Source organism: Lepus europaeus, chromosome X (assembly GCF_033115175.1).
Source record: "Lepus europaeus isolate LE1 chromosome X, mLepTim1.pri, whole genome shotgun sequence".
In the NCBI taxonomy this organism is placed as follows: Eukaryota; Metazoa; Chordata; class Mammalia; order Lagomorpha; family Leporidae; genus Lepus; species Lepus europaeus.
Window position 1 is genome coordinate 87351037 of NC_084850.1, and position 70992 is coordinate 87422028.

Sequence of the window (70992 nt, forward strand, 5' to 3'; positions counted from 1 at the left end):
AAATGGTGCTTTTTCCGAGGCGGAACTGCAGGCAGACTCAAGGGTGAGCTGGCCGCTTCTTGCCTGTGCCCATCTGTGGCAAGACCTCAGCGGAGCTGGGAGCAGACACACCTGTGCTCCGTAAACTCGTCTCTTTTCCCCGCTTTGCTGTTTATTTTCATTTCCTTTCATTTCCTTGCAAAGTTCATGTCAGAAAACTCCCATCTTGTTTCAGCTGCAGGGGATGGGAGATTTTTCCATCCCTTACTGGGCCCAGGCTTCCCAGCGCCGCCCGCCCAGGGCCCAGGCTTGGCTGGTGGCCACTCCAGCAGAGTAATACTGCCCAACCTGAGCAGATCTGGTGGGGCTAGGGCCCGGGAGGTGGCTTGGCAGTGCTTGGCAGGCCTGCTGGGGGGCGGTGGGGGAGTGGCTGGGTCGGGGAGGAGGGGGGAGAGGGAGAAGCGAGCCCATCTTGCCGGTTGACTGTTTCAGAGAATGGCTCCCTTGCCTGAGCGGTGGCCTTAAGTCATGGACACTTCGGGCCTTTTCTTCTCTGGATTTCACACTCCCAGGCCCCACGGAGGGGTGCCTGGGATGAGCATCTGTGCCAGAGGGAGGGATCCTGGGAGTCCATAGTAAGCAACCAGCTCCAGGAAGGCGCAGGGGGAGGACGGGCACAGGGCGGGAGTGGGAGGGGGCTGGGGTGGGGGGTGAAGAGGCAAGGGGCTGGAAGTCAGAAGACCTGGGCGAGGGCCAGTCCCGGTGAACTCTCCCCGTGACTGTGGGCAGTGCCTGCTGCCCCTCTATGGGCCTCAGTTTTCCCAACCATCCAACGAGGGGGCTGGACTGGAAGGTCTCTAAACGCCCTAAAGGCTTGAAAGATTCCATTCTCTTCTCTGAATCTGCCCAGGGGGAGGCCTTGGGGGCTGGGGCACCAGCAGGGGCTGAGAATTCCATAGCAATTTGCATGTGAAAGCATGTTACTGCCATGGCTATTAGGGTGTGCAGGGCTACTGAAGACAGGGCAAGGACAGCGAAGTGTCAGGCTGCACCAGAAAGGCCCAGGCAGCCTTGCAGTGGGGGTGGGGGTGCCCTGAGGTGTGCATGGGAGACGGACTGCCTCTTTAAGGCTCTGCCCACCCTCAACATGCCCAATCCTGGATCTGGGCCACCAAGCAGAGGTCTGGTCCCTAGGGATGCCACCCCCCACTCCCTGCCACAGGAGAGGGGCCCTCCAGGGAGGGGGTGGGGTGGGTGGACGGCTAGTGCATTGGCAAAATCTCCTCCAAACCAGACCTAAACCTCCCAGTACTGTATTCTTGATCACAATACATCTGTCTGGTAAGTTGGCTTGTGTAAACTTACACCATTTGTCAATATAAATATTGGGTATACGTAGGTTTGTTTGGTTCATTTATACAACACACACATACACACATTCTCTCTCCCCGCCCTCCCCTCCCCCGGAGCCAGTGGGCAAGAAGCATTAAGAGCTCCAGCCTGTGAAGCAACAAACCTGGTTCCTAGGTCTGGGGGCAGCCAGCCCGGCCACCAGCCAGCCAGCCAGTGCCCCTGAGAGCAAGAGTGGAAGTCCAGTGGAAGCCAAGGACTATGAAGACTCTGGGGCAAGGGTGGCTCGTGGGCTCTCCCTTGGCTTCTCCTGGTCCCCAGGAGCTGGAGGGGCCACAAGGAGCCCCCCCAGGGGTCTGGCCAGAGAAAGAGGGGGCAGAATCCTCACTGAAGCCAGCCCCACACACCGCCTGCAGGGAGACTGGGAGACATCAGCCATGGGACCACAGGGACAGGCAAGGGCCAAGGAGTTTATCATGAGTCCATTTTGCCCAGGTCCCTGGGCTGGCGGCTGGGAATGATGGGAACAACGAGGTCTTGGGGTCCACTCTCAAACAGGAAGAGTCCCCAGGAAGGCCTGCTCTAGAGCCAAGCTATCCACCCTCTACCTCATGGGAGAAACAATGACTACCGCTGATTAGCACTTAGCACATGCCAGGCAGTCCATATTGGGGGGGGGGGGGGCAAAAAAATCGAAAGACTAATGTTAGAGCCCAAGTTTTAAAATCTGCATGTCCTCCATTCTGCCTCTCACATTCCCACCACCCTGTGATCACATAAGCAGTGTCAGGAGATAACTCAAGCACTTCCAGACCTTTCTAGAACATGAGGTCTCTGGGAGCAGGGACCTTGTCTATCCTGTTCATCACTGGACTGCAGTGCCCAGACCACTGACAGCATAGAGTAGGTGCTCAGCAAATAGTTCTCAAGTGAGTAAAACTAGCACTATCCCCTCATTACCCAGACAAGGAAATTAAGGCCCTGCCTGGTCCAGTCCAAAAGGCTGTCATGGTAAGGCAGCCACAGGCCCCCTGGATGAAAAGGCCCCACGGCCAGCTCCTCCCACCTCCCCATATCCCTTCACAAGTTCCCCATCTCCCCACCCCCCACTCCGGCTTTCCTCCTTCCCTTTCTCTTTACCAGCTGGATAATTGATAATTAACTGTTGGAAACAGAACTCAGAATTACTGCCTCCCGCCGGCCCTTGCATTGCTTTCCTTTTGAGCTCTGTGGCCCCTGTCCTGGGTCGGGGGTTGATCTTGGCCTCAGCAGACTCCCCAAAGCTGGGGGGCCAACCTATGAGGCACCAGCTGGGGCTCTAGCACCCCTCCCCCTCCCACACCAGATCCCACGGCCAGCTGTACAGGAGGCTGCAACAGATGGGCAAGGAGGGTCCCCAGGCAGCCTGGGGCTGACTCAGCTGGGGTGACAGTGGGGCTGTGACGCTCCCAGGCAGGACAGGAGGCCAAGGCAGGCAGGCAGGCAGGATTTCCGAGAGTGATAGATGCCAGGTGGCCAGAGGGCCACTTGTTCAGCAGGACTCAACCCAGGATGGCTCCAGTTGAGCCTGGGTCTCCCTTGAGTCCTTGCACCTTGGTTTCATACCTGCGCCTACAGGGTGCTAGGCCCTACACATCCCTAGTGGTGCCTCTTGGAAATTTAAAACTGACCAGTGCAATAAAATCAGTAGAGCCTGGGTCTTCCGGCTCTGCAAGGCCTCTTTAGGGAAACTGAGGCCCGGTTAGCACTTGCCTAGTTTGTCTTCACTGGGGAACTGGGCTCAGCCTGTGAGGAAGCCAAGTAGCCCCACCTGGGAAGCATCCTCTATCCCTGACTCACAGCTGGGACAGGAAGGCGAGTGAAGGGTGGGGCAGGTCCTAGCACTGCAGGCTCACACCTCCTGCCTCCAGCTAGCTCAGTCCCTCCCTGCCCCAGACAGAAGGGAAGGGAGTGGGGGTGGGGAGGTGAGGAGGGGCTCCTGTTCTTCAAGACCCCCAAGGAAGAAGCAGGCTTGCTCACTCTCACCTGAGACAGAGGCAAGCACAGGGATTGGGGGAGGGGGGTGAGGAGAAGGGGAGTCACCCCCTTGCTGTCAAGGAACTTCTCACACCTGCTCCTGGGATGATGCAAGGCCTGGGTGTGCGCCCTGGTGCTGCCATGTACCTGATGTGTGTTCTTGGGCAACATACAGCCCTTTGCAGTGTCTCTGCTTCCTCATTTCAAACAGGAGGCAAATCATTCCCCACCTACCATCCTCAAGGGGCAGTTGATGAGACCCAGTGAGCTCCAACATGTCAGGGTGTTTGAAAGCAGTGGCAGGCGCTGGCTGGGTGAGGACAGACAGTGCACTACAAAGAGCTCCAGGCAGCCCCCGCCATGGCACCCGTGCCAGGGCAAGCAGGAACAGCCAGCATGAACCTGGGCTGCCCCCTCTCTTCCTTGGCCCTCTCCCTCTGGTTTTACTTTACATTCCCACAGCGGACTCCCCAGGAACTCTAGTACCCACCTGCAGGTAGTGTGGGCTAGGCAGGGCCCACCAAGAAGCCACTCCATTGGAGAAGGGTGGGGAGGGCTCAGGCTCTACAGCCAGTGAGACACCAACCTAGCCTGAACCAGCCCTGGTTAGAGACCCCCAGTCTAGGCAGGGCATGGGGGGGGGGCGGGCACTCCAGGCAGGCAGTCAAGCAGCCAAGGCTCCATCTGATCCAGGCACTTCCTTTGGTTAATGAGAAACCAAATAAACAGCCTCTGCCCCAGCTGGCTCCGGGAGCACCCCAGGCCAGCCCAACCTCCCATCCCGCCTCGCCACAGGTCCCGTGGCTCTCCTCTCGCTTCCTTCTCCATGGGCTCCCCACTCCCCTCCAAGAGCCCAGAGTGCTCCTTGGCTGGTTAACTGGGGCTTCCTGCTCTGGCTCACTAGCTCGCCCTCCCCTTCCTTCCTCCTCCTCCTCCTCCTTTCTTCTATTGCCTTCTCACCCATTTTTAGCTGCTGGGATCTCACTTGTCCTCCTCCTCTGACATCTGTCTTAGCCATCTCCACAAGGAGTCCCCCCACAAGATTCACAGGCCGCTCCAGGCTGGAGCAGGACGGCCCCAGGCACTGCCAGCCTGCATTTCTGCTGTGGGATGAAGGCCAAACCCTCTTGGGGGGCCCTCGCCACACTCCCTGACCTGAGCAAGTTACTCATCAGCCTGTGCGGGGGAGACCAGGTGCTCCGGGCTGTGATGGCCAACTAGAAGCCCCCAGAGTATGCCCTGGTGGTGGTGGTGGCTCTGATGTGGGCCAGCTCTGAAGACAGGAGAAAAAGGAGGATTCTTTTGGCTGAGAGGTGAACCGGGCCAGCTGCAGCCACCACAGTCAGTACCCAGTGGGCCACAGCTGTGGCTCAGCTCTTGGGAACTTCTTTCTAGCCACCTCCAGGCAGGTGGTGGCGGTACTCTGCAGACACACCCAGGTCCCCATGGAAACACCCCTTCCCCCATCAATCCTCTCTAGCTGAGCCCGATGCCAGATTGGGCAGATGCCCGCAGCCTATGCCACAGAGGTAGCAGGATGGCCCGGGGAGGAGGGGGAATACAGTCCCAGGCTCCGTGACAGCCAAAGGAGAGAGCAGAGAAGGCTGGGGGGAGGGGGAGGGGGCGGGGAGCAGGAGGGACAGCCCCCACTACCCTTCTCTCATCGCGGCCGCCATCACCGGTGGTTTGGGTGCAGGAAATCTCACAGGCGTGCACGTTCGGGCATGCGCACACATACGCTCGCACACATGCACACACTCATGTTCGTTCCCCGACATCACGACACCATTTTACACTCATTTTCTCCATGTGGTTAATTTTTTTTTTTAGTTCTCATTTTTTTTTCTAAGAAAAAAGCAACAAGAAAATAATTCAGAGTTTATACAAAACATCTTTACATTATTTTTTTTCCAAAAAGACTAGTATTTACACAAATGGCAACAGAAACAAAAACAAAAACAAAAAAACAAAAACAAAAAAAAAAACAAACAACCCTTCCAGCTGCCACCTGGAAGGGGCTGGCTGTTCTGCTCCCTCTCCCACCTGGCACCGGGGTGGGCACCCAGCCAGGAGGCAGTGTGGAGGTGGATGGCATAAGGCCCAGCTCCTTCCATGGCTGCTCTGGGAGTGCCTGTAAGGCGCTTTCAAGTGGCAGTCTGTTAGCAGCCCTGCTGGCAAGGAGCCGGGGTCAAAGTGCACGGGGGGCTGACCCAATCCCAGGCAGCCTCTGCCTCTTTCCAGGCCCCAGTGCGAGACTAGGGGGCCAGCCAGCGGGGGCCGAGTGGGGTGGGGGAGCATCCACCTGTGCTGAAGCCCGGAAAAGGAGCAGGCCACCTGGCCTTATACCCGCTTACGTCTCCACCCTGGGCCTCTGTTTCCCCACCAGACCAAATGATGCCAAAGGTATGGAGAGAACAGGGCAGGGGGGTGGGGTGGGGGGAAACTCCTAGCTCTTCAGGGCAAATAGCCACCTGGGCACCTCACCTCCCTCCACCCCCCATGAGGTCATCTGCCTGTAGCAGCTCTCCTGTTCCCCGGGCAACAGCCAATTAAGACATTAATTACCGTGAGAGTAAGGGAGGCAGGAGATGCCCAAGAATCTCACAAGGAAGGGATCTCTTTTTTTTTTTTTAACGTTGAAGGGTGGCAGCCAGTACCCTATTGCCAGGATCAGCTTTGTAGAAGGAGGTTTAGGAGGGGAGGATGGGACACCTTGCCCAACGGCACGCTCCTCTTCCTTCACGGGCATCAACAGCCACGGCCTGCCCTCCACCCCCAACACTGAAAGACCAAGAAGTCTATAAAAGAAATGCCATCCTATGCTTCCTGGCTGGCTAGCTCCTGCCCCAGGCTTTCTTATACTGGGTCAGGCCAGGCTCAGAAAGCCTGGGGAGGGGCTGCCTTTTCCATTTTTCCATTTTTCTTCATAAAAAAATAAAAAAAAAAACAGATGAAAATGAGTTGACAGCTTAAAAAATGAACACAAAAGCATTAAAAACAGTGATGATAGTGGACGAGCAGTCCTGGGGAGGGGGGGGAAGGGAGCGAGGGAGGGGCAGGACCAGGGGGCCGCCTCCCTGCCTGCTGTCCGTCAGCATCCGTCCCTGCCTCCAAGAAGGGGCGCCCCCACAGAGCCCAGAGGCCTGGCCAGAGGGGGAAGGCACAAGAGCATGGGGATTGGGGGCACAAGCACCCCCCTCCGAAGCCCAGGGGGCAGGGGGAAAAAAGGGGGTGGGAGATTACAAAAGCCAAGAAACTACAAAACTAAATACAAACGTGGGCACAGCTGGCAAGGGGAGGGGCCGCGGGAGAGAAGGGAGAGGTCCCGTCCAGGCCGACTGTCCCTCCGGGCTCCAAGGCCGCAAGGGCCATCTCAGACCTTGTAGTAGATGTTCGCCGGACTCTGCGGAGGCATCTCCTGGACGATGTAGACGGGGTGCCCGTAGTCCCCACTCACCTTCTCATAGTGGGGACAGTAGTTGTTCTCTGTAGTCCGTAAGGGGATGATGATGTCGCTGGGTTCCGTGCCCGCCGTGCCGCTGCCCCCCTTGGGGCTGGCCAGGGTGCTGAGCGAGAGCGCAGCCGCCCGCTGCTGCGTGTGCTTGCGGTGCCGCTTGCGTAGCTTCAGTAGCAGAACCGTCAGGAAGATGATGATGAGCAGGAAGATGACACAGCCCGCTCCAACGGCTGCGAACAGTGCCACCTTGGAGTTGAAGAAGCTGTCGGGGTCGCTGCCACCACCGCCGCCCCCACTCGCGCCCGGGCCGCTCTTCTCTTCCTGGTTCACAGTCTCTGAAGGGAAAGGAGGGAAGGGACGGTGAGCCAGGGGACAGACGATGAGCCAGCCAACACCAACGCCAGACAATGCCACCTAGGACAGGGAAAGAGGCCACCGGGGCCCCGGTGCTGTCCCGACTAGCCAGGGCCAAATGGCCAATCTCAGGCGGGGGCCCAACTTGCGTTTCTTCAGATGTGAGGCCCGAGAGGATGACGGAGCAGCGGCCCCTGCCCTCTGGGAAACACGTCGTTGGCACTCACCGTGCTTGCCATCAGAGTCACCCAGGCGGCCCCGACCAGGAGCATGCGTAGCTGTCTTGACAGTGTTGTCTGCCTCCTTGCTGGGCCGGCTGGTGGTCAGCTGCTCAGGTGTCACAGCATTGGGATCTGAGGGCCAGAGAGGGCATGGGTGAGAGGCAGGGGACCCTTGCCAGCATCGGTGTCCACGATCATCGACACGAGGCTGAGAACAGCCGGGACGCCGAACCTCCATGCACTTGAACCTTCTTGCCCTGTCCTATGCTCCCAACACCCACTCACTCAGGAACATCGGTTCCCAAGGCCAACATCTAGGGCCCTTGGACCAGGCGCTCACCTTGCCCAACCTTCATGACGATCTTCATGGTGCGGGTACGGCACACACCTCCCTCGCGGTTCTCCAGCCCCTCGAGGCTGCCATTGGATGTTGCTGCAGGAGGAGACCAGAGATGTCAGGGGGAGGGTCAGAAAGAGAGAAATGTCTGCTGGCATTACCCACAAACCCCAGTGCCACCAAGAGGGATGGCATTGGGAGTCAGGTGTGGAACGCAGCCCCTCACCTCGCTGGGAACCTTTCTTCTTCCCTCCTCCCCACTGATGAGAGTAACCCAGATGGCCCAGCCCAAGCCCCGACCTCAGGGACATTGCTCGTCTCTCATGACCGAGCCCTGGCACCTCTTGTCTTAGTGGCAACCCCTAAGGTATGCCAGCTCACTGGGAGACAGTAGTCAGAGGCAAAGAAATTTGAACTGGCATGGTGTGGGAGCATTCTACACAGACAAGGAGGAATTGTGGATTTGGGGTCAGGAGAACTGGGCTGCAGGCCCAATGCTAGCCCTGACTCTTGGATCTAGGGCAAGAAGCCTTTTCACCTCTTCGTGGGCCTCAGTTTTCCCTAAAGAAAAGCTTAACAGCTGGCCGAGCCCCCAGGGCTCTGCCAACCCAGCCACTGCCAAGACTAGATCTTGAGCAGGCAAAGCAAAGAAGAGAAGCAGCCACATGGATCAGAGGCTGCTCCCACCCGACCCCCGGAGCCAACAAGGCGAGCTGGCAGCCCGCTGCTCGCTGAATGCCGGGGCCAGAATTTCCAGGCCTGGCTAGGAAGAGACTGTGCCAGTCTCCCAAGGGGGTTCAAATCAGGTGGGCCTTAACTATGGGCGGCATCACCGTGAAACCTAGAAGTTCCTTCTGCTTTAGGGTAGGAGACAACTCAGCCTAGGGAGGGAGCCCCAGGGCAGGGCAAGGACTCACAGGTAATGTAGTAATCGTGGTGCTTCTTGAACTCCAGGCCCATGTAGTTGGGGCTGAACTCCTGGAACTTGATGGTGAAGCGGATTTCTTGCTCTGGCCGGTTGCACGTGACCAGAACGTTGGGGTCCAGCACAGTGCTACAGGCAGCTGCCTGCTCAGGCCGTACCAGGTATAGCTTATAGTACTCATAGGGCCGCCCTGCTTCTGCTCGGGGACAGATGATGTCCAGCTTGTCACCAATCTTCGGGTAGATCACCAAGCCCTTCCCGCTCAGGAACCTGGCCAGGAGGGAGGAGATATTTAGCCTCTGTACCCGGAGCAGGGGGTGGGGTGGGGGCAAGGTGGGTGGAGGGGGGTGAGGACAGGCCATCCCCATGGAGACCTTGAGAGGAGGCCTTGTGCCTTTCTACCGTGCTCAGGCTAGGGGTGGGGAAAGACAACCACACTGCCAGTAGGGTGTGGAAGGGGTGGCCCATGGGCAAGGCTTCTAGCCTTTGACTGCCTGGCAGGGTGGGGCACTGCCTGGCTGGAGGAGCCCTTTGTCCTAATGTGGCATTTCCGCAGGGGGTTGACGTGGCCAATGGGCTGGGTACCAAGGTGCCAGGCCCAGGCTGCCTGGAGGTGGCAGTCCTGTACCCCCGCCCTCCCCCCAAACGCATTCAAGATTCCTTCATGGCTGCTGCTACCCCCTCCCCTACACACACACATGCACGCACACACACGGATACAGAGCAAGCCCACACATGCCTTAGCCACCACCCCCGCAGCTCCCAGCCAAAGGCTAGGGGAGCTCTACCTGTCCAGGACCTGTGCCTTCTCCTTCATCCTTGCTAATCTTGGGCACGATGGGGAGACAGGAACAGGCATGGCCTGGAGCCAAGGGGTGATGGCTATGGTCTCTGGCCAGGGGTCCTACTGGCGACCCACCCCACCCCTATATTGCAAGAGGAGGAATTTCCCAACTTGACCAGTCTCACTCCTGAGGACACGGAGGGAGGGGGAAGGGGCTCCAGCAGGGACAACAGCATACAAGACAGGGCCCCAGAAACCCCCAGCTGTGCAAGAGTATAATGAAAAGTGCAAGTAAAAGATGAGTTCTTTTTGGTGCAATTTTTTTTCTGAAATCCATGCACACTTTTCATCATGCACATTTTCCACAACCTTTTCACAAGGCTCCTTGTATTCTAACCCCTCACCGCCACTCAGCCCCTACTCCAGATCCTAAGGAAGAACTGGACAGATGCCTTGGGAGCCAGGTTTATGTCTGAGTCCAGCAGGCCGCATGCTGGGGGGACGGCAGCAGAGGTCAGCTGCCCTGGGCCACCTATTCGCATGCCTCTACCCCTGCCTAAGCTCAAAGTCTAAGTTGTGCTCTGTCGGCCATTTCTGAGCTGGGCCGGTTGGAGCCGAGAGCAACGCAGTGGCACTTTCAGAAAAGGAACACAGACTTTGAAAGAAGGTTCTAGGGCTTGGTCCATACTAGCTCTTTCACCTCAGATGGGCTGCCTGGGCTCACTGAGCTCCAGTTTCTGCATTAGGAATAAATGGGCAATGGTAAGAGGGGAGATGGGGCAGCACATGGAGAGTCCCTTCTATCCAGCAGGGGCTCAAGATGTTCAACTCCTCCTTAAAAGCCATGGCAGGAGTCTTTCTGGGAGGAGAAATAACGAGGGAAGAAGGGGTGCCCCACTGTCACGGATTTCACTGGCTGGTTTGCGCCAGGAAAGAAAAGGGCCCACTCTCTAGCGATAGACAGCTCCAGGCTGTCTGTAGGTCAGGTATAGGAGCAGGCATTGAAACAGCCAGGGCTAGAGGCAAGGTGAGGAAGGAGATGGCCCCGTACAAATGGCAGGGTGAAAGTGGGTGCTGGGTGAGGGACCAGAAGCGAACACACAGCACGAAAGGATGGCAGTGGCCAGGAGTACATAGACAGGAGCAGAAGAAGGCATGGAGAAGACCGGGGGGCAGGGGGAGACCAGACTGAATGGCCTCAAAGCTCACGACAAGGGGAATGGGTTTCATGCCGTTGGCGACAGACCCTCTAGCAGGAAGAACAGAGTGTGGTGGCGTTTTCTTAAGCATCGCCTCTAGCTCCCTGCTGACCTTCCTGCTAGAGGATCTGTCGCCACTACAATCAGCCAGGAAGAGATGCCCCCGGTAGGCAAGCAGCCCTCCATCCACATCCAAAGAGATTCCACCAAGCTGATGTGGGAGGGTGAAATCCAGAACACACTGGCCTTCCCTGGTTGGCACTTTACAGATCTACAAGGCCACAGAAACATGTTGGAGGGAATGCTCCCCCTGTCCCCCCACCCCCACGTGCACTGCACAAAGCCAACACGTTTCACCAAGGTCTCTGATCACCAAGGTGTTTCTCCCTTTCCAAGTTCTGTCCAGCTGACAAAATTAGACAGCTTCTAACATCGTGGAGCCCAAGGGGACCTTCGGGACAAGGCCCCTCAGCTGAGGGACTGTAGGATCACACAGGTGTTGCCATTGAGGAGAAGTTCTCAAAGACAACTCAAGGGGCCTAAACCCACCCAGGCTGGTTAATCCTGGGGGGAGGGGGGTGGTCTCAGAAGATCTAGAACAGCGGCTTGAATCCTTGTGTAGCTGCACCTCAACAAGAGGTATAAATGCAGCTATACAGAGAGCATGGACATGGGGATAGGCCAGCTCCCCCTTCCAATCACTTGGTCCAGACTTACTCACCAGGCAACCTTGGCCATCCAGAGTGTATCATCCCCCAGGGATTGGAACAGGGCTTCTAGCTACTCGGGGTTCTACCTTGGACCCAGAGACATTAAGGAAGCAGATGTCTACGTGGTGGGGGAGGGGTAAGAAGACTATGGCCCCCAATACCCTCAGCTTCTCTTCAACCTCAGTGACCAGGCTTCATACATATTCATGAGTTCATTTGCATAGCAGCTGGCAGAGGGAAACTCACCTTCCCCTAAAGTGCAAAAAGGAGAGGAGCCTTCCCTGACCTTGATCCCCTGTTACTGGGGCCTTCTGAGCATCTTCCCTACCACCAAACTTCATCTTGGCCTGGGGGAGCCCTTTCAAGAAAGGGTGAGGGACTACGAAGGGTGCGCACATAGCCAATGTGAGTGAAGCTCAAAGCTGGGTACATCATTGGGAATACTTTACAAGGGGGGCCCCATGGGTCTCCTTGCTTACTGCCCAGGTTAGAAGTTGGGCTCGAAGGGGAGAGGGAAGAGATCAGGTCCCCTCAAGTAAAACTGTTTATGCCTTACCTTTCAAAAACTACTACTTCTCCCCCCCCCCTTACCCAATATCTAGCCAAGCCTCCCTGCCTGGGGCCACCCTCACACAAAGCCCTTTTCTGGAAAATAAGGGGATTGACATGGCCCAGCAGGACGCCTGAAACAGGTCTCCATGGTAACTCCTGAGGCCTTCCCTCCCTAGCCTCTGATAGCCTTGGGACCCCAGGGAGCCACCCCAAGGAGCAAAAGGACTTGGGGGAGGCAGCCTGAGCTATTGCGGCTCCTGCCTTGTGGCCTGTGTCTTCCCCCTCCACCCTAGCCAAAAGCCCTCAGTCTTTTTGTGGCACTTAGAAGGCTGGCCCTGACTGCTAAAAAGAATCCTGGAATATGAAAAGTCAGAGGGGTCTGGAGACAATAGCACCCAAAGCCCTGGACTGGCCAGAATGCAACTGGCCACCCCTACCCCACGCAAAAATCACAAGTTCTTTTGTCCAGATGAGCCCTTTGCCATCCAGATCCATGCCTTCTACAGGAGAGCAGAGCTTAAAGCTGGGCCCATCATGCCCTGGGAGCTGCCTGCATCCCACCATGTCTACATTCCTTTCCCTTTGGCTCTAGAAAGTGGCCAAAGGAGGCGCCTGGGTCCCAGACCATGCTCCTCTGAGTTCAGAAGAAGAGAGCCACAGCCTTGATTCCGTGACGCCCACCGCCCCCTGTGCCTCCACACCTTCAACACTGGCAAGACCCAGGGAAGACAGACCCCAAGCCAGCACTCAAGTCTGCTCTCATCCCAGCTAGGGTGGGGAGCCCCCAAATTAAAGGCTCCTCTTTCACTCCCCCAGCTCCACCCAGCCCCTGAGGCAGCAGGAGCAGGCCTGGCGTGTCCCAGCAGTGCCCGCCCAGGCGTGGGTGGGCAGAAACAGCAGCTGGGTCCTGGCACACACACAGCTCTGTCGGAGGCACGGAAGCCATGAGAGTCCCAGAGGAAGTCACCCCTCCCCACCTGTACTGAACTATGCCCTCCCCTCTGCCCCACCTGGCCAAAGCTAACATCCACTGTGCGGGGGGGGGGGGGGCTGGTTATCACCCCCTTCCCCGTTGTTTGCTTTCTGTGGAGTTCCTAAGAGGAAGAGAGAGTCCAGGCCCAGAAGAGACCAAAGGTACTCGTTCAGAGCTCAGGGCGGGGCAGAGAGAATACCAGGCAACGAGCTGGCTGTCTAGTCCAGTTCACCCCGGCAGACTGCTGGTCCTTGGAGCGAGGCCTCACAAGGTGAAGTGAGGAAGCCAGGGCACTGTTCAGCCCACACAGGCAGGGCCTGAGTCACAAGCACAGATGCACTGCACACCTGTGAGGTGAGCAGGGAACCAGGGGGCACGGGGCCGGCACTTCTTCCCAGCCCCAGCTGGAGTTGCCGCCTCTCCTCGAATTCCAAGTGAGCAGGCTGGTGTGGAAAGATGGCACACAGCACAGCTGTGCCTTCGAGAAGTCACTTCCCTTTTCCGAGCACATGCCGCCTTCGTCCAGAAAATGGGGCCAATGTCTCCGTCCCAGGGTGGCTGGGAGCATCCGATGAGCTCACACATGACAGCGTGTTTAAGTAGAAAGTGCTGCCCGACTCCCAGCATGCGTGCCAAACAGTGTCCTTTAGAAGTGAAAAGGTGAAGGAGCTCACACTCTTGGCTGCTAGCACCCTGACCCAAAAGAGCTACCACACCCAGGACGGGGCTGCTGTGGTCCACGGGGCAAGCAACCCAGCATGTGGCTGCTAAGCATCCCCCTCCCCACCCCACCTCAGCCTGGCCCCCCAACAACCCAGGCCAGCTCCCCTAATCATCACAGGGTGGAACCTCCCCCAAACCTGGGGTTTCCATGGCAACCAGCAACCTCCTGGCTGGCCCACTCTCCTAGCGCTAAGCACAGAAAACAGTGACACACACAGGAGTATCCAGGGCCCACCCATCCCCATTCACCTGCACTGATGAGGCACCAGGGAGCCTGAGGGAAGAAAGGGAACCCTCCATTCAGTCTCCACCCCAGCCTCACAGGCCCTTCTTGCCCTGACCTGGCTGCCCTGGGTGGGGCAGGGTGGGGGTGGGGGAATGGGAAATGCAAGGGAACAGGGAACTTGAGGAGTTGTTGGGTTCCCAGCACTCTCACGGCTCCCACCTGTGGCCAATCAGCCACAGGGTGGAAGGGTCAGGTCCCTTGCCACCCTGCAAAGAGGCCCTGGAGCTGGCCTCCCCAAGACTGTGAGCTAGAACAGCTGTGAGGGGCCTGTAAGCAGGCAAGCATGGGTTGGGGTCTGCAGCTGCCCCCACCCAGGCTGGAGTCAAGGGTCCTGGATGCCAAGCGGAACCTCTTCCCCCTTCTCCTCCCCCCCATCCGCCCCCTTGTAGGGAAGGTCTGTAATGTGAGCCCGGGCACATTCCCACTCCCTGGAGGTGGGGGAACCTGAGTGGGGGGCAGGAAGGGGTCACCACAGGACTGAGAGACTGAACTGTGGCAGCTGGACCTGGTGGAGGACTCAAGTGTGAGGCCTGCCGGCTGCCCTAGAGCTCCCCGGGGTGGGGAGGGTGGGGAGGGAGAGGCTGGGGGGCGGGGGCCGCCCGGGGACCATTTCAATCACACACACACACACACACACACACTGCTTCCCACTCAACTCTGGCAGGACCAAACCCAGGTCCCCATCTTTGTGCTCCTGGGGGCAAATCTGACAGGAGAGACCATGGGGGCAGAAGCTTCTGCCACCCAGGGACTAGCACCTAGGAAGGCCCGGGCACCCATGCGGGGAAGAGGCTGGGAGTCTGGAACCTGCCCTTCCGGCTCCCTCTCCCCAGGCAGGGCTGGGCTGTGCACACCCTAGAACCTGGAAGCAGAGCCCCCAGCCCCAGTACTCCCTTATTTTGATTTTTTTTCCCAAGGAGGAAGCAATTAAGTGGGGTTTATAGGCACTGGGAGATTTTTTTTTGGGGGGGGGTTGCCAGCTCTTAATAGGGCTGAGGAGAGAGACCAAAAGCCAGGGAGGGGAAGAGGGAAGGGAGGAGAGAAAATGAGCCTGCAAGGGAGAGCTCGGGCATGTGCGAGAAACAAAAGGACTTGAGAAAAAGAGGCAGAGAGTGACTAAGAGTGAGAGGGAGTGAGAGAGAGAGAGAGAGAGAGAGAGAGAGAGAGAGAGCGCCTAGCTGGAGAAGGGGAGCTGAGCACTGCTCGCCAAGGCAGCCAGGGGGGAACGGACAGGGTCCCAGAGAGCGAGAGACACACAGAGAAGCTGTTTATTTGAAAGGCTGTGGCGGCCCGAGGGTTGGGCGCGGTGGCAGGGCAGCCCCCCCACCCACCCAGAGCTTGAGGAGAGCTGAGGGCACTGACTCCCTCCTGCCCTCCTGCTCGCAACCCCCCCCCCCGCCCCGCGCCAACACACACAGACGGCTGCATTCCAGACCCCTGGGCAGAGATAGAAAAACTGGGGGGGGGCGGGTGGCAAGCGGGGGAAGAGGCGAGAGTGCACCAGGATCCCTCTCCAACCATCCTGAGGATCTGCTCCATTGCACAATGGCATTTGGGCAGGTTCTGCTGAGTCTTCAGACACCCCCCCCCCAGCCCAACCTAGGACGCCCGCCTTCAACTCGGGGGCCATGGGGAAAAAGGGTGGGGGTATAAGGATGCAACCTCCCAAACCCGTAAAGGGGTCCAGAGGACTCCAGGCTCAGAATACAAAAAGGGGGAGGCTCAGAACAGATCTTGTTTCTCTTCAGTTTTCCCCCTCACCCCTGCAGGAGTGCTCCCTTCCAGCTGTGGAGCTGCCTGCAATCTCTGGTTAGAGACCTGAGAGAGCAATTAGGTCACTCCCATGAGCCCCTGTGAAGGGCTACCCCAGGCGGATTGTAGCTCTCTGGGCTCCAGAGAAAGCGTGGTAGCGGCCACCGTCACAGCAGGAGGAAGTGCACACTTCACAACCTTGCTTTCCCCTGGGCTTCCCTGGGGTCCCCAGACCATTTTGAGCCCCTGCTGCACCCAGTTTGCCTTCTGGGTGAGGACAGGATTCTTGCCCATTCCCTTTCCTTATGCCGAAGCACAGAGCTCCACCCTGACCCTCGTTTAGCCATCCTCCTGATCAGTAATAGGACCCTACCTTTATCCAAGGAGAAGCAAACTAAAGAAACTGCCTGCTCCCACACCACGGCTGAGAAATACACTGCCCCTGGGGACCCAAGACGCTAAGGCGGTCGGGAGCCTGGGAAGTTAGTGGAGAGCCCAGGAAGAGTGGACAGGAAGAGATCAAAGATCCAGGAATCAGAGAGCGTGGATGGAGCAGGTCAAGACCCCCCCCCCCAACTCCAGTTTCCTGCTAAGTGGATCTGCCTGCACACTAACAGGACCTCCAGAAAACCGGGCAGAAGAGAGATTCTGAACCTGAGTTCCAACCCTAGTCATGGATGCCAAGAGGTCACCGCAACAGCCCCTCAAACTCCCCATGAACAGCCCAGAAACCACTGGGCCACCGCCTGAAAGGTGTGTGTGTGTGTGTGTGTGCTGTTGGGGGGGGTGCAGGCAAGTGGGGAGTGGGTAGAGTTGTGAAGTGGAAGGAGAAGAAAAGAAAGGATTTCCTTTATATAACTGCCCCCCCAAACCCTTGGGGAAAGCTAAGCACAGCTCCCCAATCTTGGAGACAAATGTGTGTGGGGGGGGGGGGGGGGAGGGTAATGGGACCTGCCTGGACAGGAATCGCTTCTTCCCCACCCACCTCCCTCGCCTGCTCTGCCGCCACTCTCTGCTGCCGGCTCCATTGGACCCCCGACGGGCGCTGGATCGAACCCACCCCCCCCACACACACACACACAACCCCTCTTCCACTCCGCCCCTCTCCACCCGCCGCCTTTGTGAGCCTGGGAGCGGCGCCCGCCTTTCTACCGCCCCGGCAGGGAGAAAGGGGAGTGGGGAGGGGGGGGGAGCAAGAAGAGACGGTAGAGCGAAAAGCCAGGAGGCAAACAGGGAAGAAAGAGAAATGAAAATGGGAGAAGCCCGAGCGGGGATGAAGGCGCTGCCAAGCCGCCCAGAGCGCCGGGTCCCGCGCCGCGCTGCCCCCACACCTAAGCCAACGCGGAACCTGTGTTCCGGCCTCGGCCCCCGCCTCGGCTCTGTGAATGGCTCTCGGCGAAAAACCACTACATTCCCAGGGGCCCCGGAGAGGGTTGCGTTCGTTCTCGCCCCCACCCAGTTCTCGGAGCCCAAGCTCATGCAGCTCCGCCTGCTGCGACCATCTCCACTCGATCCGGGCCGTGAGGAGGTAAGGACGGGGGTGGGGTGGGGGAGGGAGACGAGGTTGGGTCAAAACCCAGCCGAGAGCCCCCAGCCCACCTCGCCGCAGCCTGCCCCGCCCGCCCGCAGGAAAACACACTTGGAAAAAGCCGGAGATAAAAAGGGGGCGCCGCTCCTCCTCCCGACACCTCCCCACACGCACTTGGAGGCGCGCGGCCTCACCCCGAAGGAGTGCCTCCCACCCCTAGGGACCAGAGCAGATAAGTTACTCACTTAGGGTTGAGGGAGCTCCAGGACACGGGCTCCAGGTTCTTGGCCAGCGGCGTGGCGAGCCGGCACAGCGCCAATACGACCATCGCCACAAGCCACTTGCCGAGCCAACGCTGCCCAGGCCGGGCCATCTTCCTGGGGGCAGGCTGCACTTCGGACTCCGCAAGCGCCTGCTTAGCAACGCTCGCCTCGCCTTCCCGGGCCGCGCTGCGCTCCGCACCGCTCAGGCGCCCATCCTCTGCAGCCGCCGGCCTTGAAGTGCTCCCCTCCCGCCGGCTTCGGCGTCGCTCTTCTCCTCCCCGCCGGCCAGGAGGACTCACTGGGCAGCCGTCCCCAACCCGGGCATGGGCTGCGGCCTCTGAGGGCTGGCTCTCCTGGCCTCTCGGCCGCACGAGGCGCGACGGGGGCTCTGCGCCCCCGGGTGATCCCGCCCGACTCCACTCGGCTCCCCAAGACTGTTCGGGACTGTGCGCCCTCTCTCCGACAGCGTCTCCCCGCCGAGGACTCGGTAGCCGCTCCGATGCCTCGACCGTCCCGGGATCGGTGCACCAAGGAAGAAAGGGAGGTCTCCCCACAACACGAGCTCGGTCCCCAGGCTCCCGACCGGGTCGCCCTGGCACGGGCTCCGTTCCTCCGGGCCACACTGGGACTCCGGGCTGCGCGCCCCTCGACAGCTTCTACTTGAGCGCGGGCCCCCGCTCAGTGTACTTAGAAGAGCGGCGAGACGCTGCCGAGTGAGCCAGTCCCATCAGTCTGCGCCTCTGAAGCGTCGGCTGGGTAGCCCAGCAGCCCCGTCGCCCAGTCCTTGCTCCCCGGCCGTTGCGCCCGAGGGTCTGCGGCCGGTGCGAGCCTCACACACCTCCCACTGCTGTCCAGCGCGCATAGACTCCCTCCGCCGCCGCCGAGCTGTCTACTCCCCTGCTCAGGCGAACGCAAGGCCAACCCTGCTTCTTCTAGCCAATAGGAAGCTCCGTGGCGGGGTCCTTGCCCCAGGCCACGCCTCTCGAGCAGGAAGGGGGCGGGGCTTGAGGGCGCTCTTAAGGATGCCGCGCTGCCGATGGCACCAATCTGAGTGTGCGGCTCGTGCGGTTAGGGTTGGGTACCGCTTAGTCTTGTTCCCAGAGCGCTCAGCCCGTGGGAAGTTGGCGCTTCACTAGAGTTGCCGGCCTGCTCTCTTGCCCGCGCGTCTACTCGACACTCCCAGCCTGCTGACCTGAGCCTCCCAGGCTTTGTCCCAAGTACTGGGAAAACAGTGCTTCCCACTCTTCTTTTTACACACACGAGCCCCGAATTCCTGCTCTATGCCCACCTCCGTGGCAACGACAGGCCGTCTGCTCCCCGTCCCGTCACCACGGGGCTCGCGGCTGGGCTTTCCTCCTCCTGCCCTCCAAATGCCTGCACTGTCGCTTGCACTTGGAGCCAGAGTCCAGAGCACACAAGTGGATTGCGGTGGGTGGTGGCGACTTGGGAGGTTCAAGGACAGGATCCGAAGGAAAAGGCCAGTTCTTCAAGCTGGGGGAACTTCAGCTTTGAGGGAGAGCTGATGGGGTCCTTGGAGCCCAAATTTACAGTTCTTTCCTTTCTGAAGACCTGGGCAAGGCCCTGGGATAGGCACACGGGAATCTGTGCGCACCATGATCAAAGAAGACACCTGGAGGGCGAAAAGGAAAAGGCGGTAGGTAGGAGGCTTTTGAAAAAGCAAAGGGCCGATATCCTAGCCCGAGGACGCAGGACTCCAGCCTCTTTGGGCCCCGCCATTAGGGTCTTTGTCTCCCATCTCCGGCCCTTTCTCCCCGCCCCCCCCCCCCTTGCCTCTTTGCTTATAACTTGGCTCAATCCCATAGCTCAGACCCTCCCGGTCCGACCCACTCCTAAATCGGACCGCAACACGCCTACTCGTGTGCTAATGTCTCCCCCTGCTGCTATGCCGTCACATTGCGGGCGCCTGGGCCAAATGGTGAGCTCCTACCCTCCCCAAACACCCCCCCCCCCCACGCTCTGGAACGCCAGACCTGGGACAGGCGTGGCCTTGACAAGAAACCGTCGCCCGGTATGCAAACGAAGGCACAGAGCTAGGAGAAATATCTGGGTTTGGGGGTGGCTTTGAGGCTGCCGAGGCAGCTATTAAGTCATCCCTGGGGAGGATTAGGTGAGCAACATTCCCAAAGTGTTCTGCCGTTTATATGTTGTCTCATGTCTGTGATCTCACTTCATAGGAGACCGAGGTACGCGATCTTCTAAAGATCTCGGTAGCTGTAGGGGACAATGGCAGGAGAAAAGGACAGCGCCTTAAGGGTGAGATGATTCTGGATAGGCAGGAAAGGGTGGACTAGGATCTCCCAACTCCCACTACGACCTTGCACTGGGATGTAAGCAAAAAAAAAAAAAAAAACAAAAAACAAAAAGAGCCTAACAAGGGGCAAGGACCCACCACCCGGTCTAGCTAGGACATAAAAAACCTGAAGAGAGAAACGACACTTCTGTTTACTGAGTGCTTATTGTTGGGCCAAGAGCCACATTGGGTGCTCTTCCTTTCCTAAAACTTTGACATGAGTTCTGCTATCTCCCCATCTTACCTGCCAGGAAGACTGAGGCTCAGGGAGAAGTGACTCATCTGAGATCACTGAGCTGATCCATGGTGGAAGCAGGATCTGACTTCTGATGTATGAGAGCACTCAAGAAAGGTCGTAGAGAAATGGAATTAAAGAGAGGTTTATGGGGCCAGCGTTGTGGCGTGGTGAGTGAGGCCTCCACCTGCGAGACCAACGTCCCACAGGAGCACGGCTTTGTGTCCCAGCTGCTCCACTTCCAATGCAGCTCCCCTGCTAATGCGCCTGGGAGGGCACAGATGCTGGAGCCCCTGCCATCCATGGGGAAAACCTAGATGATGTTTCTGGTTCCTGGCTTCAGCCTGGTCCTGCCCCAGCTGTTGCAGTCATCTACAGAGTAAATCAGTGGATGGAAGATCTCTCTCTCTCTCTCTTTCTCTCTCTGTAACTCTAACTTTCAAATACAAAAATAAATCTTGAAAAAAAGAAAGTGGTTTCTTTTGTTGCAAAAAGTTTTTTTTTTAATCCAAGCATAGTCTTTTTTTATAGTGCACATTTTCCATGAACTTTAAAAAAAAAGTTTGATTTACTGATTTATTCGAAAGAGCAACAGAGAGGGGGAGGGAGGGAGGTAGACGGGGAGAGAGAGAGAGAGACTGACTCCATCTACTGGTTCACTCCCTAAATGGCCACAGCCTCTGGGGCTGGGCCAGGCTGAAGCCAAGAGCCAGGAACTCCATGCGAGTGGCAGAGACCCAAGCACTTGGGCCATCCTCCACTGCCCTCCCGGGCACATTAGCAGGAAGTCGGATTGGAAGTGGAGTGGCTAGGACTTCTCGTGGGATGCTGGCTTCCCAAATGACAGCTCAACCTGCTACACCAAGGCCCTCTCATGACTTGATGGGGAGGATGGGGGTGGGGGAGATATGAAGCCAGGCAGCCAGACCTGAGAAACAAAGGGAGACAGGAGCAGTTCCTGAGCGTGCCAGCACCTAATCCTGGGCAGGGACCATGGTGGGGCAAGTGAGGAGGAATTCTGTGCCAGGGCCTGCTGCACACACTGGTCGCCCCTGCCCACAGCACAGCCTTTCTGCCCCAACCTGCCCTTGCCAAGCACAGGAGCCCCAGGAACAAGACTGAGCCTAGTTCTTGCCACAACCAACGACCAGCGAGTGACTCCAAGTTCCTGCGTCTTGATCCGGCGTGGATCCGGCTCAGGAGGGAAATGGACTCCTACTAGCAGTCACCACTCTCCCCACCCCCACCAAGCCTTCCACAGTGGCAGCCATAGCTTGGAGCAGTCAAGTGCATCCCGAGAGGAGCCCCAGCCAGCGCTGCCCACGAGGAATGCCAAGCACCAAAGAAATCAGCATAGAGGAGGCGCCTGCGCCAAGGGACACAGAACAGCTGGCAATAGCAGGAAGCCTCGGGTGGGGTGCAGCCTCCAGAGCTCAGCTTGGCACACCCGCGGGAGGCAGGGTGGTAGGAACTGTGGTGGCATGCATTTCGCTGGGGGCGGGGGGGGGGAGTTACCTCTGTCTCTTTGGGCGGAGTCACGTCCCCTGCATTTGTTCCAGTGATAGTCCCTCCTGCCCAGAGCCTTGGCGAGGGATGAATGAGAGAATGCACAAAAAAGGACTTAGCAGCATGCCTGGCCCCACTGCGGGGCTTACGGAATGGAAATTCTTATTCTTCCCGGGGCCTCCCACACAGACACCCTCACTCCCCTCGCACAGGCAGGCTTTGTGTGCCACACGCACCAACTTCCATTCTTTCTCCCTCATCCACTCAAGCAGCACCTGGTGTCAGGCCTGGGTCCTGGCCTCATGTTCACTGTCATCCTTGTCCTGGACCTCTCCCTTCCTGCTTGGCACTCAGAGACACGGAGAGGTGAGATAACTCACTCAAGGTCACACAGCAAGGAAGTAGTCATGTCAGGTACAACCAGAGCCAACACTCAAAGAGCCCGAATCCTAACCCCTCTCCTCTCCACTGGCTGTCATCTCTGGCTCCGCCCCCTGTCTCCTGTCTGTCCCCTAGGAGAGACAGGCTGTCTCTGCCCGCACCCTTCTCAGGGATATACACACAGAGCCAGGGAGCGCTACCACTTCTCTAGCACTCCTGGCTGCTACTAGGGCTGGGTACTGTCACCTGCTGCTGTAGGTATCTTTGTTTCATTCTCAACATACCCCTGAGGTTACTGTTTATAGACTGGTTTCAGAGATGACAAAGCAGAAGCTCCGGGCTCAGGCTGGCTTCGTGCCCTGTCCCCGCCAACCTCCGCCTGCAAAACTCTCTCTGCTTGGCCAACTAAATCCCCTCCCTTGCACACCCCTCCCCCCACTCTCCTGCTCTTTCCTCTGCCCAGCTGGGGTTCATGTTGCGCCCAGGCTGCCCTCCCTTCACCACGAACACCTTGCTTTGCCCAAGTCACTCCATCTCTGGGTCAGCCACAGGGCAAACCCAGGGTGGGGCCTAGCCCTCCCACTCTTCCTCCTTCCCTCTCCTGGCTGCACACCCCCCCGGGGGGGTGGACTAATTCAAAACTACCCCAGGTAGGTAAGCTCCGGAAGTCTGGCTTTGCTACAGCCATGATAATCCCCAGGAGCTGAGGACAGAGAGGGAGTGGTCCCACCGGCCAAAGGTTCAGCCCAGCCCCTCCCCCTGCCCACCCCAGCTGCAAGCCTGGTTTATGGATGTTTGCACAGAGATCACCTCTACCTGCCAGGTGCCGCCCTGACTCCTGCATCAGGTTGATGGCAGGATGACACCAGGGATGGGAGGAGCCCCCTTTGTCCCTCCCTCTCTCTTTATCCTCTCCTTGCTGCTATGTACCCCTACCCTGGTCTCCTGGACACCTGTCTCCAGCTCTCAGGCCCCACACATGCCTGCCTCTGCCCGTGCCCAGAGCCCGGAGCAGGGCACGTGACAAACGGAGCAGGGCTCAGTGCGTCTAGCAGGTGGATAGCACTCTAAACTGCAGTTGGGACCCTGTGTTCTGTGGTCTCGGCTGGGCTTCCTCTGGCGGTCCCCCCTCCATGCCCATCCTCTGTGTGCTCTGGCGCAGCAGGAGGCAGCCCCAGTCTGGGGTGGGTGGGGGAAGCGTGCAGCACCCTGGGCCCAGCCCACCTGTTGCTCCCTCACTCTGGTTACCTGCGGAATGCACAAGGAGGGGCTGGCCATTCGTCACTGTCAGGGGCTCAGGAATTCTGCAGAGGGGAGAAGCAGCTGTCCCCACCTGTCACCGGCTCCAGCCCAGCTCCCCTATCTCAAGTAGGCTTGCGAGAGAGGGGAACGCCAGCCCCGTCCCGCGGCTGGCTCTGTAGGGAACATGCTGGACGCACCAGGGAATGAAGTCCCCATGGAGGAGCACCCCCAAGCTGAACAAGCATGGGGGTACCCCGAGGAGCAGAGGGAAGGGGAAGCTGTGTTCTCATCTCTCCAGCCCTCCTAGCTCGCCTGTCCGCGCAGGCCTGAGCCAGCCTCCTACCTCCCACCTCACCAGGAAGGCTAAAGGGTCAGTTTCTTGGGCTCTCCTAACTGATAACCCCAGGCCTACTGGGACAGAGGGAGAGAGAGAGGGAGGGAGGCTAGGAGCCCCTGGGGACATGCTGATAAGAGACCAGACCCAGCTGTCCAGATAATCCCTGGCAGAATTATGGCAGCCTGGCCCATGGACCCTCCAGCTGCCCCCCAGAGCTAAGCCAGCCAGGGTGAGCTGGAACCTCCCCTCCCCCACTGGCCATCTAGTCCAGCTTCAATCAGAAAGGCCCCAGGGCATCTGGCTGAGTGCACGTTCCCCAGAGATGGCCCAGTGTCTTTCTAGGCCTTCAGACTCCCCACCTTGCCCAAGGCTGCCCACGCTAGGGTCCGGGGAGAAGCAGACGCTGTGACAGACCCTGACTGACAAACCACCCAGCATCTTCCTGGTCAGGAAGCCAGTCCTCCAGGGGAACATAAATCTCCCTGGTCTGGCTTGTTTTTCTTTCACAATCCCTTCTCCGGGACACAAAGCAGAGCCTATGGCAGCCCCTTGCCTCAACTGGGAGGGCTGGGGATGTGGGGAGAGAGGAATTTTCCTCCTTGGGATCCGTGTCCTGGGCAGAAGCACCAGAAACCGCAAGTGATGGGAGCTTCTGATCTAAGAGCGCCTGAGGGGATCCCGGATTCAAAGACTGCGGAGGGAGGTGGTGGGACCAAGGTGGTGGGAAACCGAGGTCTAGGCAGAATGTTGAGTCCAAGAGGTGGAGTTCCCGAGGCAAACTTTCCTCTCCCTAGTCCCTCCCTATTCCTCAAACTCTGTCGACCCCCAGTGGCCATCTCAGGACTTGCAGCCCAAAAGCTGACCCTCCCAGGAGCCGAGCTCCCAACAATGCCACAACTTCCAGGGACTAGCCTGAGTTGAGCTAAACCAGAAATGCCATCATTCCCCCACTCCCCTCTCCCCCTCCCAATCTATCCAAGCCTGTCTTCCCACCCACCTCCTCTGGGCAGCCTTTTGGAAGGGCCCTAGCCGATAGACTGCCAGTAGTCGCTACCTGGATTTGTATAATTTGTGTATCTCTCAGTCCTCCCACTAGATACTAGCATGGGAGTATCTACTGAGCACTTCTTCCGCTTCGGCATCAAGACCAGGCCTGGGGATGAGCACCTAGGGGGCGCTCTATAAAAGCGAATGGCAATCATAGTGGTGGTGGTGGTGGTGGTCGCAATGACAGTTAGCATTGAGTGAGCCACATTCCAACATCCAAAACTTCTCAAGCACCAACGAGAGGCCTCAAGTGGAAAATTCCACACCTTGCCCTCATTTGACTGATAGCAGTCAAAATGCAGGTGTGCTAAAAATTGTTGTAGAAGATTCCCTTCAGGCTATATGTATAAAGTGTGCGTGAAACATGGATGAATTTCATGTTCAGACTTAGATCCCGTCCCCAAGATATCTCATTATGTATATGCAAATATTCCAGAATCCAAAAAGCCCAAAATCCCAAATACTTCTGGTCCCAAGCATTTTGGATAAGGGGCCGCTCCATCTATATTTTGTATCTCTTCCCTTATGCAGAATTCATTAACAAAACTGGTGCTCTTAAAAGTCAAGTGACGTAAATAACCCGAGTCTCTCCCAGGAATCATCAGTGGGTCAATTCAGTTCACAAGCACTGCTGGGGCTTCCCGAGGGAGGGGTGGAGCGGGGTCTGGCAGGTGCCTAGACCTGAGCCTTAAAGTGACAAGAAAGATGGCCGAGTTACTTCCGTCACTCCATGTTGGGTCCAGTTAGCCGGCAGTCCCAGGGCAGAAAGCACCTTTGAGTAGAGGGCCTGCCCCACCCTGGGCATTACTCTTGGCCATGGCCTAAGATATTTGGCTTCTCTCTAGCAGGGTCACCTTGGAGGAAACTGGAGCATGGTCCCTTTTGCTTCACCCCTTCTCCAAGTGGGCCACACAACAGACTTTCCCTTTCAGTCAGTTCTTCATAGTCCTTGGTTTGAAGAGGATCTGCTCAAGCTAGAAAGGGCAAGATCCAGGGCCAATGTTTTGGTGTGGGAAGCTAAGCCACCGCCTGCAGTGCCGGCATCCCATATAGGTGCCAGTTCGAGTCCCGGGTGCTCCACTTCCAATCCAGCTCCCTGCTGATGGTCTGGGAAAGCAGTACAAGATGGCCCAAGTCCTTGGGCCCCTGCACCCGCGTGGGAGACCTGGAAGAAGCTCCTGGTTCCTGGCTTTGCATCAGTCCAGATCCAGCCATTGTGGCAATTTGGGGAGTGAACCAGTGGATGGAAGATTCTCTCTCTCTCTCTTTCTCCCTCTCTGTAACTCTGCGTCGCAAAGAAAGAAAGAAAGGGCAAGAGACAAGATCCTGCCATGGTGTGGCAAGGTGGCCCACGCCCCGCCCCCACTTCCCCTGCCGGCCCTTACACTTGGATGCAACAATGCTCTGGCTTGGAGCTGAGAGTCCTGGCAAGCAGGCAGCCAGCTTGCTGGCCCAGGCACATTCTGCAAGGAGAAGCGCCTGCGGGTTTTGTGCTGGACTTTCTACACGCACTTTATTAAGGGATTTACGGCCCCGGTGCATGATTGGTAACACCTGCTTTTAAAAAGGTACACGCTGAAATCTTACCACGGCCTCGCACTAAGGCCCAGGCCCCCGCGACCGAGCTTACCAATACAACAGGAAATCTTGGTGCAGCCAGCAGGGCCTCCCAAGTGCTCACTGATGGACAGGAGTGCCGGAGTCTTACATGCCTTCGCCAGGTAACCTTAACCCTTAACCCCAGCCCCCCACTCACCCTCCAGGGGCTGACGACCTCTGCCCAGGGCTGGTTGATTGCTAAGGCTGCTGGGGGTGCACGCACCCTGCCACACAGCATATGCACACCCCAGGAGCTCATGAGGGCCTGTGGGCTCTCACACTGCCCCCTAGCGCACAGCACACCTCGCAGATTCAGAAAGAATATCCCCAGGAGCCTGGCCTGGAAGGCATGCCGGCCGACAAACTCTCCTAACACCACCCTCCCACCCCCCAGGTACACCTTGCAAGGAGTTAGGACTCTGCATCAGTGGTGCCCGGATGGATGACATTGAAGGGACACGTGTTACCCAGTCAGCAGAGAGCTGTGCACAGGGCAGGGGAGCCACAGTCCCCAGTAGCCTACAGTGCTCACAATGACAGGCTGGGAGCCTGTTCCAGAGGGTCATGGTGAGGGTTAAATGGAGCTAATCTGTGGGAAGCATTTAGTGCCACGGAAGGGGTAGCCTGGATTAGCTGCCTTTTTGAGCTCTTGGAATATTTATTAGGCATTTGTATCTCAGCTCTACTTTGCATATTCATCTCCATTACCTTTGTGGGTTTTTTTTTTCTTATTATCTCAGAAGGATAATGTATGGAGTAAGAATGTTATTATTATTATTTTTGCTTGAACTAGTCTGGATTTGGAGCACAGGTCATATTTATTATGTTACTTCTATTCAGACCACTCCTTATGTATAACAACTTTATAAAGACATAATTTATAGAGGCTGGCTCTGTAGCACAGCAGGTAAAGCCGCCGCCTGCCGTGCCGGCATCCCATATGAGTGCTGGTTCCAGTCCCAGCTGCTCCACTTCCAATCTAGCTCTCTACTGTGGCCTGGGAAAGCAGTAGAAGATGGCCCAAGTCCTTGGACACCCTCACCCGCGTGGGAGACCCGAAAGAAGCTCCTGGCTCCTGGCTCCTGGCTTCAGATTGGTGCAGCTCCAGCCGTTACATCCATTTGGAGAGTGAACCAATGATTGGCAGAGTCTCTCTCTCCCTTTCTCTCTGTCTCTCCCTCTATGTAACTCTGTCTTCAAATAAAGAAATAAATCTTTTTTAAAAAGAAGATATCATTTATATACCCTAAAACTGGCCCCTTCCAGGTATGCAGCTCTGTTAGTTTTTAGTCCATGTGGATAGTTGTGTGGTCATTATCGTGTTGTGTGTACACACTTGTTGGCACCATCCCCACTCACATCCATCAGCAATCACTGGCCAGTCCTGCTCCTCCCTCTCTCTGCCCAGCCCCAGGCAACTGCTAACCGACTTCATGTCTCAATGCATTTGTAGTTTGTGGACCCTTGGTGTACATGAACTCATGCACCATGTGGCCTTTTGGGACTGTCTTCTTTCACTTAGCCTCATGTTGTTGAGATTCATTCATGGCGTGGCATATATCGGGGGAGTTTCTTCCTTTTGCGAGCCACCTAATATCCCATTAGATGAACACGCCATGTGATGCTTATGCATTCACCGCTTAGTGCCGCCGTGAACATGCGTGTACATGCGCATCGTGTGGATGTGGGGATGTGGTTACCGTTCTCCAGCTGAGCCACCTGCTGACTCCATGGTGAACTTTTTTCCCAACTGCAAACTGTCTTGCAAAGCGACTGTACTGTTTTACTTCCCCACCCACGATGTGCAAGAATTTCTGTTCTTCCACATACTCCCAGGCACTTGGTATTTTCTGTCTTTTTGGTTATAGTTAACCTAGGGCATATCAACTGGTATCTCACTATGGTTTTGGTTTGTATTTCCTGATAATTAATGATGCTGAGAATGTTTTCACTTGTCTATTGCCCATTTGTATATCTTCCATGGAGAAATGTCTGTTCAGATGTTGTACAAACTTGGAGGTTATTTTTAATTTGCTTATTTTATATTTATATTTTTATACACATATACATTTTAATATTATTTATTATATTTCAACTGGCTTATTTTTAAAATTGCTATCACTTTTCTTATGATTTATTTTAAACATTTATTTATTTGAAAGACAGAGTTATACAGAGAGGAAGAGCAACAGAGAAAGAGAATCTTCCATCCACTGGTGCACCCCTCAAATGGCTACAATGACCAGGGCTGGGCCAGGCTGAAGCCAGGAGCCAGGAGCTTCATCTGGGTCTTCCACATGGGTGCAGGGGCCCAAGTACTTCAGCCATCTTCCACTGCTTTCTCAGGCACATTAGCAGGGATCGGAATTAGAACAGCCAGGACTTGAACCAGCACCCATACAGGATGTTGGTGCTGCAGGAGACTTCTTAATCCGCTATGCCACAGCGCTGACCCCTAAAAATGTGTTTATTTATTTGAAAGACAGAATTACAGAGAGAGAGAGAGAGAGAGAGAGAGAGAGAGAGAGAGACCTTCCATTCACTGAATCACTCCTCCATGGGTGGCCAAAACAACCTGAACTGGGCTGATCCAAAGCCCAGAGCTTCTTCCGGTATCCCACTTGGGTGCAGGGACACAAACATTTAGGCTACCCTTTACTGTTATCCCAGGCCATTAGCAGAGAGCTGGATCAAAAGAGGAGCAGCCGGGACACGAACTGGCACCCATATGGGATGCTGGTACTGCAGGCGGCAGCTCTACCCACTACACCACAGCGCCGGCCCCATGTTTCTAAGAGTGCTTGTCACAGGATTTAGGATTCGTGCAGATGATCCAGGATGAGCTCTTCATCTCAGGATCAGGATCGTATCTGCGAAATAGCCTTCTCACAAACAAGATAATAGCGATGAGTTCCGGAGTTTTGGCAATGGCCATATTTTGTTTGGTGGCTACCCTTGAGCTCACTAGAGTAGATTACTACATTACACGCCCATGCTAAGCACTTTATGTACAGTAAAGTACCCCAGTCCCCTGAGCTGTTGCTATGACAATCGCTTCTTTCCAATGAGATTAGATTGACTTGGGTTTCAATTCTATCTCTGGCTCTTATTACCCACGTGAGTTTCCTGAGCTTCTGTTTGCTCTATGATAAGCTGGGGAGAAAACATCTATTCCTTCACCAAATGCATACTATGTGCACCTGTCGGGGACTGTGCGAATTTTTTAAATTTATTTTTTTAAAGATATTTATTTATTTATTTGAGAGGTAGAATTACAGACAGTGAGAGGGAGAGACAGAGAGATAGGTCTTCTTTCCATTGGTTCACTCCCCAAATGGCCGCAATGGCTGGAGCTGAGCCAATCTGAAGCCAGGAGCCAGGAGCTTCTTCCAGGTCTCCCACATGGGTTCAGGGGCCCAAGGTCTTGGGCCATCTTCTGCTGCTTTCCCATGCCATAACAGAGAGCTGGATTGGAAGAGGAGCAGCCGGGACTAGAATTAGCACCCATATGGGATGCCACGGCACCAGCCTTGGATTCTATTTTTAAAGATTTATCTAGCTACTTGAAAGGCAAAGTGACAGAGATGGAGAGGGAGAGCGAGAGAGAGAGAGAGAGAGAGAGAGAGAGAGAGAGCGATTCCATCTAGTAGTTCACTCCCCAAATGGTTACAACAGCCTGGACTGTGCCAGACCAAAACCAGGAGCCAGGAACTCTATCCTCCATCTCCGACATGGGTGGCAGGGGCTCAAGTACTTGGTCCATCTTCCACTACTTTCCCAGGCTCATTAGCAGGGAGCTGGATCAGAAGTAGAACTCTACTGTGCTCTGATAAGGGGATGCTGGTGTTACAGGTGGCGGCATAACCTGCTTCTCCACAATCCCGGCAATCTGATATGCAGATTGAATTTCCTGGCATGTGCTACATGCTTGGCAAAGAGTGGCTACTATTATTATTTTGTGGTTGCAGTTCTGAGAGAGAGACAGAGAGAGAGTGGCTACTATTATTATTTTGTGGTTGCAGTTCTGAGAGAGAGACAGAGAGAGAAGGAGGAAAGGACCATTACATTACATTTGTATGGAGGACAAGACTAAGTTCCAAACACCTAGAATGATGCAAATGTCAGAGAGATGATGGCACAGGGAGGCAAAGAAAGGCCAGGATCCTCTTGCCAGGTCACAGAGAAGCCACCAACAGCAGACACAGGCTCATGTCTTCACCTGAACTTACAGAAGGCGAACACACGAGGGCGTGCGCTCCCCACCACAGGGGGCCTCAGCGATGCCTCTGGTCCTAGCTGTCTCTTATCTCTGGGCAGCAGGCTCAGGGCCTATGACTGTGCAGGAGGCTGAGAGAAGGAGGAGATGGAAGAGATGGAGGAGAGGAAGAGGATTCTCTCCGGTGTCTGGAAGAACATATACCTGACATCAACCCAAAGGGAAGTGCAAAAGGGATGCTTGAATCCGTTTAGCAAATTTCCACGAGAAGGGGCAAGGACAAAGTCACATTGCAAGGGGACATTGAAGTGTGTGGAAAATACACACAGTGAAACTCGGTATCTCTAGACGGTCAGTCTGTGGAAAAGGCTGAGCTGGTTTCTCCAGGAAGGAAGGCCCTATTAAATCAAGCCAGTTCTGAGATTAAGAACCTCAAGGAGCTTCTACGACCCAAAGAGCCTGGTTTCAACTTCAGGATTAAAGGGAGCAAGGAACGGCCCAAGGATGCAGCAGCTATGGAGTCAGGACAGCGGGCATACATACACTTGCTGTCAGTATGACCCTGGGAACTCTGAGTTCATCTCATCCTTCAAATGCATCTCATAGCAGGACTAAAGGTTAACCGAGAGACTGGGCATGCGAGTGTCTGGCACGTGCCCAGTGCCTGGGAAATGCTGGTTCTGCAGCTCCCCAGGAGGGATTCTTGAGAATCTCCTTCGGTGTGAAGCTGGCTGTCCTACCCAGGAAGATGTACACTGCAGAGGATTGCACCTGCATTGCAGGAACTTTTAAGAAAACTCCCATTTCTGAGATTCTATGATCAGTCGTTCAGCAGATGCACAGTGTGCGTCCCCAGCCATCTGCAAGGCATTGTGGGAGATACAGAAAGACAGCCCGAGCCATCATTCAAGTCTCAGCACAATTGTCAGGAAGGTGTTTCTCACCATCCGGGCGAAACTCGTGCCTCCTCCCCAACCCCATTCATCATTTAGGCCACTTTCATGTTTTATTTCCTTTGTAATACTAAGCACAATCTAAGATTGTCATTTTCTTTACACATGTACTCTCTGGTACATGTTTACACACACACACACACACACACTTCTGTAAAATGTGTTGAAATGAAGTATAAGAAATAGACTCCTGTGGCTGGCGCTGTGGCATAGTGGGTAAAGTCGCTGCCTGCAGTGCCGGCATCTTATATGGGCGCCGGTTCGAGACCCGGCTGCTCCACTTCCCATCCAGCTCTCTTCTATGGCCTGGGAAAGCAGTAGAAGATGGCCCAAGTCCTTGGGCCCCTGCACCCACATGGGAGACATGGAAGAAGCTCCTGGCTCCTGGCTTTGGATTGGCACAGCTCCAGCCATTGCGACCATTTGGGGAGTGAACCAACAGATGGAAGACCTCTCTCTCTCTTTGTCTCCTTCCTCTCTCTGAGTAACTCTGCCTTTCAAATATATTTTTTTCAGGGTGCCAAATCCAGTGAACAGTGGAGGTGATGTCTTGCTTTCTTATTTTTTTTAAAGATGTATTTATTTATTTGAAAGTCAGAGTTATACAGAGAGAGGAGAGGCAGAGAGAGAGAGAAGTCTTCCATCCGATGGTTCACTTCACAACTGGCTTCAATGGCTAGAGCTGCACCAATCCAAAGCCAGGAGCCAGGAGCTTCTTCTGGGTCTCCCACATGGGTTCAGGGGCCCAAGGACCCGGGCCATCCTCCACTGCTTTCCCAGGCCATAGCAGAGAGCTGGATTGTAAGTGAAGCAGCTGGGTCTCGAACCAGCGCCCACATGGAATGCCGGCGCTTCAGGCCAGGGCTTTAACCCACTGTGCCACAGCGCTGGCCCCATAAATATTTTTTAAAAAGAAATAGACGCTGATATCAGAGAGCTTGTCACCCACCTGGAGACGTGAGACAGGTGTGGAAGTAGCTGAGGGCTCACGTGGCAAGGTCGGGAGCCCACTTTTGGTCAAGATGTATGAGTCCTAGGAGTTGCTGGGTCCGCAGAGAAGCTGGGAAGGATGAGTGGCATTTGCGAAAGGGAAGATAAGCAAGGGGAGGAGAGTGGATGAATGACAGCAGCGGCGGCGGCAGCAGCAGCTGTTCTCATTGTTTGAACACTGCTGTGTGGCCAGACTAGTTCTGTCAGCCTTGTGATACAGATACAAGCAGTCAGCAAACTGCACGGCAGAGGTCCTGGCTCTGGAATGGCACCCACATGCTAGCAAGAGGCAATGAGACATGAGTCAGGAATAGGGACCCTTTGGGACAGTAATACACACTGTGGGGAGGATGGCACAGGGCAAGGGAATGGTAAGGGATGGAGACAGAAGTGGCCAAGGTTCCTGGAAAGTGAAACATGGAGGGATGAACTCTGAACTGAGATCAGAATGGTACAAGCAGCCAGCCACAGGCGCCAGACTAAGGCCAAGTCCACTTCCATTCAGCCCCCTGCCCCTTCTTCCTGTCCTTCCTCCACTTGTTATCTTTTCCCAGATCGTTCCTTTTCTTCCTTTGCTGACTCCCTACTCACTTTACGGGTGAAGCACTCCAGATTGCCAAGGCCCCTTTCACTTTTCCAATAGTCATGGTCATTTCAGTAAAATTGGACGGCCCCTAAATAGAGCCAGGGAATGCCAAGAAGCTGCTGAGAAGGGAGAATGGAAATGGGGTGGACAAGTTCATGCTTCCTGGCCACACTGGTGATGCTGAGCTAACAATAGTAACATGGCAAGGATGCTACTCGGATTAGCCTACCACTGTGACTTGCATGTCCCCTTTGAAGCTCATGATGAAACTTAATTGCCATTACAACAATATTTTTTTTAAAAGTTTATTTATTTATTTGAGAGGTAGAGTTACAGAGAGAGGGAGAGCCAGAGACAGAGGTCTTCCATCTGCTGGTTCACTCCCCAAATGGCTGAGCTGTGCTGATCCAAAGCCAGCAGCCAGGAGCTTCTTCCGAGTCTCCCATGTGGGTGCGGGGGCCCAAGAACTTGGGCCATCTTCTACTGCTTTCCCAGGCCATAGCAGAGAGCTGGATCGGAAGAGGAGCAGCCAGGACACGAACTGGTGCCCATACGGGATGCCGGCGCCACAGGCAGAGGATTAGCCCACTACGCCACAGCGTCAGCTCCTAGTGTAATAGTATTAAGAGGTGGGGCTTTTCTTTAACTTATGAGCCCTCACGAATGGATTAGCAGCATTCAGTGTGGGAGTGGGTGGGTTACCCTGAGCATGGCCATAGGCTTGGCCTCCCCTCTGCCCTGTCTCACATGCACATGCTCCCTTGCTCTTCCACTGTTTCCATCATGTTACAATGCACCAAGAGGTCCTCACCGGGTGCAGCATCTCAGTCTTGGACTTCTTGGCTTCCGGGTCCATGTGCCCAACATACTTCTCTTGCTTACGATTTATTCAGTCTGCAATATTTGGTTGCAACAGCAGCAAAGGGAGTGAGACACATAGCTAGTATGTAGTTGGTGCACAGAACACGTCAGCTGTCCTATCTTTCCCCTCTTCCTTGATATCTCAAACTAGGGAGTGGTTTTCATAATACACGCTCATCAGAGAACGAATGGAAGGCACTAGGAAGTAGGAGAAAAGAACCATCCCCCTCATAACATCCTCCAGCCCAAAGTCAACCACTGTCAACATTTTGACATATTTCCTTCCAGGTTTTGTCCTAAGTTTAAAATTTTTTTTTAAAAATTTTATTGAGTTGCAACATAAAAACCCTAAATTTCATCCTTTTTGAGGTGTATAATATAATGATTTTAAAGATTTCCTTATTTTATTTGAAAGGCAGAGTTAAGAAAGACAGAGGGAGAGGGAGAGAGGGAGAGAGGGAGAGAGGGAGAGAGGGAGAGAGGGAGAGAGGGAGAGAGGGAGAGAGGGAGAGAGAGAGAGAGAAATGAGAATCTTCCATTCACTGGTTCCTTTCCCAAATGCTTGAAACAGGGCTGAGCCTGGTAGAAGTCAGGAGCCTAGAATTCCATCCGGGTCTCCCACGTGAATGGCAAGGGCCCAAGCACTGCTGCCTCTCAGAATGCTTTAGCAGGAAGTTGGATCAAAAGCAGAGTAGCCAGGACTGGAACTGGCACTCCCATATATGCAGGCATGCAAACAAGGATTTTGCCCAGTGTGTCAGAACACCCCTCCCTGTACTGTTAATTTTACATTTTTGGGATTGATAATATTTCTATAAGCATAACAAAATATTCTATGACTTCTTTGTAAGTTGATTTTAAAAGTTGAAAATAAACTGTGGTGGCATTAGTTTGACCATGTACATGTAGTTCCTGTCAAAGCTAAGGTGTTTATTAGGCAACCATTTCCCTTTATTACACAGTTTTTTGTTTTGTTGGAGATTTTATTTCTTTCACTTAGAAAATAAAAGTAGGACAAAAAACATATAACATAAACATATCATCTTAATAGTTTTAGTTCATTTAAAAATAAGATTTTGGGGGCTAGTGTTGTGGCATAGAAGATTGTCACAGGCCTGCAGTACTGGCATCCCATATGGATGCTGGTTCGAGTCCTGGCTGCTCTACTTCCAATCCAGCTCCCTACTAATGCACTTGAGAGGGCAATGGAAGATGGCTCAAGTTCTTGGGCCTCTGCACACACGTGGGAGATACTGAAGAAGCTCCTGGCTCTTGAATTCAACCTGGCCCAGCCCTTGCCATTGCAGCCATTTGGGGAGTGAACCAGCAGATGGAAGATTCTCTCTTCTGTCTCTCTCTCTCTGTAACTCTGCCTCTCAGATAAATAAATAAATATTTTTAAAAATAATATTTGTTTCCTTGACATGGATGAGTTCTTCATATATTCTGAATAGATTACTAACAGGTATACATGATTTGCAAATATTTCCTCCAACTCTATGGGCTGTCTTTTCACTCTCTTGATATTTTTTGATCCAGAAAAGTTTTAATTTTAATGAAGTCCAATTAATCTCTTTTTTCTCTTGTTTGGACTTTTAGTGTCACATTCAGAAAACATTGCCAAATCCAATTCCATAAAGATGTACTATGCTTTCTGTTAAGAGTTATATAATTTTAGCTTGTATGTGTATGTATTTGGTACATTTTTAGTTCATTTTTGTAGGTGGTATGAGGTAAGTGTTAAATTTCATGCTTTTGCATGTGGATACCTCGCTTTCCCAGCATCATTTGTTGAAAAGGCTCTTGTTTCCTCACATCTGTCAAAAATAAACTGTTTGGGGCCGGCGCTGTGGCATAGCAGATAAAACCACCGCCTGCAATGCTGGCATCCCATATGGGCACCAGTTCGAGTCCCAGCTGCTCCACTTCCGATCCAGCTCTCTGCTATGGCCTGGAAAAGCAGTAGAAGATGACCCAAGTCCTTGGGCCCCTGAACATGCGTGGGAGATCTGGAAGAAGCTCCTGGCTCCTGGCTTTGGATCAGCTCAGCTCTGCCCTTTGCGGACATCTGGGGAGTGAACCAGTAAATGGAAGACCTCTCTCTCTGCTTCTGCCCCTGCCTCTCTGTAACTCGGCCTTTCAAATAAATAAATAAATCTTTTTTAAAAAAATAAACTCTTCATTGTGGCGTAGGAGGCTAAGTTTCTGCTTGAGTGCTGGCATCCCATATGGACACCAGTTCGAATCCTGGCTACTCCACTTTCGATCCAGCTCCCTGCAAATGTGCCTGGGAAAGCAGCAGAAGATGGCCCAAGTCCTTGGGCCTCTGAACCCACACTGGAGACCCAGAGGAAGCTCCTGGCTCCTGGCTTTTGCCTGGCTCAGCTCCAGCTATTGCAGCCATTTGCAGAGTGAACCAGCAGATGGAAGATCTCTCTCTCTCTCTCTCTCTCTCTCTCTCTCTTTCTGCCTTTCAAATAAACAAATCTTTAAGAATACATAAAAAAACTGTCCATAGATGAAAGGGTTAATTTTTGTACTTTAAATTCTATCACATTCATTTCTATATCCATCCTATGCCAGTACCAAGATTTTTAAAATACTGTGGCTTTTAGTAAGTTTTGAACTCTTCCGCCATTGAATATTATGTTAGTTGTTGATTTTTCATTACTGCCCTTTATCATGTTGAGAAAGTTTCTACTCCTAGTTTGTGTCTCTGTATGTGTGTGCATGTGTATTATAAAAGGGTATTGGATTTTGTCAAATTTTTTTCCACATGAGTTAAGATTAGGATGTGGATTTTTCCATTGCTCTATTAATATGGTATATTACATTGGTTGATTTTTGTATGTTGAAATAGTCTTGCATTCCTTGGATAAATCACCTTTGGTAACATGTATGAAACTTTTAATATGCTATTAGGTTCAGTTTGCTGTTTTTATGTTGAAGATTTTTACATCTATATTCACAAGTGATATTAATCTATTGCTTTCCTTTAAAAATATTTATTTTCTTTATTTGGAAGGTGGAGTTACAGAGAGAAGAAGGGGGGGGAGGGGGAGAGAGAGAGAGAGAGAGAGAGAGAGAGAGAGAGAGAGAGAATATGGATCTTCCATTGGTGGTTCACTCTCCAGATGGCTCAGCAGCCACGGCTGAGCCAGGATGAAACTAGGAGCTTGAAACTCCATTTAGGTCTCCTTGTGTGTGGCAGGGGCCCCAGCACTTGGGCCATTTTCTTCTGCTTTCCCAATGCCTTAGCAGGGAGATGGATTGGAACTAGATGCTGGTATAGCAGGCAGTGGCTTAATCCACTGCACCACAACACTAGCCTCCATCTGTGGTTTTCTTTGAATGTGATAACTTCGTCTTCAGTAATGCTAGTGTCGCTGAACAAGCTACAAAGTATTCCCTTAACTTGTATTTTTTCAAAGATTTTGAGAAAAATCGATGCTAATTATTTTTTTAAATGTTTGGTAGAATTGATTAATGAAGTCATTTGGTCCCAAGCTTTCCTGGGAAGCATTTGATTACTGATTTAATCTCTTTACTTGTTATAGGGCTATTTATATTTTCCTGAAAATATAATTATGAACAAATATGCAACTAGCTACAGGTATCCAAATATAAGAAGTAAAAATTTGCAGAAATGAAGGAAGGAATAGTTGCATACTCAAATGCACCACTTTCAGTAATGGCTAGAACAACCAGGCAGAGATCAGTAATGAAATGGAGAACTTAAACCATGTGTAGATCAATTAGATGAAACAGACATGTGAAGAGTCTTTAATAAATGCATGAAAAATGTGTGCTATGAAAAAGCTATGGCTGGTTTTCCATTTTTCTGTACTGAAATAAACTTATCATTTCATTTTTCCATGAACTTCTGAAGCACCCCCATAGGCAGCATCCTCCATCCTAAAACATCAGAACACAATTTGTTCATGTGCGGATGCAACATTCTCCCTCACAGCCCATCTGTTAAGTCACAAAAAAGTCTCAAATTCAAAAAAGATTGAAATCATACAAAGAACATTCTCTGAGAATAATCAAGTGGAACTAGAAATAAATAGCTAAGAGAGAATTGGGGAATTTCCAATACTATTAAACAGTACACTTTAAATAACTGATGAATGAAACACAAAAAAACAAGACCAATTAGAAAATACCTTAAGACAAAGGAAAATGAAAACATGCATACGAAAGCATATAGGATACAATGAAAGCAACGCTAGGAGGAATTTTATAGCTATAAATACCTATGCTAAAAAAAGAAGAAAGATTTCAGACATTATAACATTACACTTCAAGTATAAGAAAAGAATAGCAAAATAAATCCAAACTACTTGAAAGAAAGAAGCCAAAAATATTAGAACTGAGGCAAACAAAACAGAGAATAAAATCACAACAGCAATCGTCAAGGAAACAAAAACAATTTTTGATTATTATTTTATATATTTTCCTCTTATTATTTACTTACTTTTAAGATGTATTTACTTATTTATTTGAAGGGCAGAGTTACAGAGACATAGAGAGATCTTTCATCCACTAGTTCATTCCTCAGATGGCCACAATGACCATGACTGAAGCCAGGATCCCAGAACTCCAACCAGATCTCCCACACAGGTGGCAGGGGCCCAAGCACTTGGGCCATCCTCCACTGCTTTCCCAGGCATGTTAGCAGGGAGTTGGATTGGAAGTGGAGCAGCCTGGACTTGAACTGGTACCTATATGGGATGCCAGCATCATAGGTGGCAGCTTAACCTACTGTGTCATAACACCAGTCCCTATATTTGTCTTTTTAAAACATATTTGAAGAAAGAGGAGCTACAAATCTAAGTACAATAATAGTGGTTTTTATATTTAGTTATGCATCTTCCTTTACCTTTTTTTAAAAATATTCCTTCATCAAGCTTTAAATTACCATCCATTATTCATTTATTTTAATCTACAGTATTTCCATTAGCATTTCTTGTTGGATAAGCCTATTAGTGACAAACTATCTCAGGCTTTTTGTTTCTTTTTTAACCTGGGAATGTCTTAATTTCTCTTTCATTTTAAAAATTATTTTATTTTTTGAGATAACATATTTTAAGTCTACTCAAATTGATCTAAAGATTCAACACAAACCTTATCAAAATGATTGCCTCATTTTCAGAAAGTGATAAGCTGATCTAACATTCATATGGAAATACACGTGTTCCAGAGTAGAAAGAGTCTTGAGAAAGAAGAGTGAGGTTGGAGAATTCACACTTCTTGATTTCAAGACTTACTACAAAGCTACAATATTCAAAACTGTGTAGTACTGATGTAAGGATACACATATAGATCAATGGAATAGATTTGAGGGGCCAGAGACAAGCCCACGTGTCTGGTCAACTGGTTTTCAACAAAGGTGTGAAGACCATTCAATGAGGAAAGAACAGTCTTCTCAACAAATTGTGTCATGACAACTGCATAGCCCTACTAAAACAAATAAAATTGGACCCTTAGCTTAAACCATACCAAAATTAATTCAGAATAGATCAAAGACCTAAATGTAAGAAGTAAAACTATGAAACTCTTAGAAGAAAATATAGAGATAAATCTCGATGACTTCAGATTTGGCAATGGATTTGTACATGTGACACCAAAGTGCAAGAAACAAAAGAGAAAGTAGATACACAAAATTTCATCAAAATTGCAAAGTTCTATTCCTTAAAGGACACCATCAAGAAAGTGTAAGGTTGGGCATTTGGTGTATCAGTTAAGACATCATTTGGAGCACCCACATCCCAAATTTGATGTCTGAGTTGGTGTTCTAGCTCTGTTCAAATTCCAGCTCCATATTAATGTGCACTCTGGGAGGCAGAAAGTGATGCCTCAAACAGTTTGGTCTCTGTTGCCCAGGTGGGAGACCTGGATTGAGTCCCCAGCTTCCACTTTCAACCTGGCCCAGCCCTGGCCATGGTAGCCATTTGGAGAATCAACCAGCAGATGGGAGCTTTGTCTATATGACCATGTGTTTCTCTCTCTCAAATAAAATAAATGAATAATTTTTTTAAAGAAAATGAAAAAGCAATCCCCAGAATTCAAGAAATAGTTTCAAATCATACTGAACTTGTACCTAGTGTATACATACAACTTCAAAAACTAAATAATAGGCAAATAATCCAATTGAAAGCAAATTAGAGAAGACCAAGATGGAGGAATAGGGAGAGAGCTTACTGCTCTAGTCAAGGGGGAAATGAGTTAAAAAGATGTGGAGAGAGTTCAATCTCAGGGAGGAGTTAGGGATAAAACAACAGAGGAAACTCCACATGAATTAGAAGGACACAGTGGACCTACCTGGAGGGTATGGACACATAAATCAGGACCCCAGCAGCCGAGAGCCTCAGCACCAGCTTTGGAGAGTGAGGTAAGACCAGACTGCAAAAGCCCAAACCACTGGTGATAATGCTGCAGGAAGAGCCTGGCAGGAGTCCTGCTTGGAGCCCTGTAGGGGACAGTATACCTGCCAACTTAGAGGAAAAGGGGGGACACATTTCTCTCTCCTCGACCACCTGGAACCAGCATCCTGTAACTAGCTAAGAGAGGCAGGTGCCATTTTGGACATATGTGACTCCATGCCCAGCAACCAGCCAAGAGGACACCTGAGACTGGCTGGAAGAATTGATGAGAGACTGGGTGCTTGTGATTGTGGGAACCCTGTGTGCCGGGACTATGAAACACTGTGGCGAGTCTTTGGGCAGTCACCGTAGGTGGCTCCATACACTTGGGGCTCCCTGATTCCTTGGTGAGGGTGATTGCTGTGAGATCCGTGCTCACACCAAGGACTACATGGATCCTTTTTGTGGTTCTTGTGGCAGCATGAATGAATATTATACCTACTGAGGCTAGCAAACAGGCATTGGTCTCCTTGGAGGAGAGGAGGTGAGTATAAGACTATGCCAACAGAACAGATTAAATCTCCACTCTGATAAAAAAAAAAGAGAGAGAGAGATTTAGCACATCCAATTTGGGTGTCACCATGGACACTCCCCTCATCCTGGGGCACTGAACAGAGCTCCCTGGCCACACCCAGCACATGCCTCAGGGTATTTACTGAAAGAGCAGATACTCCACTAGACCACAGAGGCATAGTCCAAAGATAAAAGCCATGGAGGGGGGGGCACAAATATCTCCACTAATGCCTAAAAATAAATGCAGCAATTCAAGAAACAAGAATAAGGAAGACAACATGATGCACCCAAAGGAACACAACACTTCAATACTAGAACTTGAAGATGAAGAGATTGAAGAAATCCCAGAAATGGAATTCAAAATTTGATCGCAGGACTACTTAGAAGGAATCAGAAGCAAATTCATGAATTAAAGAAATCCATACATTATGGGCTGGCGCTGTGGCTCACTTGGTTAATCCTCCGCCTGCGGCACCGGCACCCCATATGGGTACCTGGTTCTAGTCCTGGTTGCTCCTCTTCCAGTCCAGCTCTCTGCTGTGGCCTGGGAGGGCAGTGGAGGATGGCCCAAGTGCTTGATCCCCTGCACGTGCATGGAAGATCAGGAGGAAGCACCTGACTCCTGGCTCCGGATCAGCACAGCGCCGGCCATAGTGGCCATTTGGGGGGTGAACCAACGGAAGGAAGACCTTTCTCTCTATCTCTCTCTCTCTCTGTCTATAACTCTACCTGTCAAATAAATTTATAAAAAAAGAAATCCATACATTACATGAATGAAAATTTTTCTCATGAAATTGAGATTTTAAAGATACATCAAAAGAAGATATTGGAAGTGAATAATTTAGCAGATCAAATAAAAAATCAAAACAATAGACTTGGTGAGGCAGAAGAAAGAATATCTGAGTGGAAACTTTACAGTCAGACCAAAAAAAAAAAAAAAAAAAAAAGAAGAAGAAGAAACTAGAAAACTAAAAAAAAATGTTGGAGATTAATAGGATACTATATCAACAACCCAACATAAGGGTCTTTAGAATTCCTGAAGGTGTGGAAAGAAAGAATGGATTGGAAGGCCTTTTTAATGAAATAATTACAGGCTGGCGCCATGGCTCAATAGGCTAATCCTCCACCTGCGGCGCCAGCACACTGGGTTCTAGTCCTGGTTGGAGCACCAGATTCTGTCCTGGTTGCTCCTCTTCCTGTCCAGCTTTCTGCTATGGCCCGGGAGTGCAGTGGAGGATGGCCCAAGTGCTTGGGCCCTGCACTCGCATGGGAGACCAGGGGAAGCACCTGGCTCCTGACTTAGGATCAGCACGGTGCACTGGCCGCAGCGCACTGACCGCAGCGGCCATTGAGGGGTGAACCAACAGAAAAAGGAAGACCTTTCTCTCTGTCTCTCTCTCTCACTGTCCACTCCGCCTGTCAAAAAAAAAAAAAAAAGAAATGATTACAAAAAATTTCCCTAATTTGGAGAAAGAGACGTTCAAGTACAGGAAGCACATAGAACTCCTAAGAAATATGACCAGAAAAGATCCTCACCATGACACATTATAGTCAAACTCTCCACAGTAAAACATAAAAAAAAAAAAGATTCTAAAATGTGCATGAGAGAAATGCCAGGTTACTTTCAGAGGATCTCCAATTAGACTCACAGCTGACTTCTCATCAGAAACCCTACAGGCTAGGCGAGAATAGCAAGATATATTCCAAGTCTTAAGAGAAAAAGACTGGCAACCCAGGATACTGTACCATGCAAAGCTCTCATTTATGAATGAAGGTGAAATAAAGACCTTCCATAACAAACAGAAATTGAAAGAATTTGTCGCCACGAAAGCAGCAGAGCCAAGTCAATAGTCATCTTGAATGTAAATGGCCTCAGCTCTCCAGTTAAAAGATACAGACTGGCTGAATGGATTAAAAAAACAAAACCCATCTGTTTACTGCCTACAAGAAACACGTCTCACCAAAAAAGTTACACATAGATTGAAAGTGAAAGGATGGAAAAAGATTTTTCCATGCTAACAGAAAGTAAAAAAGAGCTGGTGTAGCCATCCTAATATCAGACAAAATAAACTTTAACACAAAAACTGTTAAAAGAGGCAAAGAAGGGTACTATGCAATGATTAGGGATCAATTCAATAGGAAGATGTGATTATAATAAATGTATATGTACCTAATGACAGGGTACCTGGCTATTTAAAATAAATATTGATGGATCTAAAGGGAGACATAGACTCCCATACAATAGTAATGGGGGACTTCAATACCCCACTTTCAGCAATGGACAGCTCTGTCAGACAGAAAATCAGCAAGGCAACAACAGAGTTAATCGACACTATAGACCAAATGGACCTAATAGATATCTACAGAACTCTTCATCCTACAGTTGCAGAATACACATTCCTCTACCAGTACATGGAACTTTTTCTAGGATTGAACACAGGGTAGGCCATAACGCAAGTCTCAGCAAATTAAAAAAATCAAAATCATATCATGCATCTTCTCTGACCACAATGGAATGAAGCTGGAAATCAACAACTCAAGAATCTCCGAAAAATATGCAAACACATGGAGACTGAGCAACATGTTCCTGAATGAACAGTGGGTCATAGAAGAAATCAAAAGAGAAATCAAAAAACTGTTGAGGAACAGTTTTTTTTTTCCATAATATTTGTTGAACTCTTTACTTAGTATAGAGTTAATTTTCTGTGTGCAAAGTTAATTAAAAATAGATTTTAGTAAAAAATAAGAATGGGAATAGGCGAGGGTAGAGGAAGAAGCGTTGGAGAGCAGGTGGGAAGAATCCCTATGATCCTAAAGTTGTATTTATGAAAAGCATGAAGTTTGTATACCTTAAATAAAAGGTTTCTGGGGAAAATACAGAACTCTTTTGAACTGAAACTAAAATAGTACCTGGAGACTCAAATGTATAGCCTTGAATGTATAGCCTCAAATACGTGTATTTAAAGGTGAGGAAAAAATAAAGTTATTTGTCTCAATATTCTCAAAACACTATAAAAAGACAAACAAGATTAAAGGAAGTTTAGAAGAGTAAATAATGAGTCAAAAATCAATAAAGTAGAATATGTAAAAGAGAGCAATAATCAAAAACAAAAATTCATTCCTTTAAAATATTAATGAAATTGCTAAGGCTCTAGCCCTACTTATCAAAAAAGAGAATGAAAGAATGAACGTGCATTATAATACCAGGGACCGACAGTGAAGCATAAACTCCAGATCCTGAGATGTCACTCTTGGGAGTGTAAATTGTGAAACTACTTGGAGAACAATTTGGTCAAATGTATGAAATCTAGGGCTGGTGTTGTGATGCAGCAAGTTAAGCCCACTTGCAATGTCGGCATCCCATATAGGAGGGCTGCCTCAAACCCACCTGCCTTGCTCTGAGTCAGTGTCCTGCCAATGCACCTGGGAAGGCAGAAGACGATGGCTCAAGTGCTGCCACCCAAGTAGGAGACCAGGATGGATTTCCTGGCTCCTAGCTTCACCCTGACCTAGCCCCGGCTGTTGTGGCCACTTGGGAATTGAATCAGTAGATGGAAGATTTCTCTCTCCCCCTCCCTTTCCCCCACCCCCTTCCCTCCCCTCCCCCCCTCGCCTTTCAAATAAATGAATAAATATTTTTAAAAGTGTATGGAATCTGAAGATCCTCTAATTCCATGTGGTAGCCTAGGGCTTACACTCTTGGCTCTGAAACCTGTGTGCATGTCACAATTGCCTGGCCATTTCAGCATCAAATAAAAACAAATCAAAGTTTAAAAATCACATTAATGAAACTGGCATGCCCATGGCTGAAGCTGATGTATATCAACTTTTCCATTTGCACTTAATGTTCAGACACAGTTTAGAAACACTGCACAAGAGCAATTCCTGTGTTTGGAAGAAGACATGTTCATCATGAGAGACAAACATGTTCTTTATATTGCTTGTAAGAGAGAAACACAGGGGCGGGTGCTATGGTGTAGTAGGCTAAGCCTCCACTAGCGGTGCCAGCATTCCATATCAGTGCTTGTTTATGTCCCACCTGCTCCTCTTCTGATCTACCTCTCTGCTATGGCCTGGGAAAGCAGCAGAAAACGACCTAGGTACTTGGGCCCTGCAACCAACCCACATGGGAGACCTGGAAGAAGCTCCTGGTTCCTGGCTTCAGATCGACTCAGCTCTGGCTGTTGTAGACATTTGGAGAGTGAACTAGCAGATGGAAAATCTCTCTCTTTCTCTCTCACTCTATCTGTAACTCTACCTCTCAAATAAATAAATAAATCTTTAAAAGAGAGAAACAGAAAGTATAAAATATGTATCAAAGGAAGAATTCATGATACATTTGAAAGTATTCAACATTGAAATACTGTGCCATGTTTTAAAATGAATGAACTATGCCTATGCATGTTAACACGCATGAGACACAGTAGAAAGAAAAAATTGGGTGAGGACAGGTACAAGATGATGAGTTTGATAGAGTTTGGAATGATGAAAAACCATTATAGTTAGTGAAATATGCCAGTCTCCAAAAGACAAATACCATATTTCTCCTTGATCTGTGGTAACTAATAGAGTACAAAAAAATTTAATGTATGTAAACAAAATTGACATTTTGAGAATTGGTTATTGTTTATAGCCCTTGTCTCTACTGTTGTGGAACAGTGGGATTTTATCCTCTTAATTTTTGTTGAATTATTTTTTTAAGATTTATTTATTTATTTATTTATTTGAAAGAATTACAGAGAGGCAGAGAGAGACAGAGAGAGGTCTTCCACCCACTGGTTCACTCCCCATATGGCTGCAATGGCCAGAGCTGGGCTGATCCAAAGCCAGGAGCCAGGAGCTTCTTCCAAATCTCCCATGCGGGTGCAGGGGCCCAAGGACTTGAGCAATCTTCTACTGCTTTCCCAAGCCACAGCAGAGAGCGGGATCAAAAGAAGAGCAGCTGGGACTAGAATAAGCACCCATATAGGATGGCCAGCAATGTAGGCAGCAGCTTTACCTGCTACACCATAGCGCCAGCCCCTATTGAACTTTTTACTTAGTGGAGTATTAAGCTTATGATTATAAAATAAGTTGAAAATTCCTACAGGTAGGAATAGGGAAGGAAGGAGAAGGGTGGGAGGGAGAGTAGGGAAGGAAGTTCACTGTGTTTTTAAATCTGCATATATGACATACTTGAAAGTTGTTCACCTTTTATAAATAAACAATAAATTTGAATTAAAAAAAACAAAAAAGCATATTAGCCAGATAGGCATTTTTCAAAAACAGATATACAAATGGGCAATGAGCACATTCAAACATCCTTGAAATCATTAGTCAATAGAGAAATGTAAATCCAATCCACAATGATATACCACTTGATACCCAATAGTATGGCTATAATCAGGAAGTCAGAAGCAGGTATGGCTGAGGATGTAGAGAAATCACAGCCCTCATATGCTGCCAGAGGGAATGTAGAATGGACCAATGACTTTGGAAACTAGCTTGTCAGTAAATATGGAGTTACTACATGACCCAGCAAATCCACTGCAGGTATATACCCAAGAGAAATGGAAATATATGTTTACACAAAAACTGATAGTTTTTCATTCATTTTTCACGATTGTTTGTAGCAGCATGGATGATAATATTTGAGAGGTAAAAACAACTCAAACACCCATGAGCTGATGAATAAACTGAAAGTTCTGTATTTATACAGTGAAAGGCTAGTACGCAAGAAGAAATGAAGTCCTCATACATACTACCACATGGATGATCCTTGAAAACACTGATAAGTGAAGAGCCATCATATATATATATATATATATATATTTGTGTATATAATTATGATATAACCCTATTTATGGGAAATGCTCTTATTAGGTGAATCCATGAGACACAGAAAGTAGGGTAGTGATTTCCAGGTGTTGGTGGGGGTGAATAGGGAGTGACCGTTAGTAAAAGAATATTTAGGTTATTCGGCAATTGACTGGTAGTTGAGCTGTTTCCACCTTTCAACTATTATGGATAACACTCTAACAACCATTCACAAACCAGTTTTGTGTAAGCAAATATACTTATTTCTCCTTACTAAATGGTGTTGAGGTCTAGTTCAATAAAGTTCAGCCTCTTTCATTTCATGGTCTCAGTGGAGCGACCATGCATAACCTCCCACACATACCACACACTTCACTCACATAAAGTATGTATTTCAATAGTTTGGGGTCTGTGCACAGATATGTGCAACCACCCCCACAGTCAACTTCCAGTGCCGGCAGCTTAATTTTCTTGACTTCCCAATTGAGATTCCTTTTGGATAGAATTTCCTGCCAGCTCACCCTGAAGGCACCACCCAGTAGCCCACCCTTTGGTCAGAAGGCCAACTTGACCCAACAAACCAAACCTGGATAAGGAGGGGGGCTCCAATGGCCTATGGTCCTCCCTTTCCACAGAAGCTCCTGTAGGCAATTTCCCTTCAAAGGTAAGATTGGGAAGGAGTTCAAGTTCATAGGGCACAGTTCTGGCTGGAACCTGCGGATTTTGCTTGGAAACACAAGGTGAGTTGAGAGAAAAGAAAGCCTGTGCAGCTTGTAGGAGCGGGTGGGGGTGCATGCCATGACCTGGCAGCCCTAAGGACAAGCACAAGCTTCAGTGCTGGAAGTGGACTGGGTGAGAGGCAAGGGAGCTAAGCCCATGTGTTTTGATTGTCGGCAGGAAGACCAGGGAAGCCACTGCTAGCAAGGTAATATCAGGTGCAAGCCCATAGGAGATGAGAAGCAACTCCCATGGGGGATGCCGTAGGCAGGACCAACAGGGCCAGGAAGTGTGGGGTCCCTGGCCCAAGCCAGAAGTGAAAGCTACAGTGAGGGTCCAGCAACCAAAGCAGGCACCCTGGAGACTGGGCTCATCCTGGACTTTCATCCCAGTTGTAGTCCGTTTCTGCCCATTTCCCACTCTAGCTGCCCACCCTACACACACACACACACACACACAGGCCAGCTCATTGAATCTCATGGTGCAGAACTGCTTCTTGCTGCCGAACGCGCCATGCCTCCTCCTCCTCCCTGTGAGCTGAGACTGGTGTGCATTCCCGAGTGTGACTGCCAAGCCAGATTCCCCATGGCAGATTGTCCCTGTTCTCTCCACTTCCCCCTGATCACGATGGCACGGCTGAGTGTGAATGAACGGCTGCCATGAGTGTGCCCAGAGTGCTCCAAGTTCTGTGTGTGCATGGTAGCCCTGCGATTTTTTCGAGGGGACTTCAAAAAAGTAGTAGAGAATGGAATGAAAAGATATATGAGGATGGAGCCAGTGCTGTGGTGTAGCGGGTAAAGCTGCCACCTGTAGTGCTGGCATCCCATATGGGCGCCGGTTCAAGACCTGGCTACTCCACTTCTGATCCAGCTCTCTGCTATGGCCTGGGAGAGCAGTAGAAGATGGTCTATGTCCTTGGGCCCCTGCACCCGTGTGGGAGGCCCGGAAGAGGCTCTTAGCTCCTGGCTTCCGATCAGCCCAGCTCTGGCCATTGGGGTCATTTGAGGAGTGAACCAACAAATGGAAGATCTCTCTCTCTCTCTGTCTCTCTCTGCCTCTCTTTCTCTCTCTGTGACTCTGACTTTCAAATAAATAAATAAATCTTTTTTTTTAAAAAAAGAGATATATGAGGAGTCTCAAAAAGTTCATGGAAAATGTGTATGATGAAAAACACTATGCACGGATTTCAAAATGATTTTGTGCCAAAATAAACGTATCTCTTTAAAAAAAAAGAATTGGTTATTTATTTGAGAGGCAGAATTACAGAGAGAGGGAGAGATCTTGCATCTGTTGGTTCACTCCCCAAGTGGTTGCAATGGCCAGAGCTGGGCCCATCTAAAGCCAGGATCCAGGTGCTTCTTGCAAGTCTCCCATGTGGGTGCAGGGGCCCAAGCACTTGGGCCATTCTCTGCTGCTTTCCCATGCCATCAGCAGGGAGCTGAATCAGAACAGGAGCAGCCGGGACTCGAACCGGCACCCGTGTGGGATGCTGGCGCCACAGGCAGAGATTTAACCTACTACACCACAGCACTGGCCCCTAAATGTATTTTTTAATTCCATTTCACACAAGCTCTTCAGAGTACCTTGTATGTGCAGCCTTGCAAACTCTGGGAAGTTCCTGTTGCTTCTGTGAGCCTCAGGTCCCTCATTTGTAATATGAAACCTCTGCCCTACCTCCAATTCAGGATACAGAAGGATAAAAAGGATGCACAAAGTTTAGGGTGGGTTCTATAGGCCCTTGGTGCATGCCACCTAGCACCGTCTTTGCTGCGGCATGGAAATCACCCAACTCCTCGCTCCATCACCTTCTGCCCCGCCCTTGAAAGAGCCACAGGTGGTTCCACTTAGGGGTGATGAGTTGGGCCTCTTTCAGACACAGCTGCTGGAGACGTAGGCCAAGGATCCTGCCTCAGCAGCTGGTAACAGAGACAGGCCCAGGTTCCTGATAGGCTGGGACCCAGCACTAAGCACATTGTGTGTGTGTGTCTCTGTGTGTGTGTACACGCTTATTTTTCTTTCTTTTTTTTTTTTTAAGCGAAGTCTGGTCTCCACCTCAAGTGTTCACAATTTATGAAAGGCTGTGAGGGGAGAGGTAGCTACAGAACTAGTTATAATCCAAGGTACACACTAACTGCGGTACAAGGAGGGGAAGGAGAGCTTGATTTCAATGGATAAAACTGAGCCAAGCCTCAGGGTAGTTAACTTTGAAAGGTAGGTAGAGTTTTGACTTGTCGAGAAGATACAAGTCAGGTGGTACAGGATTTTTCTGGGTGTGTCTGAAAAAGGAGAATGGAGACCTGATTGGGTAGGGCCTTCAATGCCATGCTCAGGAGATAGAGAATCTCTGGTGGGGAAAGGGGAGGCTGCCAAGTAGGGCTTTTGGAGAATCAGTGTAGGCGCAGAGAAAGGGGTAGCTGAACACAACGATAGCCAGAAGCCTTTGCCCATGGGCCAAGGAAGCCAGGGTGGTGTTTTGGATGACGGCACAGTCCCTGAGAATGGAGAGGAGGGGATAAGTGGAAAAGATATCTCGGAAGTGACTGCAGGCTCACTGGGTAACTGACAGATTATAGGGAGCGAGGGCAAGGGTCAAATTCAAAGGACTTTCCAGATTTGCATCAGATAAGCACCATTGTCTCCCTTCCTATACTTGGATTGGGGTGGGGGTGGGGGCTAGCTCAGGCTACAGTTGGCATTATGACCTTTTACCTTGCCCATGTCAGCCTGTCATTCTATCCTATAGAGAAACTCTCAGGGTTTCAAGTAATTTGCACATTCCCAAGAGCCCAGGCTCATTGGGTTTGATTCCTAGCTCTGCCCCTTATTAGCTGTATGATCTTGGACAAGCTACTTAACTTCTCTCTTTTTTAAAAGATTTATGTATTTATTTGAAAGGCAGAGTAACAGAGCCAGAGGCAGAGAGAGAGACAGAGAGGTCAGTCTTCCATCCGCTGTTTCGCTCCCCAGATGGCCAAGACTGCTGGAGCTGCACTGATCTGAAGCCAGGAGCCAGGAGCTTCTTCTGGGTCTCCTATATGGGTGCAGGGCCCTAGGACTTGGGCCATCTTCCACTGCTTTCTGAGGCCATAGCAGAGAGCTGGATTGGAAGTAGAGCAGTCGGGTCTCGAACTGGCGCCTAAAAGCTGCACAGGCTTCCTTTTCTCTCAACTCACCTTTTGTTTCCAAGAAAAACCCTCAGGTTCCAGCCAGAACCATGCCCCATGAACATGAACTCCTTCCTAACCCCACCATCTTTCATTGACATCTCCATCTACTGCCCCTTAGATGCTGATTATTGGATATTGACTCCAATAAACATCAGCTTATTGTGCACAAGGTACAAGGTTGTTCCCAGAACATCCATTCTGGGATGGATTAACATCCCTGTTAAGCATCTACCAGATGCTATGTTGGGACAAAAAAGATATGATTACTGGGGCCTGCGCTGTGGCACAGCAGGTTAACGCCCTGACCTGAAGCACCAGCATCCCATATGGGCGCCAGTTCTAGTCCCAGCTGCTCCTCTTCCAATCCAGCTCTCTGCTGTGGCCTGGGAAAGCAGTAGAAGATGGCACAAGTCCTTGGGCCCCTGCACCCATATAGGAGACCCAGAAGAAGCTCCTGGCTCCTGGCTTCAGATCAGCGCAGCTCCAGCTGTTGTGGCCATCTGGGGAGTGAACCAGCAGATGGAGGACCTCTCTCCTCTCTCTCTACCTCTCTCTGTAACTCTGTCTTTCAAATAAATAAATGAATATTTAATATATATATATATATGTGTGATTACTGTCCTCAAGGAGCTCAGGGCCATGAGACTTCATATATTGCATGTATGTGTGGTGAGAATGGGAAGTGGAGTGGGGAATGGGACTGAAACTGGAATGAAGTTCCAAGGTTAGCCCAGTCTGGTGAGGGAGCATAGAAGACTCGTCAATGTGATCTGTTCTGAGGCAGCGAGAAGTACAGGGGTCGTGGGAGGCCACAAGTGGAACCCCCAACCCTGAGTGGCTCCCGCAAGGAGAGCTGTGTAAGCTGTCTCTTGAACAGTGAGAAAAGGTTCTCCAAGTGACGAAGCAGGAAAAAGAGAAGGCGCTTCAGGCAGACAAGGCAGCGTGTGCCCAAGTCTGGAGATGAGCAGGAGTCGTTTTGTGAGATGGGAGTGTCGCCAGCCACACCGGTAGTGGCAAGAAGTGAGACTGGGGATGAAGCTGGAGTCAAGACTACACAGAACCTGGGAGACCATCAGGTGAAGTTCGGATGCTATCCGAACAGTAACACGAAGCCATTTGCAGGGTATTTCAGCGCTGGGGAGTGCGGTGCAGGAACACAGAGGAGCTTGGGGAAATCAGTTAGGAGGCACAATAGTATTCTAGGTGAGTGGTGAAGGACGATGACGGCCTGGTGCTGGCAGTGTGAGGGTGGGAGAGGAGACAAACTCCAGAGATAGGGAGGGGAGGAAGAAAACCAATTGACTGGAGGATTTGCATCAGGAGTGGAGGTTGAGTTGGGTTGGGACCATGATGCCGCTGAGGTGATCTTAAGTCGGAGCATAGTAACTGGGGGACTGTTAGTATGAGGATACTTGAAAAATATCATGGAAGGCCGGCGCCGCGGCTCACTAGGCTAATCCTCCGCCTTGCGGCGCCGGCACACCGGGTTCTAGTCCTGGTCGGGGCACCGATCCTGTCCCGGTTGCCCCTCTTCCAGGCCAGCTCTCTGCTGTGGCCAGGGAGTGCAGTGGAGGATGGCCCAAGTGCTTGGGCCCTGCACCCCATGGGAGACCAGGATAAGCACCTGGCTCCTGCCATCGGATCAGCGCAGTGCGCCGCGAACCAACGGCAAAGGAAGACCTTTCTCTCTGTCTCTCTCACTCACTGTCCACTCTGCCTGTCAAAAAAAAAAAAAAAAGAAAAAAAAGAAAAAAGAAAGAAAAATATCATGGAAAACGGAATTAAAGGATAAGTCTATTTTGATGTAATATGTTTAAATGCATGTGTAATTTTTTTTGTAGTAGACATTTTCATGAACTTTTGGAAGACCCCTTGTATTTTCAATTCATATGCTATTCTCTTTGCTATCAGTCAGTTTTACACCTCAGATGTATACATGGAGTCCTGGGCATAGCACCATCTGATCAGAGATCTATTGAGCTATTAAATGGAAGGGCCCCGAGAATGTGAAGATCAGAGAGGGCAGGTGAGGTGCCAAGGTCACACCATGAACTGAGAACTGAGAGGGGACTAGAATCTGGTTTTCTGTACCCCAGGCTGGTGCTCAAGTGCAGCCAGTGAGTTCTTCCCAGCACCAAAAGGGACACTTGAGACATCAGCAAACAGAGAGGTGGGCCCATGCTGTGAAGATAAAAGAGAAGCTATGAAATCTCCTCTTGCTCACTGCTCCCGCAGAGCATTGCTGTGCCTGTGCAATGGACGCTGCCTTTGCTCCTTCAAGATCGGAGTGGCACGAGGCTGGCCTCTGCCGCCTTGCCAAGCTCACTGAGATAAGCAGCACCTCTCAAGTGGTCAATCAGTCAGATGACCATCTCAACGGAAAGCAATTGGGATCAGCCCATGGGACTGGAAGTAAGATCTGTGCCTTGCAAACTCAACAGTCCCCCATTGGAGCAGTGGCCTTATCGGCCAGCCTGAGATAACTCCCTTGTTCAAACAGTGGCTACTGATAGTTGAGAGTCCAGTGGAGAGCAGGAAAGGTTAATTACCTACAAAGAACAGGGTCTGTCTCCTCCAGACCTTCCCAAGGGAGGAAGAAGGTATCACAAGGAGGGTGGAGGATTTTATGTGTGTGGGGGGGCTCTCCCATCTACTTGATCCCCTCTTTTAGATTGCACAGAATCACCCATAATTATCATAGGGACAGGGAAACCTGGAGTTAAATCTCTCCTCCAATACTTTGTAGCTGTGTGATCTCAGGCAAGTTACTTAACCTCTCTGAGCCCCGATTTTCAATTCTGTAAAATAAATGTAGCTACTTCACAGGGCTGTGGGCTTCAAGAAGAGTGTGGTTATGAAATGACTGGATAAAGCATAATCACCAACCAAACGGAAGTTTTATTGTCAGGAATTCTTCCTACTGCCTCCACTCTCTTTACCCCAAAAGCAGGAGCTGCACGGCACATTGTTTCTGACTTTTGGCCTGTAAGGGTTGTGACAGGCAGAAATTGTAGGTAGGATCTGGGTGGCCATTAGGCAGAGAGGCTGAGGACTTAGGACCTGCGCTCCAGATTTGCTTTCCCTCTTCCCTCCACAGCCCATCTGCCAATAACAATCAGCTGCATGAAGCCACTTCAGAAATGTGCATTTGAACTTGCCCCCTACCTGATTCCAATAAGTTCCTCTGACAGGAGTCAGAGGACAGCTTCCAGATTTATCTATGTGGCCACACAGCAGGCTTCCTTGTTCTTTACGGTTTAGCACAAGGGAATACTTTGTCTCAAATGGTGGCAGTTGAGACACTGTGAGTGACAGGCGGGAATGACATTTGAGTTCCAAGCTCTCCTGCTCTCAGATGGCACCCGTCCTGCATGTGACTGCAGGGGTCCCCAAGGTGCAAATCCATTTCCATCTGCTAACATTTGAGCCAAGTGAGCTTCGTTTGCTCACAGCCTCTGCCCCAATCCTCCCTGGGGCTGTGGTGGGGGGGAGGGGAGCTATGCCCACCATGGGAGGTACAGATGATGGAGAGGCAAGGAGCCAATTTTCACGAGTCTGAGAAGAGCACATGCGGTGGCTTGGTGGAGGAAGGCAGCAGGGAGCCCCTTCCAGAAAGAAGGTAGAAGGAAAGGAGATAGAATGACTGGGGGAGGTGAAGAGAGGGGACTCTGAGCCCAGAAAATGTGTTCAGGGAGACTGCTTTCAGGAGAGACTGACAGGCGAATGGGGCGGGGTCTCTGCCGGGGAGGGCAGCAGATGATTGCCAAGTGGCTTGAGAGCAAGGTCACGTAGTCCCCTCATGCCATGTGTATGTCCGTGACAGCAGAAGCTAGCATCCTGCATGGTGTCGGTGGCCCCACATGCACCCCAGACAAGGAGGCAGGGACCTCAGGTGCTGTGGCTTGAATATCTGTCTCCCTGGACTCAGGAGTTTGGTCCCCCCACCCAAGTCCTTCTATTCATGTTACTGACAGAGTAAAAACTTAATCCAATTATGGCATTTAGAGATGGGGGAGGGTCTCTGAGGAATGATTAGATGAGATGACACTGTTAGATTGAGGCCCCTGATGGAATCCTGATGGCTTTATAATGAAAGATCCTGACAGATACCATCCCTGTCTCCCTTGTTATATGATGCCCTGTGCCACCTTGGGCCTCTGCCAGCAAGAATGCCCTCACCACAGGCCAAATCAATGGAGCCTGCCTTCCCCTTGGACTGTGAACCTCCAAAACTGTAAGCCAAAATAGACATCTTTTTTTTTTAATAAAGTTAGCTTGCATCACGAATTCCAGTATAGTTAAAAACAAAGATGACTAATATAGCAGGTGTGCATCCCAGTGCTGCTGAAAATGCCCAGGGCCAGGAGAGGAAAGGCGTCTGAGAACTGGTTGCAGCTCTGTCTTTGGAACCAGTGCTGAGACTTCCAGAAATCCCAGAGACAAATTGGCCAGGATGTTGTCCACAAGGTCCAAACACAAAACAAGGATAGAGCCAGATTATTTTTTGTTTTTTAAAGATTTATTAATTTATTTGAAAGGCAGAGTTACAAAGAGAGAGAGAAGGTGGGGGTAGAGGGAGAGAGAGAGAGAGAGAGTTATCTTTTATCTGCTGGTTCACTCCCCAAATATCTGCAACAGTCAGGACTGAATCTGGCCAAAGTCAAGAGCCAGGAGCTTCTTCTGGTCTCCCACATAGGTGCAGGGGCCCAAAGACTTGAGCCATCCTCTGTTGCTTTCCCAGGCACATTAGCATGGAGCTGGATCAGAAGTGGAGCAGTCAGGACTTGAATTGGCATCCACAGGGGATACAGGCACTGCAGGCCAGGGCTTTTACCCACTGAGCCACAGTTCCAGCCCCTCAGAGGGCTTTAAATTCCTTCTTATTCCCAAATGTCTAATCTTTTTAAAAATCTCTCTGGTTAATCCAATCAATTTCGAGGAGAAAAGTTGCTAGGTAAAGAGGAGGATGAGCCAATAATAATAAATGTGACATTGACTGAGTGTTTTATTATATGCCCCAGACTGTTCTAAGCACCTTATGTACTGACCTGTTTAATTGGGTTTTTTAAAAGATTTATTTATTTGGGCCGGCACCGCGGCTCACTTGGCTAATCCTCCACCTAGAGTGCCGGCACCCCGAGTTCTAGTCCTGGTTGGGGCGCTGGATTCTGTCCTGGTTGCTCCTCTTTCAGTCCAGCTCTCTGCTGTGGCCTGGGAGGGCAGTGGAGGATGGCCCAAGTGCTTGGGCCCTGCACCCACATGGGAGACCAGGAGGAAGTACCTGGCTCCTGGCTTCAGATTGGCACAGCTCACCGGCCGTAGTGACCATTTGGGGGGTGAACCAACGGAAAAGGAAGACCTTTCTCTCTGTCTGTCTGTCTCTCTCTCTCTCACTGTCTAACTCCGCCTGTCAAAAAAAAAGATTTATTTATTTGAAAGACAGAGTTGCAGACAGAATGAAGGAGAGAGAGAGAGAGAGAGAGAGAGAGAGAGAGAGAGAGAGATCTTTCATCTGCTGATTCACACTCCAAATGGCTGCAACAGTCAGGGCTGGGCCAGACCAAAGCCAAGAGATTTCAGCTTCATCTAGGTCTCTCATGTGGATGCAGGGGCCCAAGCACCTGAGCCATCCTCCACTGCTTTCGTAGGTGCACCAGCAGGGAACTGGATCAGAAGTGGAGCAGCCAGGACTTGAACTGGTGCCCATATGGGATGCTCGTGCTGCAGGCCGAGGCTTTAACCCACTGCATCACAGCGCCAGCCCCTCTCACTCATCTTACATGTCCATCATAGGTCAGCAGGAGGGTTGCAGGACCCAGGCTGGAGGAGCAGCCACCATCTGAATAACTACTCATCACTTTCTCAACATGGGCTTCCACCATCACCAAAACAGTGGAAGAGACAGCTGGGGACAAAGAAATACAATTAAGTGCTTACACCCAGTTGTGAGCTCTGTCACTTCTGCTCTCACTTCATCGGCCAGAACGAGGTACATGGTCCCATCTACCTTCAAAGGGGTGGGGTTGTATGATCCTCTGTGCATCTAGCAATGCAGAGACACTGATACTGGTGAACACTGGTGATACCTATCACAATGCCTCAGCTAGCAAATGACTCAGTGCCGGGCTGCTGGAGTCTCAGGTCTACCTTCTTTCTCACTAGCCTCCACTGCTCACATGCCCCCTAAAGGAATGAATGGACCCCCTCTTGTGAGTTAGCTGGGTAATTGCCATGGTGTGGGAAGAACAGAAGAGGTGAGTGCTTGAATCCCCTCCTTGCTGGTTCCGTGCCTCTCTTGCTATCTAACCTCTCAGGCCCCAGATGCTTTCTGTGTCTACTCGTACAGTAAGGATAAGTACAGTGTTCTCTCTTATTCTGTCATCTCAGAGGACTCAGACTACAAAAGCATCCAGTGAGCCCCCCGCCCCCAGCCCTGCCACCAGCTCAAGTTCACATATTCTCCTGCAGAGTTTTGAGTGCTTGCAGACAGAGCAGTGGAGACAAAGACCCAAAGGGAAACTGGAAGTCCTTGGTCCTGGCGAGCAGACAAGATAGTCAGAAGTTTGGCTTGATGTCTGAAGCTCCTACAACAGCCCTACCAAGGTGATGTCTGGAAAGTGAGAGAGAGCTGGTGGGAGGAAGTCTGAAGTGACATGGCCCTGGTCTGTAACAGGCGAGATCAAAGATAGATTCCACTAAGGCTTGAATAAAGTTTGTCCCCATCAAAACTCCTGCCAAGGCTTGGCTTGCAATGTAGTAGTGTCAGGAGATGGAGCCTAGTGGGAGGTGTCTGGCTCATGAGATTGGAGCACTCATGAATGGATGGAAACCTGTCTCATAAGAGGGGGGTTAGGCATGGCTGGACTTCAGCCCTTTTCCTCTCTTTTGCACTGCCTACTTGCCCTTCACTTTCCACCTTGAGTGGAAGCAGCAGGAGGCCCTTACCAGAACATGGGCAAGATTCTAGTGCTGTGTTCTCGGACATCCCAGCCTGTAGAACCATCCGCCCCAAATAAATCTCTTGCCTTTCTGGATTACCCAGTCTCGGGTGCTCTGTTACAGCAACAGGAAATAGACCAAGACAGATGCAGAGGACTTCCCAGTGCTAAAGGTGGGGGGTTGTTTCTGTCTCCCCCCCTGGAGTGTGAGCTCCAGGCGGGAGAAACTGCTGAATTCATCTCTACATCGCCAGCACCCTGCACAGGCCTGGCCCAGAGCAGGCACTCAGAACACACTTGGAGGAGGGGACTCCCGAAGTGGATTTCTAAAACCAAAGTAGAGGCAGCCAGGCTGGCTTAGGCCCCTTCCAGATTAAAGAATCTCTCACTGAACATTTCCATATCATAGCAGGCTGCCTGATGGATGAACGGGAGAGCCGTGCTCTGGCCGGGAGCAGCTTGGTAGCTGGTGGTTGCCTCTGCAGCACCTCCCTCTCCCCTTCCAGTGGAGCTCAAAGTCCCGGATCCTAGGCCACCAGGAAGGGAATTAGGAAAGAACAAATCCTACAGGGAAACCCAATCCTTTTGCCCAAGTTCTACCGGTTTTCTTTCAATTCTTTAAGCATTCTAATCTCGTGCTTCTCCTGATGCCCTAGCATGGACGAGTCCCTGACTCTGGAACATTCCCCCACTCACTCTTGATTTGGCTATGTCCTACTCAATGCTTTGAGTCTCATTGTTGGGCCTTTTCCTCACAGAGGGAAGTTGCCTGAAACTCCCCTGCCCCACAATCTGAATTAGCTCCCTCTGGTCTGTGCTCTCAATTTTTTTCACTATATTTTTCAGAGCATTTATCATACTTTGCAATTAGAGATCATTCTGAGGAATGAGTTGCTTAATATCTGTCTCTCCAGGTTGCCTAGTTTCATGGGGTTAGGGAGAACACATTTTGTGGTTGTATGCCCACGATATGGCACAATGCCTTGACACATAGTAGACTCCGCAAATATTTCTTACAGAAATGGGTAACATTTTGACCAGGCGAATGAACATCTAAAGCCTTTTCTCATTCCATTAACCCCTTTGGTGCTTCATTATGGTACCTGGCACATAGGTAAGAGCTCAAGGCAATTTCATTTCTTCCCTCTCTCTGCCTCTCATCTTTTACCAGCTCGCTCCCTGAGAACCTCTTGCCTATATACGCTGCTTCTAGTAAGAATTTCAGACACTAAGGCTCCAGGTAAGTCAGCCAGATGGGAGAGCAAGGCTGGAATCAAATCATGTTAGGAGTATACCTTAGGAGGCAGACAAGTCCCTACCTGATCTCTAGCATGTCACACCACCTCCACATCAACTGTAAGTGTTGGCAGGTGCCAAACCACAATGGGCCTGCCTTGAGCATCCTAACGAGCTGGGCCCACATGGAGGGTGGGGCCCTCAGTTGCATAATGCAAGTAGGGAGAATGACAGGGATATCAAGGAGTCTCTTTGAGATCACTCCCTAGCCCCCAGAGAATCTTGTTGAGCAAGCTGGGAAATTGTGTTGCCCCGCCCCATCTGGCCTCACTCTCTGGCTGTAGGAGAACTCTGGGATCATCTCTGGAAAACAGCTAGGCAGAATCTCCAAAATCTCAACTCTCCAAGAAGGACAGGAGACACAGGTTTGTCTAGTCTCACTCCACATCTACTGCCACCAGCATCTGATGATCCAAGCCCTTCTGCAGCATCTCCAGCAACGTTCTCACAACCTCTGCTTGCACACCTCCAGCCGCAGGGAGCCCACCACTCCCAAAGAAGGATAAACCTGGGGGCCAGCGCTGTGGCGTAGCAGGTAAAGCCACCGCCTGCAGTGCCCGCATCCCATATGGGTGCCGGTTCAAGTCCCAGCTGCTCCTCTTCCAATCCAGCTCTTTGTTATGACGTGGGAAAGCAGTGGAAGATGGCCCAAGTCCTTGGGCCCCTGCACCTGTGTGGGAGACCCGGAAGAGGCTCCTGGCTCCTAGCTTCAGATCGGCGCAGCAGCTCAGGCTGTTGCAGCCAACTGGGGAGAGAACCAGTGGATGGAAGCTTGCTCTCTCTCTCTGCTTCTCCCTCTCTCTCTAACTCTGACTTTCAAATAAATAAAATCTTTTTAAAAATAAAAAGAAGGGAAAGCCTGAAGCCTCCCTTATGCCTTGGCTAGGAGTCCCTTCCCTCTAGACTGTGCTGTCGAAGTTCAGTTCTCAGCTCAGAGGAATGGCTCTGATCCAGGAGAATGGTTTGTCCCTCAGTGGTCTCATCAAGTCAGAGGACATGGTGGGGGTGAAGAGATCAATTGTAAAAGAGGGTACTTTAAAAGGCTTGTGCCAAAATGGAATTAAAAGATAAATTTAGCGGGTGGTTGGCATAGCGGTTAAGAAACTGCTTGGGACATCCACACCTCATATCAGAGTTTGAGTCCCAGCTCCTCCCTCCATTCTAGCTTCCTGCTAATGTGCACCCTGGGTAAGAGGGTAAGGAAGGAAAAGAGGGTAAGGAAGGAAAAGAAGAGAGCAGTTCAGAGATAGAGCTTCCTGTCCCAAGTGGCCTAACCGCCCCAGCAGGTGCAATCCAGGGACCTAGAAGTTCTGCAGTCTCCTCCTCTTCCTGTATCCAGGTCCTGCTGAACTGGGGAAAGAGGCTGCCGCATCTTGACACATTTACCCAGCTGAACCACTGCCACCTGCCCACAGGCCTTGGGAAAGGCCTGCTCTGCATATACTGGGTCAGAAGCCAGCTCTGTGCAAAGCTCAGGGACCTAGGCTTCTGTCCCTGCTCTCTCATTTATCCCTAGATCACTCTAATGGAAGGAACACCTAATGGAAGGATCTCCTGTCCTGGTGGCCGGGTCTGCCTCTTGCTTGCTACCTTACCTGGGACAGTAATCATAGCCAATATCTCTGGACACTGACTTAGTCTGCTATTGTAATAAAACATCTAAGGCTGACAGTTTTTTTTTTAAAGAAAGATTTTAGGCCAGTGCTGTGGTGCAGTGGGTTAAAGCCCTGGCCTGCAATGCCGGCATCCCATATGGGCACCAGTTTGAATCTCAGCTGCTCCACTTCTGATCCAGTTCTCTGCTGTGGCCTAGGAAGGCAACAGAAAATGACCCAAGTCCTTGGGTCCCTGCAGCCATGTGGGAAATCCAGGAGAAGTTCCTGGCTCCTGGTTTTGGATCAGCTCAGCTCTGGCCATTGCAGTCATTGGGGGAGTGAACCAGTAGATAGAAGACCTCTCTTTCTCTCTCTCTCTCTCTCTCTCTCTCTCTCTCTCTCTCTGGCTCTGCCTCTCTCTGTAACTCTTTCAAATAAATAAAATAAATTTAAAAAATATTTTAGAAAAATTTATTTATTTATTTGAAAGACAGGGAGCGAGCGAGCGAGCGAGAGATCTTCCATCTGCTGATTTACTTCCTACATGCCCACAACAGCTGGGACTGAACCAAGCCAAAGCCAGGAGCCAGTAACTCCATCTGGGTCTTCTACATGGGTGGCAGGGGCCCAAACACTTGGCCATCTTCCACTGCTTCCCCAAGTGCATTAGCAAGGAACTGGATGGGAAGTGGAGCAGCCGGAACTAGAACTGGCACTCATTCAGGATGGTGGCATCACAAACAGCAGCTTAACCTTCTGTGCCACAATGTTGACCCCTAGGTTGGTGCTTTATAATGAAAAAAAAAGGTTTATTTAGTTCACAGTTTGAGAAACTGAGAGTCCAAATAGCATGTCATTAGCTGCATGACATCATGGTAGATGCCATCATGGTGGTGGGGGGGGAGAGAGAGAGAGAGAGAGAGAAAGAAAGAGAGAATATCATATGGTGACACATGAAGCCGAGCAATAGCAGCCTTGCTCTTTATAACAATTCACTCTCATAAGGACTAACTCAGGGTCTCACGAGAACTACCTTAATCCCTTCCAAGGGCAGTGCCCCTGTGGCTTAATGACCTCCCAGTAAACCCCACCTCTTAAAGGTCCCGCCCCCTGCCTCTTAAATATTGTCATCCTGAAGACCAAGCCTCCAATGCAAGAATGCCTAGAGGACAAACCACAACCAAACTGTAGCACAGATAATGACCCAGACATTCTTCTAAGCATTCACTATGTAGAGCATCTTGATTCCTTGTCAACTTGTATGGCACAAGCTGTTAGTAGCTGTGTTTCACAGATAGAGAAACTGAGGCATTGCCTGATAAGCTGCTAAAGTTTACACAGTGGCACAGTCAGGATCTGAATGTAAATGGTTTAGCTATTTTTCTTAGTGAGTCTTATTTCCACATCTGACAAATGGCGAGACAGAGTTGCCGGAAGTTGGTGTGAACAGTTTATCTCACTGAATCCCCATAAGCCTATGACAGATGTCTGATAAGCCCTGGTTTGCCAATCAGGAAGGCACTTGAGGTTCACAGAGGGGAAATGGATTTCCCCAAACTACAAAGCAAACACTTAGGACGTCTTGTCTAAATGCCTAGGACCAAGGTCAATCCTGAGTGCAGCACCCCACAGTAGAGTTTGGCGGGGAGGTAGAAAGTCTGTTGCACAGGGGAAGGAGACCAGTCCTAGCTCTGCTTCTACTTCCTCAGTGACCTGGGCAGCAAAGCACTTGGAAACTGCAAATCCTTAGAGCTGCAAAAAGGGCTCTGAAATACCCTCTAGACTGAAGGTGGTAAACAGGCTGACCTGTGCGGCTACCCCTACTCTGGCTCAGCCATGCTAGCTGTCCTTAACGCATCACAAGACTCTTCCCCCTTAGCCCAGATGTGCCTCCCCATCCAGCTCCAGACAGCACTCCAGATAGCCGTGACCTATTGTTTAAACAGTTTCATCTTTCGGGCTGGTGTTGTGGTGCAGTGGGTTAAACCGCCGCATGCCAACATGCCCTTTGAGCACCGATTTGAGTCCCAGCTGCTTCATTTCTAATCCAACTCCCTGCTACTGAGCCTGGGAAAGCAGCAGAAGATGGCCCAAGTGCTCGGGGACCCCGCTACCCATATGGGAGACCAGGATGGAGTTCCAGAGTCCTGGCTTCAACCTGGCCCGGCTCCGGCCATTTTACTATTTGGAGAGTGAAGCAGTTGTTCAAAGATATCTCTATGTCTCTCCCTCTCTCTCTGTCACTCTGCCTTTCAGATAAATAAATATTTTTTTAAAAAGTTTCATCCTCATCCTGATGGAATCCCCTCATTTCATGGTCAAGGAGACTGCAGCAGAGAGCGAAAAATAAGTTTCCCATGGCCACAGGATAAGTAAGTAACTATGCCAGCATTTGTACCTAGGACTTTTGCATCCATGTTCAGTGTGCATTCCACTAGCTCCTCATCATGTCTTTCTGGACGTCAGTTATCTCATCTGGCAAATGGGCAAATTAAGGAATCTTTAGTAAGACTGTGGTTTGGGAGTCAGATAAACCAAATTATGTGAACGCATTTTCCAAGCTGTGAATTCCAATACCTACTTTCTTTGATTCCAATAAATCTTTTTTTTTCTGATTTTTCTTTTTTGACAGGCAGAGTGGACAGTGAGAGAGAGAGAGAGAGAGAGAGAGAGAGAGAAAGGTCTTCCTTTGTCATTGGTTCACCCTCCAATGGCCATCGCAGCCAGCACGCTGCAGCCGGCGCACCACGCTGATCCGAAGGCAGGAGCCAGGTGCTTATCCTGGTCTCCCTTGCAGGTGCAGGGCCCAAACACTTGGGCCATCCTCCACTGCACTCCCTGGCCACAGCAGAAAGCTAGCCTAGAAGAGGGACAACCGGGACAGAATCCGGCGCCCCGACCAGGACTAGAACCCGGTGTGCTGGCGCCGCAGGCGGAGGATTAGCCAGCCTATTGAGCCATGGCACCAGCCTTGACTCCAATAAATCTTGCTTTTTAAATCTCAAAAAAAAAAAAAATCCAATACCTTCACAAATGTGGAGGTGGCAATTGTTCTTAGGGAAATGGAGAGAGTTCTCAGCATGTACACATGTATTTCTTTTTTGTTTGTAAATATTTATTTATTTAATTGAAAGAATTACACAGAGAGAGGAGAGAGAGAGAGAGAGAGAGAGAGAGAGAGAGAGAGAGATCTTCCATCTGCTGGTTCACTCTCCAATTGGCCACAACAGCCAGAGCTGTGCTGATCCGAAGCCAGGAGCCAGGAGCTTCTCCTGAGTCTCTCACACGGGTGCAGGGGCCCAAGGACTTGGGCCATCTTCTACCGCTTTCCCAGGCTATAGCAGAGAGCTGGATCGGAAGTGGAGCAGCCCTGGACCTCAAACCAGCATCCAGATGGGATGCCGGCGCTTCAGGCCAGGGATTTAACCTGCTGTGCCTCAGTGCCCAGTGCCGATCCCCGTAAACATGTCTTTCAAGTGCCCAGGCTGTGGGAGGCTTTCTGGTGGATAAAAAAGACAAACTCAACAGAATACATGACGGTAGGCGAGGAGCTAGTGAGCCAAGGGGGCCTGTGAGAACAGATGCCAGACATGCACAGCAGCAGTCTACAGGCCCAGGAAGGTATCTGAAAGAAATCAGGGAGCAGGTGGCTGGCAATTTGTTACCCTCTGCTTCTGTACTCCATGCTGCAAATGTTAGTGGTGTGGCTGCCACAGTCTGAGGCCAGGATGCAGTCCTGGGATGATCTGCTAGAGGAAATGTAGAATTATCAATGGGATGCAAAATGCTAAGTTGGAGTATGTGAATAGGGCCAGATAGCTGAAGAATTTGCCACCAGACTTGGCTAGCTTCCACACTGAGTGCTATACCCAAGGACAACCACATTCCAGCAGGGCAGGATGTGCTAGTCCTTTCTAGGTTGTTTGGAAATCTCTTTACAGTGTGTGCATATTTGCCTGCACGGTGGGGGGAGGGAGGAGCTTCAGCAATATCGTGGGTGGTCTCTCCTTGAGAGTGTTTGGGAACTGACTGAATCCTACCAGCTGCTTCAAAGGCACATGGCAGCTTTCTGGACGAGGCTCACCAAACATAGTGGGTGCTGTCACTCGGGGCTGGAAGACAGTGCCTCTTGGAGACCAAGCCTCTGGAAAGCAGGAGGGACCAGGCCCCTCTGGGCAATAGAATGGCTTCTCTTACGATGCACCGGGAATGTTCTCCAGGGCAGGCTGCCTCTTGCTTTCTACCCTCACTTCTTATTATAAGGACTTGGTGGTCTCATCCGTGGCATGGGGATAGTGACAGTGCCCCGCAAAGCAGTGATAGAAGTGAGCAAGAGGACATATCTAGAGCATAGAGCACCGGGCTGCCTCTGCAGGAGAATCTCAGTAATTGACCATGCCCCTCTCTTTTTTTTTGAAAAAAGATTTACTTATCTGAAAGAGTTACACAGAGAGAGAATGAGAACAGAGAGAGAGAGAGAGAGAGGTCTTCCATCCCATGGTTCACGCCCCAGTTGGCCACAAAGGCCAGCGCTGCGCCAATCCAAAGCCAGGAGCCAGGAGCTTCTTCTGGGTCTTCTATGTGGGTGCTGGGGCCCAAGGACTTGGGCCATCCTCTATTGCTTTCCCAGGCCACAGCAGAGAGCTGGATCAGAAGTGGAGCAGCCAGGACTCGAACCAGTGCCCATATGGGATGCCAGCACTGCAGGCCGAGGCTTTACCTGCTATGCCACAGCGCCGGCCCCGCTCCTCTCTGTCTTTGGTGATGAAGCTATTCACAGGCTGTTGCCTCCCCAAGCTGTGATTGTGGCCTAACTCTCTGAGGAGAGCAGACCCATGGGCATGATGAGGACACCAGCATATCAGAGACAGCTCTTAGTCAAGAGATTGTAATCCCATTGCCAGGGGTCACGTTCTTATCTCTTGTCTCCCTGAATCTCCCCAGCCACAACTGGAGGAAGGTATTATGATTAGTTTTTTAAAGATTTTTTATTTATTTATCTGAGAGGTAGAGTTACAGACAGTGAGAGGGAGAGGCAGAGAGAGGTCCTCCATCTGCTGGTTCATTCCCCAGATGGCCTCAATATCTGGAGCTGAGCCAATCCGAAAGCCAGGCTCCAGGAGCTTCTGGGTCTCCCACGCGGGTGCAGGGCCCCAAGGACTTGGGCCATCTTCCACTGCTTTCCTAGACCATAGCAGAGAGCTGGATCAGAAGTGGAGCAGCCAGGACCCAAACCGGCACCCGTATGGGATCCCAGTGCTGTATAGCCCACTGTGCCACAGCGCCGGCCCCTTATGATCAGTTCTTATGTTATGGATGACAACTCTGGGGCAGCCCAGCCAGGTGAAGTGATTGCCCAAGGCCACCCAAACCAGAAGATGGGAGAAACAGCTTTCACAGTGTGGTCTGTGGCTTGGAAGCCTAGGCTGGGTTCACGATGCCACACAAATGGTTTCTGCTCACAGAACCACTCTGTTCAAGCTGGCACGGAAGAAGGCGACCGGGAATGCCTTCCAACGAGATATTGGATGAGAAGCGGCTTTCAAAGGCGGTGGACAGCATTTCAGGTGAACACAACCAGGGAACAGAAGCAGAGAGGGCCATTCCAAGGTACATGGCGTGCTGAGTTGCACACCGAGTGAAGCGTGTTACAGATAACAGCTATAGCTCTGGCCCTTGCCGCTATGGAATCACAGACAGCTTGCCTGAGTTCTCCGAGCCTCAGTTCCCTCATCTGCCAAAATGGGGGCGGTTGTAGACTCTCTCCCTTTGTAGGGATGTTATAATAATTTGATGAGCTGGGGCCAGCGCTGTGGCACAGCGGGTTAAAGCCCTGGCCTGAAGCGCTGGCATCCCATATGGGCGCCGGTTCTAGTCCCAGCTGCTCCTCTTCCGATCCAGCTCTCTGCTGTGGCCTGGGAAAGCAATAGAGGATGGCCCAAGTCCTTGGGCTCCTGCACCCACATAGAAGACCCAGAAGAAGCTCCTGGCTCCTGGCTTTGGATCGGCGCAGCGCTGGCCTTTGTGACCATCTGGGGAGTGAACCAGCGGATGGAAGACCTATCTCTCTGGCTCTACCTCTCTCTCTATAACTCTGTCTTTCAAATTAATAAAATAAATCTTTAAAAATAATTTGATAAACAATTGCAGACAAAGCTCTTAAAATCATATCTGGCTCATAGGGGACACTCATTAAATAGTAACTGGTGCCACGACTTCACAGAGTGAGGGAATATCACACTGGCAATGTAGATGTGGGCTGGCTCGTGAGCCATCATGGGTGCCCACGTCTAAATTCAGACCTTCTCTTGAAGATGACCCAGAGTCAATGGGTGGTGAGTCTCAAGCTGAGTAACGTTGGGAGTCAGAGCTGTGCTCCAAGAACAGCAGAGAAAGCAGAGTCCTAGACAGGCTCTCTTCAGAGAGGACTGAAAATTCTAGTGTCTCCTTGGTGTCCACGGTAGATGGGGGACATTTAGTATCTTGCAGATTGGATGGGGATAAAGCATCGGTGATCTAAGTACCCCAAAACCTCTGCTCTAGGGTTTGGTTTCAGGGGCATGTGGTGGCCTGTGAGTGGAGGCTCCTGTGTTCTCTGTGCCCTAACCCTACCCCCTCCTTCCTTGACCATCAAACACTCATGGAGGAGGCCCATCTCTAAGGAGATGGTGTCACGGACCATTTGCTGTTACGATAACAAAGCACCACGACAAGGGAAATTTATAAAGAAGAGAAGAAGAGAAGTCTAGCTCACAGTTCCGGCAGCTAGGAAGTCCAAGTATGTGACACTGGCATCTGCTATGCCTCTTTATAACATGGCAGAAGATGACAGGGTGTGTGTGTGTGTGTGTGTCAGAGAGAGAGAAAGAGCCAGAAACGGTGGGTCATCTTTATCAATCTCTGGGTAACAAATTCCGCCTTTTCATACTGCCACACTGGTGACCACATATGAATTCAGGGGACACAGTGAAACCGTAGGCAAGCTGCTGGACATGTCATGATGTTGGGGTGCAGAGAGTTGCATGCAGTGACCTGGCCCACTTACTACCCCAGCATTTCTTACCCGCATGGCTATCCCAGTCTTTCTGTGCCAGTCATTTCCAGCATGTACCCGGATCTCTGACCCTTCCGCCAGTCTTTTTTGTGTTGACTTTGGCCCATGGAGGCACTATTGGAAGACTAGAAGGTAAGCGGAAGTGAGAATCCAAGGGTGTTTCTCCCGCTCTTGCTGTGCTTTGACTGGGGGGCCCTGGCAGCAGCTGTATCTCCTCTGCTGAGGGTCTGGCATCCATTGGGTTGGCATGGTTTCTGGGATCCAGTAACTCCACCTCTTCCCACTGTTTCTCCAGCCTAGGGGTGATAGCAGCTTCCTGCTATTGCTAGACTGTGCACTGTAACGTCATCCCATTTGGCTTCTCAGATCTTGTACCTGCTGTGTAACCCAGTAATCCTGTTAAATTCCTCTGTGTGGAAGGCATAGAGGGCTGTCTGTATTCCTAGCTGGACTCTGCCTGATATACCTTCCTTAGTGGTCTCCAGGAGCTAGGAACTCAAGCAGGGTCTTCCATGTGAGTGGCAAGAACTCCACTACTTGGGCTGTCACCTACTGCCTCCCACGGTGCGCATTAGCAGAAAGTTGGTCTCAAAAATGGAGCCATGACTCAAACCAAGGTACTCTGATATGGGAATGCAGGTGTCCCAAGTGGCATCTTGGCCACTAAGTCAAAGCCCACTCCTCCACAGGCTTTTTCGAAATATGCTTGTACTCCCAAATAGTCCAGCCTCAGGGCCTTTGCCCATGCTGCTTCCACTTCCTGAAAGGCCCTTCTCCTCCTCCACCCCACTTTTGCCTTACTTTTGGTAATCCCTCAGCTCACATTTAATTGTCCTTTTCTTATGGAAGACCCCCTGGCCTCCAAAACGGGTTTGTTCCCCATGTGTCTGCTCTCAGCCTGCCCTGAACTTGCCCTTCCTAGGATTCACACAAGCAGCCGTCATGAATGATTCGTGTGGCAAGTTTAGACCATCTCACCTGCTACTGTGAACTTCCTCAGGGCCAGGGGCCACATCTCTGTTTGCTCCTCACTACATTCCCTACACCTAGCACGTAATAGACATTCAACACTGTTTATTGGTGGAAAGGTGACATCCCACCTCCGGGTCCCCTGCTGAGGTCAGGAGTGGTGGGGGAAGAAAAGCCCAGGGCAGTTGGGTCATCCAAGCCTTTTCCAGCTTGGACTATTTGGTGTTGCCTTGCCTGCTAAGGTCTGGCTGGGGCTGAGTGCCTGGCAAAGGGTGAGTGTCCCGTTTAAGACCTAATTCTCTCTTTCAGGGGTAACTAGTTCCTGACTCTCCAGGTCACAAACGAGCTGATAGGGTCCTGGGGCTCAGCTGAAACTGTGGGACAGGCCAGTTTCCCTAACTCACTCTTCTGAGCAGGAGAGGCAGCTGGGAGTACCTGGGGACGGACAAAGGAAGGAAGCTGGATAGAGCAGCTGTGTGTGTGTGTGTGTGCAAATGTCTGTGGGGGGGGGGGGAGCTCGAGCAAGACCTCATATGTGTGACTGGGTGTATCGGTGTGTGTGAGTACCCATGTGGCTGTGTGAAAGCCAGGGCAGGGGGAGAGAGGCAGGGGAGGAGGGGGATGTGCGGGAAAGGGAGGGAGGAAAGAGAGCACAGCCTCCCTCCAGCCGGTCAAGTGTTCACAGAGGGCTGAGCCAAGTTCTCACAGATTTCCTTCTTACACTGTGCTTGACAACAGCACGGAGACCTGTCCCTTCTGCTCCCAGCCCTCTTCCGGGCTGGTGCCCGCTCACTGCCCTCTGTCTTCTTCCTCCCTGGGGGTAGCAGAGACGGGGGTGCGTTCCCCAGTCTGTGACCTCAGAGACGTCTCCCCAGTGGGCAGTCGAGAGGGCGAGAGGCCAGCCTGTTTGCTGTCCCATTCAGTTTTGAGTCACAGAACAGTGGCCACCGACAGGAAAGGCGATTCTGCCAGATGCAAGGGGCCGCTGAGAGGGAGGATGTAGAGGGGAGGAAATAACCAGACTTACCTCTCTTTCCCTCTTGTCTCCTGCCAGTGCTTCCCACCAACTGAACCCAACAGGAAGTGAGACAGCAAGGCAGGCCAGGGGATGCAAGCCCTAATGCTCAGCTGCTCCCTGCCTCATTGGGATAAAGACTAGGGTGGAGAATAGTAAAGAATGATGCTGGAGGATGGGATGAGAAATGGAGATGAGGAAAATGGAGTTAATCAAGGACAGCTCTTTGGAAGCAGTAAGCTCTCAGGACAGCACATGGAACCCAGCATCTGAGGTCCTAGCAGGCAGGTTCATATAGGATGGAGTCAATGCAAAGTTTACAGTGTGGACCTTGGGCTTGGTTGTGGTCAAGGCTGCCTAGAAGTCAACGGATGAGACCACGCAGTCATATCTTTCTTGGAGAAAGTTCTGGTCACTTGGAAGGGTGTGGGATGTCCAAGAAGATTGATGGAACTATGAAACTAGGTGTGGCAGCCCCTCCAGCAGGCTGAGCTGGGCTTAGACCTTTATCTGAGAAGCAAGCATCCTAGAGCCATCAGACCGGGTTGTTTGGGGTGGGGCCAGCTGGGCTGCAGCTAGATTCCAAGGGAATTGCTCTGTCACTGAATACGAATATCTTTCTTGGAGCTTAGCAGAAGCCCTAGAATCCCAGAGTGGGGAATGTGATGGGGGACACACATGAACAAGGATATTAAGTTTGTTTTCCATGCCCTGGCATTGAAATCTCTTTGGATTACCCAATCCCCGCCAGTCTCTGCCCCATCTGCCTCTTCACTCCATATCTACATGGAAAACTTGGACCTCTCTTAGCAAGACATTCTCTGAGGTCTCAGATGTAACATGGTGACAAAATCAGAGTTGGATTGTACATGCCAGCCACGGAGATTGGGATCATATGCTTATAAAAGACAAGAGCAGGTACGTGTTATTCAAACAGCAAAACCAGGGGTCAGCATTGTGATGCACCTGTTGAAGTCCTAGTTGCTCTGCTTCCAATCTAGCTTCCTGCCAACACTCTTGGGAAGGCAGCAGAAGATGATCCAAATCCTTGGGCCTTTGCACCCACTTGGGAGACCCAGGCAGAGTTCCTGGCTCCTGGCTTCAGCCTGGCCCAGACTGGGCTATTATGGCCATTTGGGGAGTAAGCCAGCAGATGCAAGATCTCTCTCTCCCCCTCCTCCCTCTCTGTCACTCTCCCCTTCAAATACAGAGCCAAGCGTCAAGGAAATTAAGTCCTAATACTCATTTTACCACTGACCTTGATCTTTAGAAAGTCTATCCTGGTCTTTGAGTCTCAGTTTCCTCATTTATAATTGTAAAATCACCAGACCAACCTCAAATTTCCTAAGGAGGAAAGCATAAAATGGGTGAGGAAGTGTTTTCAGAAGTCTGAACCACCAGGTAAACCTGAAGTGTGACTAGAGATGGCAATAATGTTGACAGGTGCACTCAGGCTCACTCTGGGCAGGGAAACACACACGTCGAGTAGATGAATGAATCTCTTTCTCTATATGTATGCTTTCATGTATACCTGTGTGTGCAGGCTTGAACACTAAACAGGGAACCTTTTGACCCAGAACTTTGATGCCAGTTGGAATTCCTGGGTGGAAAGATCCTCCATAGCCATGGTGTCAGAGCCACAAACAGCCTGAAGGAGAGATGCACATACGAGTCAGGGCCTCACTGCCAATTCCATCAAGCCCTCCGCCACTCTTCTTCCAGTTGGCCTTGAGTCTGTGGATGATATGTCACTTACTATGATCTGAGACCCTACCTGGCTTGAGGGCAGAGAGCTGAGATGTGAAACTGAATTAGATATCCCATTATAATCAAA

At 51.0% G+C, this 70992-nt stretch overlaps 1 protein-coding gene across 1 annotated transcript; it reads right to left on the bottom strand.

Annotated features, from left to right (window-relative positions):
- Positions 1-5154: 5154 nt before the first annotated feature.
- EFNB1 (ephrin B1) lies at positions 5155-18277 on the bottom strand. Its single transcript, XM_062184085.1, has 5 exons — positions 17392-18277; positions 8632-8909; positions 7718-7810; positions 7384-7509; positions 5155-7137 (listed from the first exon to the last, which is right to left on the bottom strand). Exons 1-5 carry the CDS (start codon positions 17517-17519, stop codon positions 6719-6721), a joined length of 1044 nt encoding a protein of 347 aa, XP_062040069.1. The 5' UTR covers positions 17520-18277; the 3' UTR covers positions 5155-6718.
- Positions 18278-70992: the final 52715 nt, after the last annotated feature.

Bases quoted from the DNA above. Each gene is read 5' to 3' on its own strand.
- EFNB1 (XM_062184085.1), bottom strand. From the start codon at position 17,519: ATGGCCCGGCCTGGGCAGCGTTGGCTCGGCAAGTGGCTTGTGGCGATG. The intron at 8,910-17,391 runs GTGAGTAACTTA...CCTCCTGGCCAG, and splicing joins TGGAGCTCCCTCAACCCTAA to GTTCCTGAGCGGGAAGGGCT. The intron at 7,811-8,631 runs GTGAGTCCTTGC...CTCCTCCTGCAG, and splicing joins CCACGATTACTACATTACCT to CAACATCCAATGGCAGCCTC.